At 38.6% G+C, this 72089-nt stretch overlaps 3 protein-coding genes and 1 long non-coding RNA gene across 5 annotated transcripts in view; 3 read left to right on the forward strand and 1 right to left on the reverse strand.

Moving 5' to 3' along the window:
• The first annotated feature begins 19243 nt into the window (after positions 1–19243).
• LOC130240231 (uncharacterized) lies at positions 19244–24087 on the forward strand. The gene is made up of 5 exons (XR_008838747.1): positions 19244–19291; positions 20790–20843; positions 21291–21358; positions 22408–22495; positions 23821–24087. It is a non-coding gene; the product is annotated as an uncharacterized LOC130240231 (long non-coding RNA).
• A 1268-nt stretch (positions 24088–25355) lies between these two features.
• Positions 25356–35320, forward strand: cysltr1 (cysteinyl leukotriene receptor 1). Of its 2 annotated transcripts, XM_056472310.1 has the most exons (3): positions 25356–25509; positions 33548–33694; positions 33862–35320. In XM_056472310.1, the coding sequence occupies exon 3, from the start codon at positions 33868–33870 to the stop codon at positions 34894–34896; it is 1029 nt and encodes a 342-aa protein (XP_056328285.1). In that variant the 5' UTR covers positions 25356–25509; positions 33548–33694; positions 33862–33867; the 3' UTR covers positions 34897–35320. The 2 variants fall into 2 exon arrangements, with proteins under 2 accessions (XP_056328285.1, XP_056328284.1); XM_056472309.1 differs by lacking the exon at positions 33548–33694 and having other exon boundaries at positions 25357–25509.
• A 19217-nt stretch (positions 35321–54537) lies between these two features.
• On the reverse strand, positions 54538–55753 carry lpar4 (lysophosphatidic acid receptor 4). Its single transcript, XM_056472717.1, has one exon. The coding sequence runs from the start codon at positions 55591–55593 to the stop codon at positions 54538–54540; it is 1056 nt and encodes a 351-aa protein (XP_056328692.1). The 5' UTR covers positions 55594–55753.
• An 11813-nt stretch (positions 55754–67566) lies between these two features.
• Positions 67567–72089, forward strand: part of p2ry10 (P2Y receptor family member 10) — a 15346-nt gene continuing 10823 nt past the window's right edge. The window contains exon 1 of the mRNA XM_056471660.1: positions 67567–67688. The gene's annotated coding sequence lies outside the window, so the exon portion shown is untranslated. The remainder of the gene's footprint in view (positions 67689–72089) is intronic.

Here is a 72089-nt window from a genome sequence, read left to right on the forward strand (position 1 = left end):
GGCTCGCCTGAGCAATGTCGTGGGTTTGTTCGCCAATGTAAGATCTTCTTTACTAGCCAACCTGACACTTATGCACTAGATACTCAGAAGTGTGCAGTATTAATGTCACTGCTAACCGGACGAGCCCTAGATTGGGCTTCAGCGGTTTGGGAAAGCGATGCTGCAATACAAACGTCCTTAAATCATTTCATATCCCAACTGCACGAAGTGTTTGCTTATCCTGAAGGGGGGCAGGATATTTCTGAACAACTCCTAAATTTAAAGCAAGGATCACGCACGGCAGCTGATTATGCTATTGAATTTAGAACGCTAGCAGCCCAGAGTGGATGGAATGACGTTGCACTCAAAGCAGCATTCAAACAAGGATTAAATACCAGAATTCAAACTGAACTAGCCTGCAAAGCAGTGGATTTGACGTACAGTGAATTCATAACCCTGGCCATTAAGATGGATAACTTACTACGTAGCAACCCACGCTTTTCTAAACAACGAGCAACAAACCTGGAACAAGCCCAGACATGCCCGGACACTCCAGAACCCATGCAAATAGCTGCCACTCGTCTCTCTACTGAGGAAAGAGATCGTCGTCAACGTGAAAACCTGTGCTTCTACTGTGGAGAAGAGGATCATCACACAGCTTCCTGTCCCCACAAAGCCAAGAAATCTTCCCGAACCAAATACAGTGTGAGTACCATTGATTTTCCCACCTTTTCTAACCACAGTTTCCTTCTGAACTGTGAGTTAAGTTATGATACTGCTTCACAATGTGTTTCAGCGTTAGTGGATTCTGGATCGGCAGTTAATATTATTAGCCAGGAACTCACTGACAAGTTAAAAATCCCAACATCCCCTTGTATTCCAGTCATCAATATAACCACAATTGACAATGGTATCATCGGCTCAGGGATAAAAGCCATCACACAACCTGTATCACTTTGCATTGGACTGTTTCATAAGGAAACCAACACATTCTATGTGGTTCCATCATGTAAATATGAAGTCATCTTGGGTCACCGATGGCTTACCATCCACGAACCCACCATTTCCTGGAATCAAGGTGAACTTACACAGTGGTCTACTCCTTGTCAGCAATGCTGCTTTTCCAATATATTGACTCTACCATGCTCATCCACCAGCATTGAAAGCCCAGAAATCTATTCACAAGTAACGTTACCACAGCCCTATATGGAATTTGCAGAGGTGTTCAACAAATCTAACGCAGCCCAACTACCGCCTCATTGATCTTGGTATTGCGCTATTGAACTGCTACCTAATATGTCTCCACCCAAAAGTAAAATTTATCCACTGTCTCGTCCTGAAACTCAAGCCATGGAAACATACATCGAGGAGGCTCTATCTTCTGGTTACATTCGACTCTCTACTTCCCCAGCAGCAGCAGGATTTTTCTTCATAGAGTAGAAGGATGGAGGCCTCCGTCCATGTATTGACTACCGAGGACTGAATAACATCACTGTCAAGTATCGCTACCCTCTTCCCTTGGTTCCTCCTGCCCCTGAACAATTAAGTGAAGCACGTATCTATACTAAACTTGACCTTCGAAGTGCTTATAACCTTATCCGTATTCTGGAGGGTGACGAGTGGAAAACAGCATTCCTGACCACTAGGGGGCACTATGAATACCTTGTTATGCCTTATGGCCTTGCTAACTCACCGGCGGTCTTCCAGTCATTCATAAGCGAAATATTCAGAGACTTGCTAAACAAATGTGTCATTGCTTATATAGATGACATTTTGATCTATTCTCCTAACCTAGAACAACACATCAAAGACGTCAGGACAGTGTTGGCACGCTTATGACAAAACCACCTCTATGCCAAACTGGAGAAGTGTGAATTCCACATGTCCAAGACCTCCTTCCTAGGATACATTATCAGCCATCACGGAGTGGAAATGAATAACTCCAAGGTTCAGGCAGTCACTGGTTGACCCCTCCCCAAAACAGTGAAGGAACTATAAAAATTTCTGGAGTTTGCTAACTTTTATCGCAGATTCATCAGAAACTACAGCCTAATTTTAGCCCCCCTCACCTCACTGCTAAAGGGTAAGCCATCTAAACTGAAATGGAATCCAGAGACAGTAAAGTCGTTTAAGAAACTTAAGACCAGCTTCACCACCGCACCGATTCTGAAACACCCCAACCCAGAGCTACCCTTTATTGTTGAAGTGGATGCCTCAGACTATGGCATCGGCGCAGTCTTATCACAACATCATGGTACCCCAGGTAAACTCCACCCCTGTGGTTATTTTTCTCGCAAACTGACGGCTGCTGAAAGAAATTATGACGTAGGCAACAAGGAACTACTCTCCATGAAGGCAGCACTGGAAGAGTGGCACCACTGGCTAGAAGGAGCTATCCACCCATTCCAGATCATCACAGACCACAAGAACCTGGAGTATATCAAAGGGGCCCGACAACTAAACCCTAGACAGGCTCGCTGGTCTTTGTTTTTCACCCGTTTCAATTTTACGGTAACCTATCGCCCAGGCACCAAGAACCATAAGGCAGAAGCCCTTTCTCGCAGGCATGATCAAGGGCAACTGGATCAAGCCCCAGTCTCAATTCTTCCACCATCTGTAGTCATAGCACAAATCAGCTGGGATATCATGGAAGAGATACAAAAAGGCCAACAAGACGATCCACCTCCTCCTGAATGCCCTCCAAATTGCCAATACGTCCCACAAGCACTTAGGCTACGAATCATGCAGTGGGTACACAACTCTTTAAGTTCAGGACATCCAGGCATCTCTCGCACATCGATTCTGGTAAGCAATGCATTCTGGTGGCCTAAGATGAACCAAGACATTACTTCTTTTGTCAAGTCCTGTGCAGTCTGCGCCCAGTCAAAGACACCACGGGAGCTACCGACCGGATTACTTCAACCTCTACCCATCCCTCATCGCCCATGGTCACACTTGTCGGTAGATTTTGTCACTGATCTACCCAACTCCAATAACTACATCACAATACTCGTCATCATAGACCACTTTTCTAAAGCCTGCAAACTAATCCCACTCAAGGGACTACCCACAGCCATGGAAACTGCCCTTGAATTATTCCAACACGTATTCAGAGTGTATGGTATCCCAGAAGACATAGTGTCTGACAGAGGACCCCAGTTCACTTCCAAAGTATGGAAAGCATTTTGCAAACAACTCGACATCAACATCAGCCTCACTTCAGGTTATCATCCTGAATCTAATGGCCAAGTGGAAAGATTAAACTAGGAAATTGGACGCTACCTCAGAACCTACTGCAGCAGAGAGCAAGACAAATGGAGCAACTTCCTCCCCTGGGCAGAATATGCTCAGAACTCCCTCACACATTCATCCACAGGACTGACTCCGTTTCAATGCATCCTAGGCTACCAACCTCCCATGTTCCCCTGGTCTGGTGAACCCTCTATGGTGCCATCAGTGGACGATTGGGTCAAACGTAGTGAAGGAGTATGGAACAACGCTCACGTGAGACTTCAAAGAGCCATACGAACCCAAAGGATCAACGCAGACCAAAGACGACGTCCACAACCCAACTATCAACCTGGCCAGAGAGTCTGGCTATCAACCCGAAACCTCAGACTACGACTACCTTGCAGGAAGCTCTCACCAAGGTATGTAGGACCCTTCAAAATTCTGAAACAAATTAACAATGTTACATACCGTTTAGAGCTTCCTGCTGACTACCGCATCTCCCCTTCCTTTCATGTTTCCCTCCTGAAACCGGTCCACCCAACGTCTGACCCCGGCACATCGAACCCTGAACCCCCTCCGCCTTTGGAAATTGATGGAGCACCTGCATATGCAGTCAACGAGATTTTGGACTCTCGCCGCAGAAGGGGTCAGTTGCAATACTTGGTGGACTGGGAAGGCTATGGACCAGAGGAGAGGTCTTGGGTTCCGTCAAGGGATATACTGGACCCATCTCTCACCCAGGACTTTCACCAGAGGTACCCCAATCGCCCAGCACCACGACCCAGAGGTAGACCTAGAAGAAGTACACCCGGAGGTGTTCCTAGAGGAGGGGAATCTGTAACAAACAGGACTGACAACCCCTCATCCAGCCAGCAGAGGGAGCCCTCACCTGAATTCTGACTGCCAGTTCTTCGTTGGTTACTTCCTGTTTGGGGGCCATATTAACCTGACCACACCAAACACGTAGTATTGCCAGTATCTGCTGCCTTACCAAGCGTTTTCTCACTGTTTTGTTCTGCCTTTCTGTTATGACCTTTGAGCCGGTGTTTGTTGCCTTGGTTGCCTTGGAGGACTTTCTGTTTGTTATTCTGAACTTGCATTCTTACCGACTCCGATTTAGCCTGGTGATTTGGATTTGTTGGCTGAGATCTATTAAACTTCTTGCATTTGGATCTAATCTGTTTCCATGTCGTCACCACCTCCATTGTCACAGCCGTTACTCTTATGTACTCCATTACTCTTCTGTACTCCTAAGCTGGATTTATACTTTCGCCTGGCTCTGCATTGTGCACCTCCGATGACTGTGCGCGCACCTTGCGAAATGGATGAGGCTTTTATACTTGCCACGTTCGCCTTTGTGATATTCTTTAAAACAACAGGAGGTGGTCAAAAGAAACCCACCGTAAAATCAGACGGATAAACAGAGAAGTAGGAAGTTTCCAGAACTACGTCATATCATTAAAATCGTTCAATATTTTTTGGCTAATTATTTTTATTACTTTTTAAAATTATTTTAATGATTATAAGGATTTTTATAACCATTCAAGATTTTTTTTAATCAAATTTTTAAGCATCACATGCTTTTGTTCATATGTCGATCAGTTTTACCTTTTTAAAGTTTATTAAAATATTAATGACAACAGAACATGAGTTGCTCTACAAATATATTTTTATTATGGCAAGAATAAAAGTAAAAAAAAAGTACACTTACTTAAAAATACTGATGTTTTTTTTTAGATTTAGCCGGCTCCACAATTCACATATTACTGTCTGGCTAGTTTTTTTCCTATACTTATGCTAAAAAGGCAATAATGGTCCAACATTCCTGACCATTATCACCAATAAAACCTAGAGAAACAGGGCATCAGTATATTGTAAACCAGGCTTGTCCAAGCTCGGTCCTGGAGGGCCGGTGTCCTGCAAAGTTTAGTTCCAACCCCAATCAGACACACCTGGGCTAGCTAATCAAGCACTTACTAGGCTTTCTAGAAACATCCGTGCAGGTGTGTTGAGGCAAGTTGGAGCTAAAATCTGCAGGACACCAGCCCTCCAGGACCGAGTTTGGACACCCCTGTTGTAAACCGATAGGTTTAAATATTCCTTCCCAGTTATCAAAGAAATAATTCTGTGACTTCATTATAGCTTTGTAACCATTAAATTGTTTTAAATTAAAAATTGCAATATATATCAGTGTTAAACCTATGAATGGTGGAAAAACATATCCTGTAATTGTGTACCTGGGTCTCCACTTTTGCCATTACCTCTTTTGGTTTTAACGAACTTATTCATTAGGTTTTTCCAAACCTTTTAACAAAAACTTTCTTCTTTCCCATGGCTGTTGCAATTTTTAGCAATTATTGATAATTAGGTTATCTCTATGATCAAGGATCATAAAGATGTCTGTACAGTCGTACCTGTTTCAGACAAAATCTCTTCAAAGTGTTTCATGTTCAACTCAAATCAAATGCGCCGCCATGCTCACTGTTCGCTCGAGTCTAAAAAAAAATCATGCGTACCACCAGCCGAAATCATTTAGTGCACTCAAAGCGAACATATGCAAACTCTGCGATGACGTCACATTCGCCGCGCACATTCAAACGAACAAGCGGACGCGTCGACTATAAACCAGGCTTTATGGGGTCCACTTTTATTGGCATGGTCTTTTCTATTAAATTCAGACAAGAATATGTACACAGCAGATCTCAACTCAGATCAGAATAAAGAGCAGACAAATTCTTATTATTAGTTATACTGCCAAACACCTGTGTGTTAAATTAGGCAACAAAATAATCTTCAAAACAGCCTTTTTCCATCTTAGAAATATTGCTAAGTTTAGAAACATGCTATCTATCTCAGATGCAGCAAACTTATTTCATGGTTTCATGAACTCTAGGATAGATTACTGTAATGCAAAGCTTGCTGGTTATAATACATCCTCTATAAATCTAGTTTGGACAATTGTAACTCACTTTGTTTTGGGATCAGCAAGTCAGCTCTTTCCAGGTTACAAATTGTCCAAAACATAGCTGCCCATCTTTTGACATGGACTAAAAGAGAAAGCATATTACACCAGTGCTACACACTTTACATTGGCTGTCTTCTGTATTGATTATTTAAAAATCCTTCCTTTCCTACAATGCTCTAAATAGTCTAGCTCTATCCTGTTTATCAACCAACCTTCTGTCTCTCTAAAGTTCAGCCTAACATCAAGATAAAGGTTTAATTATACTTCTGTGTCAAGTGACTGCCATTACCCATAGCACATACCGTCCACATAGTTGTGCATTTATGCTTCTGTGTTTTGTTTGTGTTGCTCTGCAATACCACTTCCAAAACATTAGCTGGCTGTGGGTTTTTATTTTACTCTCTTATGAGTTTCTTCGTAGGTGTTTTTAATGCTACCTTACCATAAAAGTATCTCAAACTCACTCATTAAGAGGCAGGAACCAGCAGACATGCAACAACTTTAATCGTAAGGTAAACGCAAAACAAAAGTCTCCATCTGGAGCTCCTCCATGGGACTCAATCGACACTTGTTAAACACTCGCTCTAATTGGTTTGCTTTTCTCTTGCGACCCTGCCCACACTCGTCAACGCTACCAAGCTGACCAATCACAGAGCATGCAATTGCAATGCAGAGGTGCATGCCAGGGTCACCATCAGCCATGGCGAAGGGTATGTGACACACCTGCTAATGCATACATATCAATAGGCCCAAGTTGATTCATCATTGAATTTTGAAAAAGACCATACTCCATCTTCAGTTGTGGCCTGTATTTATTTTTAAATGCCATAAAGGTGTCAGAAAGTTAACCTAGTGCCATAAAATCAATGTGCTGTGTCTTATATGTAACACAATTGCAAAAAATATATCACAATAAAAAAAATCGAAAGGCTGATGGCTATTTACTTGCATGTTGTTTTTACTGTAACAAACTACTATTTTCTGTAGGTTATGGATAACATATCATAATTCTAATAGTTTAATAAAGTAAATTAGATTTTTGGAAATTGCCAAACGACCCCTCCCTCCTTGTCCCACAACCCCCACTTTGGGAACCACTGATTCAAAGTACGCTATCATCAGTTTGACAATGATCTGTGGATTTTTAATATATGGATTTCAGAAAGGATTCTGTTCTTTCTGGAAGAAAGGTTTGTCTTTCTCAAGTTAACTTGGATGTTGGGTGGTTATGTGTGTTTCTGATACAGTTCTATTTCCTTGGATACAGACCACCAAAGGGCATTACAGAGTGGATACCTTCTTGTCCTTACCCTTGTCAAAAACCTAATAAAAAGTTGTCACCCCCGTGACCTAAATGATGTGTCCGTCTATAAATATCTCAGTCTACATCATTACTTCTCTTATATCTTCTCGTCTTCTCTTTCGTCTTCTCTTTCATCTAACGGTGTCAGTGCAGCTAACCAGCTGTATCCTTTTAAAAAAACAACGGTGTGTTGGGTGAGCGTGGTTTTTCCAAACAACCCATAACAAAAAATCTGCAAGTAAAAAAAAAATTGCCTTTCATTACCTACCTGATTCCAGGATGTCGGCACAATGCTCCTCTTGTCAAGGGCAGATGGATCTAGGTGATGGTTACAATCAATGTCCGAGCTGCCTGGGAATTGACCATCTCAGTAAAGCTCTAGAAGATCCATGCATTAATTGCAGTGTATTACCCCTAGCAATATGACGTGCTCATATTGTAGGATAGGAAACGGAAGTCATCACAGCTGGTCTCCACTCCCCTGCCAAAAGAAAATAAAAGAAAAAAAAGTATTAGCTCGTAGAGTGGATGATCTAGATAAGAGGATAGGTCAAATGCAGAAATTTCTGGCAAAACTACAACCTTAGCCAGCTTCTGGGATTTCCGAAGTGGGTAGCAAAGAAACAAGCTTTCAGTCTCCTTTCACGTAATCGAATTCCAGATGACTTTGACCATCTCTGTTGTAGCTACAGACTCGCTGTTTTCAGAGGAACCATCCCTTTCACACTGAGAACAAGCAATAATTGACAGCAATGTCAAGGATCACAGTGAAGCTACACTTTAATCTGAAATCTGATGAATTAGTAAGTGTAATCAGATCAGTGCTAACAAAATTGGGGGAATTTGCTGTCTATTCCACAATTTTCAGATTTTATGGAGGTCTTTGCACAAGCCTTTAAGTCCGCTCAATCAACATGACTGGACCGAGTTTCACGTATGTTAGCAACAATGGAGGAGCCGGCATGGATGGGTCTGGGGCATATGCCACCTATAGAACCAACAGTGACATCTTTGATCGTACCGCCCGATGAAGAGCTAAGACAAGATCCGAGGTGTCCAAATATGGAATGCAGACGCACAGATAATTTGATAGAAAAGTTAGATACCTCCACTGGTTGCTTGGGAAAGACTGCCAACATGCTGGTACACCTGTTATTGGCAATCAAGGCTTCAGTCAGCTCATCAGACGATTCCCTCATAGACATGGTTAATGTATCCCTGAGATCCGTAGGGTCGTTAGCAGGTCATTGCGGTAATACCATGGGACTGCTGGTCCAAGCACCGCCAGGGTGTGCAGCGTTCTGTGTGTGAACCACCACCACCGCTGCTGAATAGATTCTATAGGGTCCAACAATCCCGATTTTATCTGCCCGCAAACAGATCGTTAAGATCGCCTCTGATACTAGTTTTAAACACAATTTTCCATGGTTACAATCTGCAATTTCGTCGCCGGCCCATCTTAAACACAGGAGTGCATTCGTCTTTGACAACAAGCCTAAAAAAACACAACATTCTAGTCAGGGAAATTCAAACACTACTCGAGTAAAACGCAATAGAGGAAATGAAACCAACGACTGCAACACAAGGGTTTTTTTCCATCTACTTCCTAACTCCCAAAAAAGAAGGGGGCTTCTGCCCTATCCTAGACTTAAGGAATTTGAACAAAAAACTAAAATTCCTACCGTTTCGTATGCTTCGGTTACCCGATGTCCTGCATACAATCAAACCTCAAGACTGGATGGCGAAGGTGGATTTAAAAGACGCATATTTCCACATTCCAATTGCACGCCATCACAAGTGCTTCCATTCGGTCTCTCCCAGGCTCCAAGAGTGTTCACAAAGGTGATCCAGACCGCACTAGCTCCTTTACAACACAGCGGAATGTGTATCCTTCTGAATATCCAAAGATTGGCTTTTTGCGCGCAGGCTTTTGTGCCCCAAAAAGTTATCAAAAAATCTGCAGCAGCTCTGGGCGCATATAACGAATCTTGGCTTTCCATTCAACCAGTCAAAATGTCAGCTCATTCCAGCACAAACTATTTAGTTTCTCTGGGTCCATCTCAATTCGAGCATTATGACCACTTGTCTTACAAAAATCCGAGCTCAAAAAATATTATAGCTGTCGATTCATATAAAACCATGCAATTGTGTCAGGTTTATAATGTTGCTAAAACTAGCAGGTACTGTGGAAGATGAATCTCCGCTCCCAACATATCAATTACTTGGAGCTGAAAGCAGTTTTGCTAAAGCTAAAACATTTCATAAAGCAGTTAGAACGCAAATATGTGTTAATCCAGTCAGACAATGTGTCGTTGTATTCAACATAAATCACCAAGGCAGCACGAGATCGCTGAAGCTCCTCCGCGCTGCACATGATCTGTGGCTATGGGCAGATGTCCATCTATTGAACTTGAGAGCAATACACATTCCCAGGTCATGTGAACACTGTAGCAGACGCATTATCGTCGAATGTACCTGTGCGAGGGGAGTGGCAGTTCCATCCCCAGATAATTCAACAAATATGGAAACGGTATGGGAGGGCGAAGGTAGACCTGTCCGTAAACAGTCAGTACAGTGTCTGGAATGGTTCTCACTGAGAAAGGAAGCAGGCTCGCTGGGACAGGATGCGATTGCTCACAGCTGGCCGAGCGGTCTCCTTTACAGGTTCCCCCCCTGCCTCCCTATTTCCAATGATTTGGTTAGTTCTCGGTCGCATTCGCGTGACAAACCAACCATTGTAACTAATAGCCCCTCATTGGCCAAACAGACCATGGTTCCATCTCCTACACGATCTTTTAACGGGTCCGCCAGGTCCAGTGCCAGTCAGACCGGATCTCCTGACACAGCTAGAGGACACGTTTCACCACGACCAACTTCAAACACTGAAATTGTCTGTATTGCCGCTGAGGCAATGCCAGCTTATTGGTCTGTTCACAGGGGGTCAGGGACACTGAACCAATGTTACATACGTAACCAATGTTGTGACTAGTGTATGAATCATCTAAACAGCATCAAGCAGATCCATAGGTAGACTATGTGACAACTTCACAAAGAGCTTCAGCCTCCTGCTGATTTGGACTTTAGGTGTTGTGACACTGATCTAAGCATTGCAATAACAGTAGATGTTGACCTTGTAGTGACCTTCTATTTTTCATTTCTCTATGAGGAAACAGCCAATAAATCACTCAGAATTAAGTATTTAAAAAAATGCAAAAATGCAATATGTTTCTAAATATCTCTCTCTCTCTCTTTCTCTCTGTGTGTGTGTGTGTGTGTGTGTGTGTGTGTGTGTGTGTGTGTGTGTGTGTGTTTAGTGCATGGTTCATATCATTTTTCTTCTCCAGGAAAACTAACATAATGAAAAACAGGCCAATCAGGTTTTAAGATTTAACCTCTACTACGCAATGCATTTAGAAAGTATTTGAGCTCTTTCATTAACATGCTATGGCTAGAATGCTTTGAATATCTTAATTAATTTAAATAAAAATAAAAAATAACATATTTTTAATAAAAATGGATTTGTATCATATATATATATATATATATATATATATATATATATATATATATATATATATATATATATATATTATTAGCTGAATTATTAGCCCCCTTTTTATTTTTTTCTGTTTAACGTAGAGGAGATTTTTTCAACACATTCCTAAACATAATAATTTTAATAACTCATCTCTAATAACTGATTTTTTTTCCTTTGCTATGATGACAGTAAATAATAGTTTACTAGATATTTTCAAGACACTTCTATACAGCTTAAAGTGACATTTAAAGGCTTAACTAGGTTAATTAGGTTAACCAGGCAGGTTAGTGTAATTAGGCAAGTTATTGTATAACGATGGTTTGTTCTGTAGACAGTCGAAACAATATAGCTTAAAGGGGCTATTAATTTTGACCTTAAAATGGCTTTTAAAATATTAAAAACTGCTTTTATTCTGGCCAAAATAAAACAAATAAGACTACAGAAGAACAGAAGAAAAAATACAGAAGAAAAAATATTATCAGACATACTGTGAAAATTTCCATGCTCTGTTAAACATCATTTGGGAAAAAAGAAAAAAATCTAAGGGGGGGTTTATAATTCTGACTACATATATATGCCACATTAGCTGGAGCCCACCTGTTGTTGTGTTATAAACTTTTATAGACACACCTGACAACAAATGAATGAATAAATATACAGGTACGGCAGTTCACTTTGTATAGCTGCACACCCATTGCTCTTTATCATCAAACAAAGGGGTCTCTTCAAATGAATTTCATTGAAAAAGCTTATCTATTAAATCAACACATTGTCTGAAACTGATTAGATACAGTATTATGTTCATGTACAGGTTTGAATATGAAGAAATGCTTAAATGTAAAGAAGCTTTAAAGGGCACATAGGTTACCTCTTTTTTCATATTTAATATAAGTCTTTTGTGTCCCCAGAATGTGTCTGTAAAGTTTCAGCTCAAAACACCCATCAGATTATTTATTATAGCTGTTTGAAGTGTCCATATTATAGCTGAAAAAAAGTTTTTGCAGTTTTTTTGTACTGGCTCTTTAAGACTAGTCCTCCCCGCCCACCATTCCCACATGCCTGTCAGCAATCGCGAGAAGCCCCTGTCTGCAGCCCGCCCATAAGTAATAATGGGCGGTGCTGAACATGTCACTCCGCCTATTCAGTTGACGTAACGTATGCTTTCATTTCCGGTTTTCATCGCATGGTGAGAACACGTCTTATGTCAGTATATGTTACAAGCTATGTATTATGTGTAATAATTTAATTTAAATCCTTTATTCATTAGTTGTGTCTAGTGTTTTGTTAAAAGGTGATGTAAAGTTTTAAAGCCTTGTAAAAAACGAATGTTTACTGTGTTAGTTGGCGTTTTCCAGGTAGATCGTATTGAGGTAAAGTTGGTTTTATGTACGCACATTCGGATGTCGTCTTTAATAATATAATTTCAGAAAAATATTATTTACAAATTCTAAATTGGGAGAGGGAGTAAAATCTCTCCGTGGCAGGGGCAGCTGCCACTAAACCTGCCACAGCTAAGTGCGCCTGCCACAAATACCTGCCATTCTACCCGTCAGCGCTCAGGAACAGTTTAAAACTGTTGTCATGTCAACTTGCCGCAGTAAACAAAGCCTTCAACGGCTGCCCCGCCTTCGCGCTCTTCTTATTGGCCCACTGCTCTAAGAACTGAACACAAATGATTGGTTAAAATCAGCTGTCAAACACTCAGTCAACGCCTCCTGTCTTCAGATGACAGGAGCTACAACCGCGAAAATGTAAAGCACTGAAGATGAGAATGAAAACAACGCTGACAGATTTTGTCTTAGAAACACCTAAAGCTACAAATAATGACACATCTGATTACTGATTATGTGGTGAATGTTATAAAATAACTAAAGCGTTCACTGTAAACTATGTGGGATGGAAATTTCAGGTAACTGTTTGCCACATCTCCACATTTTAAGCACGATAGGTTTTATTTAATCCTTCAGTTAATCGCCAGACGCTGTCAGCCGTAAAAGTGGCAGCTATATGTAAAATTTACACCACGTACACTATCGCAAAAGGGCTTGCACTGACTAAGATTAAACTAATATTGCAGATCATTAAAAGACCGGCATTGCTATAAAAATGACGTATGCACATAATAAGGTATGTCAAAAGCATCTGTGCAATATCAGACACCAGGCGTGAGAACACGGCACAGTTATCGTTAACAGATTCAATAATGAATTCATGTCAAGCAGTGCGTGCAGGGCCAGTGAGCGGTCCGTCCGTGATATCTTTTGGTCACTCAGTTATGTTAAAAAATGTATTTTCTTGTGATAACGGGATTATTTTCCTCACGCATGCATATATATATATATTATTTTGCTTGTTAGTTTTGATTAGTGTTGATTTTCAAATGCAATAAATCTGTTTATAAAACTTGTAGTAACAGTGCGATAATTGGTGGGTGCGACTAAATTTTGGCTGGTGCACCTACAATTTTAAAGTTAGGAGCATAAGTACTACCAAGCAAAAATGTTAATTTCGAACCCTGTATAGTAAATATAGTTAAAATATTGTATACAGCTTAAAAAAACGCTATTTTTATTGTTTGTATATACTTTGGTAGTGGGGGGTCGCGAGTTCTTGACGATCCTACATTGGGGATTGCTGGTTTAAAAGTTTGAGAACCACTGTCCTACGGAACCCGCCATGGTTATGTGGGGCTGATGTCAATATGTTCATTGATGTTCTTTTGATAAGTCCCATCTGAATGTCTGACGGACTGTGGGACCTGTGATATGAGAGCTTTCAATTTAAATGCTTAATGTTTTGTATGTTTGTTTCTTTTAATAATGTTCTCTACAGAAAGCTAGCACAGCATGTATGTTCAGACACATGGCATGAGTACAGTGCTGATGAAATTCCAGTAATCATCACCCATAAACATTGTTCCTTAACTACATAAGGAACAAAGTTTTCACTTTATTTTGTCTTTTTTGTTGTTAATTGTTGTTGTTAATGGTGGTGTTTTGTTTTTTGTATTACCAGGGCATTCCCAAAAAACACTGCTCAAATAACAGTGGAGTGTTTGTGTTGATGGCAAGTAATTAAAAAAAAAGTTTCTTCAAAAACCTATTTAATGTTTGCATATGGTGTTTTGTTGCTTGGAATCATTACAAAACAAATATGCTATTTTAGTATGCAACTGTACATCTGCTCTAATGTGCTGTTTACTTATGTTGTAGTATGCTCTATACATTGTGATGAAGAGGCATTTTGATTTCGATGAGGTAAACGTTGTTTTCTAGGTTTTTTTTTTGTTGTTGTTATTATTACTTGGCATTAGTTTATCTGTTCTTTATTTTCCGGTCTGACATGCAAGTGCTAAGACACTGGTGGTGCATAGTTTTGCAGACAAACTACCCTTTGAAGTAAGTTATGGCTCCTGAATGTAAAATGTTTTCAGTTTATCTGTGAACCTTTAGCCTAGCAATTTTACATAAAACTCAAGATTTATTTTTAACTGAAAAATGCATAACATTTTTACATTAATCTTAGTTTTTTATTTTAAAAAACATTTTTAGGTCAGATGCTGAAAGAAAAAGCCTCAGGAAAAGAATGAGAACGCAGAGAGCAGGTATGGTTTACACTGGTATTTTTAATGGTACGATTAGAAGGAATATGATGTTTTTTTTTTGTTTTTTTATTGTTCATTTAGAGGCAATCAACCCCGTCCAAGTTGACGATTTTCTGACCACGGTATGCCTAGTAGAAACATCTTTAACTCTGAGTTTTATTTTAATATGCATATGTTAAGTGGCAATTTGCCCATATTGTCGGCTATTTTGTACAGATGCCTCCTGAGATCCTGCGGCAAATCCTTTTGAAGGTCATCACAGAGGATGGTGATGTGGCTTTCCTGCGCCTCTCCTTGACGTGCAGGATCTTCAAAGAAATTGTTAGCGATGCTAAATTCAGGGAGCGGGCTCACTACATCTGGCTGGACAGTAAGTTATTTATAAACAAATCTTTATAAATAGTTACTAAGGAAAGTGCTTGGCATATTCCCTATTTTTTTCTATTCATCTCTGTCTGTCTGTCTGTATTACACATGATAAAGAATATAGAGTATTCCAAACACTTTTAACAGTATTGTATTATTAGTTATACTTTGAATTATGTTTGTGTCTTGCTAAATGTACTTGATTTTTATTCAGGTGTCATAAACGGGAGTAAGTTTTCTGAGGACTACAAAAAAGAGTTCAGAGTGCCATATTCCTTGACCGAATGCCCTGAATGTGGGGACATTTTTAAAGACTGGGATGGCAGGAATGGAGTCCTGCGAGCATTCTACTCCACCGACTTCCCAGGATACTGCTTAGCAGATTGCCACTTTAATGCTGGAGGGGAATTCCCCTATGGAAATGTTTAATTGTTTTTGTTTATTAAAGACAATAAAAAAAACTGCTGTATCGTAAATTATTATTATTTTCTTGATAACTTGTCAGTCTTCCTGCTGTACATCTGTGTACACACGCACACACACACACACACACACACACACACACCATGTCCACCGTTTTTATGTTGTTAAATTTGAAAAAGGACTGGGTGTGTTTATTTCACCCCAATATGACAGTTTATACACTATACTTACACACATTTCTTTCCAAACAGCTTGAAAAGTAGATTTTTCACCATAGGTGCCCTTTAAAATACCAGTACTCTACCTTAAGATGTTCATTCAGGCAACCTGTACAATCAAGAGGCCTTAGATTTGACAGTATGAAAATATATTATGACATTTTCAATACTGCAGTTATTTACAATTTGAAGAAAAATAATAATTCAAAAGTCTAATAAAAGGTCAGTGACATACAGTAAAATAGGTGTTTCCTTTTTTGAACGAATGAATGAGTGAATTCTGTTCTGCTTTATTTATTATCTTATTAACTATTAGATTGTTATCACACTTAAAACTATCACTGAATACTCTAATATTGTTCCATACTATTATATAATGTATTATAATATAAATACACCCATAAGCAAACAGTATGTGCCAGTATATTTGCACTAAATACTAATTATTTCTGACTGCTACAGTATTTATTTAGACTTGATGCTCGGAAATGACTGAAAGTAAATAGCATCCAGCACAATTTGAAATGTTTAAATGTAAATAGGATTTAACCTGTAAATAGTCTGTCAGCTAGGGTAAATAGTTTCTGCCAATATAACTTATATTTATAATAAGATTTAGGTTTCACACTAAACACACCGCAGTACAGAACAATGTAAATCTATTTAAATGACTAAATTAATAATTAAATTTAATTGTATTGATTATGGCGACGCAGTGTCGCAGTAGGTAGTGCTGTCGCCTCACAGCAAGAAGGTCGCTGGTTCAAGCCTTGCCTGGGTCAGTTGGCATTTCTGTGTGTATGTTCTCCATGCGTTCGCGTGGGGTTGCTCGCGAGACATGTGGTACAGGTGAATTGGGTAAGCTAAATTGTCCGTAGTGTATATGTGTGTGAATAAGTGTGTATGTGTTTTCCAGTGATGGGCTGTGGCAGGAAGGGTATCCGCTGCATAAAAAAAATGCTGGATAAGTTGGCAGTTCATTCCGCTGCGGCGACCCCATAAAGGGACTAAGCCGAAAAGAAAATGAATGTATGTATTAATTATTTTTAAATTATGTTTGTGGCAGTAAATGTGTTTTCCTGTCTTGTAAATATTCACTTTCATGATTTTAATTGTAATGATGTTTTTTTTATAAACTTGAACATACAGTAAATGATCTCTTCATGAGCCAGAGTTTCAGATACACCTGAGCAAGAGTTAGTCATAAACTCTGAGTCAAACCCTGTTTTGACAGCAAACATTATATTCACATTTTAGTGAAAGTTGTGAACCTGCTAAACCAGGTTGGACTTGTTTGGTCTTGTTATCTCTAAACATGCTCTGAAACACAATTATGGCTTAAAAACAACATAACCTTAAGTGGACCAACCAAAGCTAAAAACAAAATTAAAAATGGCTGTCAACACATAGTCCTAATCAAACTGACAGGGCTTTAGAAGATATGCAGAGAACAGCGACACGTTATTTAGTGCATTATACAGAGAAAAATGATATACTCGCGGCTGTAGTGTAGTGCAGAGTGTGTTGTGTTTTTATTTGCAGTGTCTTGGCAATAATTATGGCAAAAAATGTGTCCAAGTGAAGCTATTTTTAAATACGTTTGTATATAATTATTTGTACACAACAAAAGGATGTATCATTTAAATATGTCAGAAAAACAGTCTTAATCATTTAACTTTTTTATAACATACAGTAGGCAAAAGGCTTTTTGGACCCCCTTACATTAACTAAAGTACATACTTTGCAATACTTCAATATTTAGATATTTAATGCAGTGTTTTAGCATTATAGTGAAATAATAATAATAGTAGTGATTTTATTTGTTGTAATATGGTAGCATAGGCCTATGCCTAAAAAAATCAACAAAAGCCTACAGTACTAAATAAATAAATTGGAAATTGTGGGTTTGATTTAGAGTGTGATGGTTTAGTCTATGTACACATTATCATGATCACCAGTGATCTAGCAGGTGCAGATAGCTGGAGAACTACAATCTCCAGTCAGGGACATCAGAGGTGAAGATCTACTTACAACTTTATTAAACAGAAGTGTCAGGCAGGCATTGGTCAAAACAGGGACAAACAGGAGCATGCAGAAAATCCGAAACTGGGGATGGGTGATGTTAAACTGACATTTCGACACAGTGTCGAGATCCCGAAGCGCAAGTGTTTTGAAACACCCAGGTCATGCGACTAAAGTGTATTTATACACCAAGTCATGTGACTAACGATTCAAAGCATCGACCATTTCAGAAGCGTTTCGAGAAATGAAAAACACGGCAAGGCTAAACAATAAGAACACTTTGTATTGCTCACTCACAGCTTACAAGACTCAGCAAAGAGTGTGTGTGTGTGAATGAAGTGTCAATATAGTTCTAGTAATTAATCTCTGATGGGCTTACTGCTGTGTGCGTGGAATCAGAGAGAGAACTGGAACTGGTGTGTATGTGCATGATGGGATATGTAGTTCATATCAGTAGCAGATTATAGTTTTCCAGTGATCTGCAACTGCTAGATCGCTGGTGATTTTGACACAATCACACACACACACACACACACACACACAATTAATAAATAATAACACACAAAATAATAATAATAATAGTTTTATTTGTTGTAACATGCAAGCATAGGCCTATACCTAGAAAAAAATCATCAATAGCCTAATAAATAAATTAATTAACTATTTAATTAATTAATTTTTAAAAAATGGAAATTGTGCGCTTGATTGGCTTTTAGAATGTGATGGTTCGGCAAATGTTTACACAATAATAATAATAATAATAATAATAATAATAAAGCAAACAAACTAATAATAATAATTATTATTATTTATTTATTTATTTTTTAACTAGGATGCCCGAACATGCTAGCATAGGCATATGCCTAGAAAACAATTGCCTTATAAATAAATAAAAAGTAAAAAGTAAACTGAAAAATGTGGGTTTGATTGGTTTTTAGAGTGTGATGATTCAGTAAATGTACACACGAAACAACAACACTAATAATGAGGAATTAAGCCAAAGGAAAATAAATGAATGGATGAATTATTATTATTATTAATAATAATAATAATAATAATAATAATAATAATAATAATAATAACAACAACAACAATGACAAGAACACAATATAATAAATAAATAAATAAATAAATAAATAAATAAATAAATAAATAAATAGTTTCCCAGTGTTGGGTTGCGACCGGAAGAGCATCTGCTACGTTAAACATATATTGGATAAGTTGGCGGTTCTTTCCGCTGTGGCGACTCCTGATTTATAAAGGAACTAAACCGAAAAGAAAATGAATGGGTGAAATAAATAAATCAATAAATGAAGTTATCTTTCTCATTTTAGTTTTTTACTTCAGTTGAGGATTTAAAATCAGCATTAGAATAGCCAACATTCTTTTTGCCATTCTGGTACCCTGATAGCAAAAGACTCCAGGGCGGATCCGCCCTCAAGTCGCCAGCTCCGCTATGCTGTCAGAATCAGTTTGGCTATTCGCAAACAATATGCCCCGCCTCCGGACGGCGGACTGTCAGTTCGTGGCCTCGCAACAGACCCTGGGCGGATGCGCTGATCTAACGCGCCCATTTCAACGGTCGCGGTCACAGAGTGCAGTCGTCAGAGTGAAGCAGCAGGAGCCCGCAGATCGGAAAACGGTAAATATGTTTTATCTGTGCACTCATGTAATCATTATTGCTTTGTTTGATATTTTTTTTTTATCCTGAAATGATTGATATTTCAAAATTAAGCCAAGATAAGCTAAAGTTAGCTGTTCATTTGTATTTAGCATATCGCTACATTTGAGTAACATTAAAAATAGCTTTAGTAAATAACTTTGAGTAACGTTAAAACTATTACGACGGGATTTATTGGTGTGGAGGAGATTGAATAACCTATTTGGTTTTTAATGCAGTAGTGAGCGCCTATTTTATCGTAATTTATCATCCCTTTCCAGCAAAATAGCGAGACAAGGCCTAACGCAGGGCTATTCAATTGGCGGCGCGCGGGCCGAATTTATAACTTACACCAAGGCTAACACGCGCACACACTGGTTTAACTATAGCAGCGGGCCGTTCACATATTGCATTGAGGTAAAGTTGGTTTTATATTCCACATTCATTCAATGACAACTTTTGACAAGCTCCCTTTATTGTTTACTATATTACTTTGAATATCCGGTCTGAACATGTAAATATGACTTTAAAACAACATTAGCAATGTTTATTTGACTGTGAACAATGTTGTATCCTGATTTTCATTGGCTGCTAATATTGTTTCACCATTTAGAATTTGCAAACAATACTAAGATTATTACGGAGAAAGTCAAAATGTGTGAATATAAAACCAACTTTACCTCAATACATATCGCGTCTTTTCCGCGCGCAAGTTTATTTCCAATGTACGAATATATGCCAATATACAGGCGCACCCAGTAGAACACGTCTCACACCATTGCTGTGAGAGTTGTGCGTGGCTTTCAGTGCAATATAAACAAAAGGTATAGACGGATAATTACAAATTATTAAAATTATTATGTATGTATGAAGCAGATGATAACCGTTCATTTAAATACCTACCAAATATAAAGTTTACATATACATTAGACGTGATTACCGTGAAACCATGATTATTCTTCAGACTATATATAATATCTATTATGGTTGCCTCCCTAATTGTTACGCAGTTTAAAACATAACATAAGAACGTGTCTGAATGTAAAATAATCCCACTTATACACTGCTTTTGTTGTGCTTTAAAATAAAACATTTGAATATGTTTGTAAAAAAACATATTGTACAATGCACTGATATTCATTTTTAAAATACAACATATTAACATTTTAATGTAGAAAAAGCCAACGTGAGTGTCTTAAGGAGCTGAAATACAGCATATGAGCTCTTATGCTGTTGTTTCATCATTCATTTTGCAAGTCATATCTCTCCGGCCCCTAGTTGGGATGCTTTTCATGAACTGGCCCCCGTGACAAACTAATTGAATAGCCCTGGCCTAACGTTAAGGCCTGAAGTTACTTTTTACACCCACCTCCATTAAGTTTGAGACTAGTTTTGTCTATATTTTGACAAATATATTCTATTAGATAATTATTTCAAATGATAATTTCGTGTTTCTCTCTCTTTCTCTGTATGTGTGCAGCTTACAGTTCATCCAAGTGCCTTGGAGGCCATTTCACCTTTTTCAACCATTTGGGTAATGTAAGATTAAAACAGTTTTGAAAGCCAGCTATTTTGTTAAATAATGGCAATGGTATATACTACAACTTTTAACATGTAATAAATGTGCAATTGAAAAAGTTTAATTCCAATATTTTAGTTTAGAAAACCCACTTTTATCACAATTCTTTGGTTCTGGTATAGGTGCCAGTTTGAGTTTATTTTGGTTTATGCCTACATTTTTACATGCTTCTCCCTATGTTATGTTTTACATATTTTTTTCTTATACTAAATTATAACAAGATGCTGTGTGTGTTCTGTTGCAGCTTATTTTAGTTTATGCCTATATTTTTACATGTATGCTGCTCCTCCCTATGTTGCGTTTCAGATCATTATTTCATATCATAATAAAGTCATATTAAGATACTCTGTGTGTGTGTGTGTGCGTGTGTGTGTGTGTTTGTGTTTGTGTTTTCTGTTGCAGCTTACAGTTCGTTCAAGTGCTGCCAATTTCTTGGGGGCCATTTCACCTTTATCAACCATTTGAGTAATGTAAGTTTTGAAAGACAGCTATTTTGTTAAATAATGGCAATGGTATATACTACAAATTTTAACATGTAATAAATGTGCAATTAAAAAAGATTCCAATATTTTGAGTTTAGAAAACCCACTTTTATCACAATTCTTTGGTTCTGGTATAGGATACTAGTTTGAGTTTATTTTGGTTTATGCTTACATTTTTACATGCTTATTAGGCCTGTCACAATAATCAATACTTGATTTATCGCACAACACATGACCTCAATAATCTTTGATGATGCAATATATATCGCCCATACATAAAAACAATTCTAACAACATTTTAGCTGATTGTGCAACATCTCTATCTTTACTCGAGGTTTCAGTGTCAGTATGGTAAAAAAAACACTATAGTATTTACCATAAATTACTATAGTATATTTTTATGCGGGTGTCTGACAGCTGAAAATAGATCTGCTAGCAGATATCGCAGCCTCTGTTACTTTTTACCTTTCACTTCTTTACCATTTATTATTTATTTGTTTACGATATGTTTTCACATTCTGGTTCCAATGAATCATTATTAAACTGTTAAAATGACTAATTAAATCAAACATTCTAAAGAATAAAATATCAATTGTTTTTTGAAAGAGTGTACTTGCATTATGCATACATATATGTACTGTATGTACAGTATGTATGTGCGTGCGTGCGTGTGTGTGTGTATTTATGTGTGTGTGTGTGTATGTACATGTATTGTTATTGTCATATAATAAGTGGCTTAAAATAATCTTCAATTGACAATAAAATAAGTATCGCAATATATTTTGGTGCAATACATCGTACAACAAAAAATAGATATCGTGACAGGCCTAATGCTTCTCCCCATGTTATGTTTTACATCATTATTTTTTATACTAAATCATTGCAAGATGCTGTGTGTGTTCTGTTGCAGCTTATTTCGGTTTAAGCCTAAATTTTTACATATATGCTGCTCCTCCTTATGTAATGTTTCAAATCATTATTTCATATCATACAAAATCATATTAAGATACTGTGAGCATGTGTGTTTTCTGTTGCAGCTTACAGTTAAGTCAGGTGTTGCCAGTCTGTTGGACCATTTTATAATTGTTGTTGGAGTCATCTTACTATTTCAACTGCTAGAGTAAAGTATGTTTCAATAGTTTTAAGTCTAAAGAGACAAGTTTTGGTTCTTTTCCATAACTTACTAGTTGTAATCTGTTTTGTGTTTCTGTAAAATTTATTTTAGATGAAATGAATAGGAAAACTGCACTTGTCTCTAGCTCTGCCTTAAGTAGGAGGACACATATAGATGTAGTTAAACGACTTTAACAAATTAGTGATGGCTGCACAAATTTGACTGACTTTCAGATGAAATTAAGGCCCTTAAAAGGTATTTAAAAGTCCTAATCACATTTTTACGAGGTCTAAAATTTTGTTTAAACGTTGTCCAAAGTTTGACTCCAAAAAGGCATAAATATACAGTTGAAGTCAGAATTATTCGCCCCCTTAGAATTTTTTTTTTCTTGTTTAAATATTTCCCAAATGATGTTTAGCAGAGCAAAGAAAAAAATTTTCACAGTATGTCTGATAATATTTGTTCTTCTGGACAAAGTCTTGTTTGTTTTATTTCAGCTAGAATAAAAGCAGTTTTTACTTTTTTTAAGACCAATTTAGGGTCAAAATTATTAGCCCCTTTAAGCCATTTTTTCCCCATCTACAGAACAAACCATAGTTATACAATAACTTGCCTAATTACCCTAACCTGCCTACCCAATTAACCTAGTTAAGCTTTTAAATGTCACTTTAAGCTGAATACTAGTGTCTTGAAGAATATCTAGTCTAATATTATTTACATAAATATAATACTTTTAAAATAATTGTTATGATTTTTTTTTCTTTATTACGCTAGAAACTAAAGAATTGACAATGAAAATATGACAACATAAACTAAGTGTTTATTTGTTTATCACAGGCTGTAGTAAACTTATTTCTCTCCTTATCCCAGAAAGTGAAAATCGGGCTAAAACCCCTGTAGTCGGAGCTGTAGGCTTTATTTGATTGACTGAGGCAGTGACTCTGAACACCAAACTAAAATGCTGTCCAGCTGAATATTCTGATTTGCTGGTGGTCAAGGACATTATAGCCTAAGTAATAAAATAAATGAGTAGGCTATTGTGAAAGCAGTATGATATGTTAATCTGGTTGACCTTTTTTCAGAATTAAATGCAATGTTTTATTGCCTCTGGCCATTCCCCTTTGCTTAGCAGGGTGTGTCCGTGTGACAAATGTATGTAACCAGACGCCCTTGTGATCTCACTAGCCCGGATGTATTTTTTTGTAGTCCCTAAACTTCATTCACTGTATGCCTTGCTAAGCTAAAAAACATTTACACATGTACATTACACATCAACTAAAGTTTACAATATCATAGTGGACCACCCCTTTAAAGAATATCTGCTTGTGTGTTACAGGTGCTGTGAGAAAGAACCATGTCTCCCATGCCGCACTGATGATTCATCTATTCATTCATTTTCTTTTCGGCTTAGTCTCTTTATTAATCCGGGGTCGCCACAGCGGAATGAACCACCAACTCATCCAGCATATGTTTTACACAGCGGATGCCCTTCCAGCTACAACCCATCTCTGGGAAACATCCATACACACTCATAAACTACGGACAATTTAGCCTACCCAATTCACCTGTAATGCATGTGTTTGGACTGTGGGGGAAACCAGAGCACCCGAAGCAAACCCACAACAAACATGTGGAAAACATGTAAACTCCACACAGAAATGCCAACTGACCCAGCCGGGGCTCGAACCAGCGGCCTTCTTGCTGTGAGACGACAGCACTACCTACTGCGTCGCCGCCACTAATGATGTCATTGTTTAACATGTGATACGATGGTTCAACCTGGCAGCAGACAGGGGAAGCTCAAGCAGTTGCCCCACTGTCAGCACCTTGACTCAACAGTGAACTCTTTGAAATGGTCATTTAAAATAGTAACATTCTGTTCAGCAAAGTCTATATTTAATTCTGTTTTTAATCTCCTTTTACTCTTTTTCATGTAGTAAAATGCTTTTATGAAGTAAAACAGTTAATGGTACAATTTTTTCATTGTGTTTTATTTGTTCTGTTCAGTTTATACATAATACAACTTTGATAATAGGTAATTACTGACATATTTACCCTATTTAACTAACTATTTTTATAGTTTTTTTGTGATTGGCTAAAAGGATTCATTTAGATTTAGACGTTTTGAGTGATTAAGGCAGACATTTTAAATATGCAAGTTTTTATTGTCTAATGTTCTATAGATTTTAGATATTTCTTTAGGTAGTTTTGCCCAGATTAGTTTTGAATTAGGTATCAAGGTATCAGCACCAAATTATCTACTAATGAACGGGTCTGGATCGGATCCGGATAAGCTACTTCATCAATGAGTCCGGGTCCAGATCGGATCCGGGCCGGATGAGCTAGTCTATCAGCGGGTCTGGATCGGATCCGAGCCGGATGAGCTGGTGTATCAGCGGGTCCGGATCGGATCCGAGCCGGATGAGCTACTCTATCAGCGGGTCCGGATCGGATCCGGGCCGGATGAACAGCTTTATTAGCGGATACGGGTAAGGTCTGAAACGGGTCCGGATCGGATCCGGAATTCTTATCCGTTCCGGATCCGTTGCGGTGTGCAAGTGGACTCCATTACGGACCCGTTTTGCGTATCCGTCGCGGATCATGTCATACCTCCGCCGCGGATCCGTTCCGGAGTCATTTTGCTATCTGGGTAAATTCTGAGAACGGAGCATCTTAACCTTCTTTGGCTCTACAAAGCACCATCTGATAAAGCTGTGCACCACTTAAAGTGCTTACTGATTGCGAGTTAACGAACCACCAATGAACTGCTATCATTTTTCTTTAGAGAGTAGGATCTCTGCTGTATTATTTTTCACTCATTGTTCAGTTAACATCACACGTTAATTATAAGCCCATCGTTGTGCCCCGGAGGCATCCAGTTCCCCAGAAGGGAGGCGCTGCCTACGCGTTCATGAGCGCACCGCGTTTCTTATGCGCTCTATCAGAAAGCTGATCTATGTAAGAGGAAGGAAACCTTTCATTTAAACTGACGGGACGGCTGCTCGAAAGAAGACGGCAGATAACGGTTAGACAACAACTTTTTATACAGTTTTTTTGTTTACCATTTAAATGGCATGCATTAACCTATCTTTCAAAGTTTTGTTTGATTGCTGGTTTTATAACATTCGCAGACTTATATATAATCTACTTTTTTGGCAAACTATTAACGTTATGGAAATTAGATATAATTAGCTCTAACAATGCAATGCTTAAACAAATGTCTGTAATGGAAGTCGATAGGATCTGTGTTTCCCCCCCCAAGAATGCAGCGTTTGTATTCTGCAAATGAAAGACAGAAATTCATGACAAAGCTTTTATTTTTGATGGAGTGTTATTTTAAACGTACAGCTAGGGAATATGTAACATGCAAAAGAATACAGTTATTCTAAATGACTGCGCCATAAATAATATCACGCACGAGGCAGAATAGAGCTGTTGTTAAACTACTTTAAGTACAAATAAATTAATAATAACTGATATAAAAATAGCTGCAACTTAATCTGAAGACCATGTTTGTCCAAACTTTTTGATAAATGTTATTGACTGGTTGATTAAAACGATGAAAAACTATTGGCAAGTGCATGGGAAAAGCAGTTTTAGCATTACATTAAATGCTGATTTATTTTTTATTTAATACAAGTTAATACATTTAAAAAACTAAAATAATAACAAAATCTATGTGGCATTATTTTTTAAAAGCATATAGAGACCCACAAGTAAAGTATCACAAATTAATGCATGATATTTTACCTATAATAGTTTGTATTTAGTGACGGTAAACATCCGTGGTCATACTGGTAATTGTGTATTTAAAGGGACAGTACACTCAAATATGTAAATCTGTCCACTTTTTACTCATCTTCAAGTTGTTCCAAATCTTCATATGTTTGTTTATTCTGCTGAACACTAAAGAATATTTTGAAAAAAGCTGAAAACCTCGAACCATTGACTTTAATAGTGGGAAAAAACACATATTATGGAAGTCAATGGTTACAGGTTTAAACCAACTTTATTCAATAGCCTTAGTTTATTTTTCGTATTTTTCTATTTCTTTATATCTTCCAATATAGACTGGATGATGCTGAGATTAGATCTCGGTGTGAGCACTGGCTGACTCCTTGTGCAAACCAAAAGTTATAGTTAATATGTTTGAGCATGTACATATTTGTGATTCTAATGCTTGTTTGTTAAATTAGTGATTTGCATATATTGCCACATATAAGATTTCTATGTGAATAATAAACAGTCACTTATGTAAATATCAAATAAGATGTAATAAAATGTAATATAATGATACTGAATATTATAAAACAATAACAGGGTGTAATTTTTTTTTTCAATTTGATTTACACAATTGTATAACAAACAAATCATTAATCCTAATGTGATATATGTGCAAGAAACAATTAAACAAATTATATAGTTCTAAATAAATGGGGTTGATGGGATATTACCCAAAATCAAAAATTCATCATTAAAAACATTTACTCACCTTTTACCTTTTCACAAACCTTTATACGTTTCTTTCTTCTGTTTTCTGACAAATAAAGATATTTTAAAGAAAGGTTTAAACCTGTAATTGACTTCCATAGTATTTGTTTGCCTACTATGGAAGTCAATGACTACAGGCTTTCGGGGTTTTTTCATAATATTCTTTATAAATAAATCTACAGTTGAAATCAGAATTATTAGCCCGCCTTTGAATTTTTTTTTCTTTTTTAAATATTTCCCAAATTATGTTTAACAGAGCAAGGAAATTTTCACTGTATGTCTGATAATATTTTTTCTTCTAGAAAAAGTCTTATTTGTTTTATTTCGGCTAGAATAAAACCAGTTTAAAATTTTTTAAAAACCATTTAAAGGTCAAAATTATTAGCCCCTTTCAGTTATATATTTTTTCCTTATAAAATAACTTGCCTAAATACCCTAACCTGCCTAGTTAACCTAATTAGCCTAGTTAAGCCTTTAAATGTCACTTTAAGCTGTATAGAAGTGTCTTGAAAAATATCTAGTCAAATATTATTTACTGTCATCATGTCAAAGATAAAATAAATCAGTTATCAGAAATGAGTTATCAAAACTATTATGTTTAGAAATGTGTTGAAAAAAATCTGCTCTCCGTTAAACAGAAATTGGGGGAAAAATAAACAGGGGGGCTAATAATTTAGGGGAGCTAATAATTCTGACTTCAACTGTAGAACAAAATAAAGAAACATAAAAGTTTGGAACAACTTGAGTGAATTTTCTCATTAAATTCACTATTACGAATAAATATTTACGAATGTGTAATTACAAATGAATATTTCCACAGTTAAATATACAAAGTTCATACATTTTTAATCCTTAATTATATTCTTCTTCTTTTTACTCTCCATAAGCAGATTTATGTTGATCCTTAGAGTTTTGTACATGCACTGAGAATACTAATTCTGAAAACATCTAAATGTGTAATTCTGGTTTTATATGATAGTCTAGCTTTATATTTACATTGTGATCGTTTCAACCTCCACAAAACACTGTGTTTGTATTTATCTTTTATTTTACTTATGATTAACAATGAATTATTCCCTGTTATGAACTGCTTTTGTTTGGTTTTCATGTTGAGATACATATGAAGATAAAAAAAACACTTATTTCATCAGTGCCTTTTTACTGAAAGACACTGAACCACTAGAGAAGTCTCTGTTAGGTATTTTAAAGCTGGGATACATCAAAGTCAATGGTTGGCCATTGTTGAGCATTTGTCGGTCTAGTTTGTTTGGCGTGTTCCACACGTCACATCTCATCAGGCTCATGCTGGAAGGAGTTTGACTAATTCAGCCAACATAGGCTTATTCTGAAAACATGGCTCTTTATACAAATCTGGAGATCACAAATTATGTAGCCAGAAGTACATATGGCTGCATTTCGACTTTAAAATGAACGCTACGGAGTGGTATGACGCCGTTCCTTTTCGCGCTTACCAGCTGACTGCTTACCTCAGTGTAGCTTTCCCGCTGTTACCAGTTTGTCCAGTAGCTTGCCATGTAGGTTGGCCTACTTGAGATGCAGAGAAGAGTTGACCTCAATGACAGCGTTTGAGTCTGGTGAAGAATGGTTCCAGAAAGAAGATAAAAGAAAAACAAAAGGGAAAAAATAAAATAAACAAGTAAATAACGGTGAGAATGTGGTAAAATCTGAAAGCGTGGTAAAAAACAGGCAAGGGCTTTTCTTTTTCTGGATTACTTTTTAAAACTAGGTTGGGTTAAGGGAAGTGGGTGGCCGGGTCAATCGGTGATTTTGAAAACACAATTGGTTGGGATTAGGAAAGGAGGAGGGTGGGTCAGTCAATTGGTCAGTCAGTCATACAGTCAGTGTGGTGGATTTACGCGAGAACAGCAGGTGCGAATGGCACTCGCGAGAGAAATTTGGGATCTCAAAAAGCATACACAGCGGCCTCTAGTGGATTTGCAAGAACAAAAACTGCAAAAAAAATTTCCTCCTGGGACATATTTGGTGCTCTCCAGAACAGATGTAGCGCAACGTTTTCAGAATGAGTTGAATTCAGTATGTAGAATTGGCATCAACCTTTGATTGAAAGAGAATCAGGGTTCATACACATTTTACTACTAAAATTCCATGACTTTTCCAAGACTTTCTTGTAAATTTTCATGACCTAATGTTTCATTCAATGTTTACATATACGTGTGAAAAAGAACAAGGCATGTTCAAATTTATTACAGCATATCGTAAAACACGCAACAATCTATTTAGTTTTAATTTAGATTTATATCAATGTAAAATGTATTTAGATAATGCTTACACCAGACTAATAATGTATGTGATTGGCCAAGGACAGAATAGAAGTCAAGCCAACTAACCTATATTCAAGTATACAGATATTTGTTTTCCATTACTATCAAACTTTGACATAGTTAATTAGTATGAGATTTAGTATTCCAGTCTACTCAAAAACTCCAAACTTTTTGTTGAGATATCGTGTTTAATATTCTGTTTTGAACAATACAATTGCAAAAAAAAAAAAACATGATTTATGGAAATGACTAAAACGAGTATTGAACATTTCAAATGCTAAAGATGTTGAAATATAAGGCTTTTAAGAGATGGTGGATATTTTCACAATCAAGAGATATAGTAATTTCTTCCAACTGATTATCTGCATTAAATGGTTTTTACAGTGATTAAAGAGATCATCTCCAAGACAGGACTTTCTGTATGAACCTTGTACCAAATCTATTGTAAAATCAAAGAGTAAAACTATTTTTATGTATAAAACTTACACAAGTTACATTTCTTATGAATACCTCCTCATGAGGTGAAGAGAAGCTGACTTACAGTTGCTCAGTGAAAAGAGGTTGTTATCAATCGTTTACTTCACTAATTCAGTTGAATGATGAAGAGATTGATCCAATAAGCCTATTGACAGAAGGTTTGTGAAAAAAAAAATGTCATGCTCCCTTGTAAAAGTTTTTTGTGGTATTTCTAAAATACAGTATTTTATTTTTATACATTTTTTGGCTGCTGTATTTTGTAGTTTATTTTGATACACTTAAAATGGAGGTATTTGTTAATTAATTTTTAAAATACATTTTAATGTGTTTTTGCCCATCCCTGGCCATAAGTAGTAATAGTAAGTCCCAGGTTGTGGTCCCCAGGTTGTTGCCAACAGGCCTCAGGAAATGTGTAACTAATGACATGTGACATAAAGTGCATGGAAATGGCCGTCACCTTTAGAGCTGGGGGAGACAAGCGTGCAGAGAACTGGTCCTGCAAGAACTACATTACTGAACTGTACAATGTAATAAGTACACTATCGAGTATCAGAACTACATAGTCATGTAGGTTGTTATGCCATGCAGTCAAATACTGCAAAATTCCTTTAGCAGTCATTAACATTAATTATAAAACAAATATTGAGAGAAAAAGAGAACATAACTTTCAATAATATTTCTATATGCAAAATTGTATAAAGTAAAGATTAAAAGTCCAATTAACTCTCAGAAATCTGAAGCTGCTCAGTTGCTTCATCCCTGTCTCATATATACGAATGCTGAATGTTGTCATCTTTATGTACAGTTGAAGTCAGAATTATTAGCCCTCCTTTGAATTTTTATTTTTTAAATATTTCCCAAATTATGTTTAACAGAGCAAGGAAATTTCCTCATATTTCATATGGTCATAAGTCCATCGTTATACAATAACTTGTCTAATTACCCTAACCTGCCTAGTTAACCTAATTAACCTAGTTGAGCCTTTAAATGTCACTTTAGGCTGTATAGAAGTGTCTTGAAAATGATCTAGTAAAATATTATTTACTGTAATCACAGCAAAGATAAAATAAATCAGTTATTAGAAATGAGTTATTAAAACTAATATATTTAGAAATGTGTTGAAAAAATCTTCTTTCCGTTAAACAAAAATTTGGGGGAAAAAATAAACAGTGGGGCTGATAATTTAGCGGGGCTATTTATTCAGACTTCAACTGTATGTATGTGTATCTGTGTAGGGGGAGATTCTTGTCTTGGCACCACATACTTCCTTCCTGTATGCTGATTCATGACTTCCTGTTATCAATCCATTAACTTGTCATATCATCAGCAAATTGAACCAGATTGGTGTTATTTTGCGAGGTCTTGCGTGATGAGTGTGTAACACACATAGTCTATGAAATTCCTATGTACATAGGCAATCTGGCCGATCATAATGGTGATAATCTGTGGACCACCACTGCATGTTTCTCCTACATGTAGAACAGTCTAACTAACCATGCACAGTAGAGTAACATTGGTGATTAACATGAAAAATTATGAAAATGTACTCGTATAGTACTTACACTGCAGTCAACAGCTTCCAAGAAAGGCAAAGCGTATATGTTTAATCTTTTCCTGATATCTAGATAAGTGTATGAAATGGATATGTTTGTGTGGACAGCCTCACCATCAGCTGTCAATCAACAGTGCTGTAACTTGCTAAACAAATGACTCAAAATCTGAGGGCTCAACATTGATGAACAAACCTTTTCTATTATCGGACCGGGACAGTTGGGAATCAATTTGTAACATTTTTATTGATCCGAATTTCCTATTATTATATTTGTAGGCTATAGATTCAGTCTTTATTTTGTTTTAATTTATGTTCATATCCTGAATATATCCCTCATATACATATTGCAGGCCTTTATGTCTTCTTTTGTCTGAAATCAGTATGTAACTTGTCATTTCCCTGAGAATTGCCCAAATTGATAAGGGAGCATATGGATGATACTGAAATTTTGACAGACAGCAAGAATTGGGAGTGGGGTTTTGGGAAGGGTCTATTGTCCCAGATGTATAAAATGTCCAATTGTCCTATAATTCTGATAGCGTAAGGTCGGCTTGATGGAAAGAACCCCCTCCCCCCCCCCCATTAACCCTCAGGTTGACTTATGCTGAGTTCAGACTGCATGATTTTAGCCCGATTTTGACTTGTCGACAGGTTTTGATCGCAGGCAAAATCACAGGCAAATCGGTGCTCGTTTATGTAAGTAACAATCACACAGTATGAACAAAGACACGATTTTAGAGAACCGCTGATGAGTTGTCGACACCCATTTGGCATGCTAAATATCTGGAGCTGTCGGCGATTCAAATCATGCCGTGTGAAATGAGTTTTGACTGAAAATAACATCGGCGATTACCTACGGCCAATAAGCAAGCAGCATCCTCTAGTATGGGTATCTGCAGGCCAGCGGGAGGGTGGGGAAGAAGTTAAAATCGCTTCTTCTCAGTCTATTAGGTCCCAAGAAATGGAGGAAAAACTAGTGTACTAGTGAACCTGTTATCTCAGCAATATCACAACCTGGTCGAAAAAGAAAAAAGTTTAGGAGAAATTGCTAATTCACTTCAAAAGCCAGGTGAGCAAAATAAGAAAATTTGTTATCCCTCTAAAGGCTTCTTTCTCATAATGTAGTTAATAACAAAATATATACTACGTGACCTTGCATTGTTTCCATGTCAATTATCGTGTGTTTGGTTGAGAGTCGTAGTGGACAGAGACAAAGTTGCTGGCATTTCTTCCTATTCTAAAGTCATGCAGTGTGAAAATCCCGGTCGCTGATCCATCCTATAGTGTAAACAAAGCAGCGACGAAACACTATCCCAGATTGTCATTAAGTGTGAACACCTGTGACACAACTACAGTACTTTGAAAATCATGCAGTCTGAGCTCGGCATTACGGGTCAAAAATGAGCCAGTCACATTATTTTAAATCTTGAAATTTTTTTTTTTCTTAAATTACCCCAACATTACAAAGCTATAAAACCATTCTGACACCATAAAAACTACTGGCACACACATGCACACTCCAACACACACCTCCTAAACACAACAACCTAAAACAAAATCTATACCATTTAGAGCAGGGGTTCTCAAACTCGGTCCTGGAGGTCCGGTGTCCGGTGTCCTGCAGATTTTAGCTCCAACTTGCCTCAACACATGTGCAATGATGTTTCGAGAAAGCCTAGTAAGAGCTTGATTAGCTAGCCCAGGTGTGTCTGATTGGAGTTGGAGCTAAAATCTGCAGGACACCAGACCTTCGGGACCTAGATTGAAAACCCCTGATTTAGAGTCTACTGTGTAGTCTAAAGTAGTTATCAAGAGAGCCAGAACTGTGTATTCATGTAAAAGACACTGTGTGTGTTAAGGCATGTATGATTAATTTAGTGTGAATATGTCGTGTATGAGATATCATGGCCCAATAACAATTCTATTTTTGCACCCTATGCAAATGCACGAAAACAACATTCACATTATACCAGACACTAGACTTTTCTGACAAGGTATTCGAGTGTCATCAAGAGTCAGATGTGAAAGTATGTTGTGGGACTACTATACAGGAGTTATTATTATGAATTATAGATAGCGAAATTTAGCAATTTTTATTTTAGCGGATTTTTTAAAAAAGCATGGCGGTAAAACACAAACGCAGTTATGAAAATGTATTAAAACATATGCTTGTTTGTTGTAAAAATTCATAATAATGACAAAAAATACTAATTTCTGCATCTCCTTACCTCTGACTGCAGCCATGCTGCCGTTGTAAAAGGTGTACTATGGGAAATTTTTGTACCTCTTGGTTTCGAGTGTGGTCCTGAAAAATCAAGGACCTACGCCTTCAAGCTAAAGAGAATTGGGACACTCCTACCCCTTCACGTGAACGTGCAAAACAAGAGGTAGGGGTAAGGGGAAGGGTTAAGGGATAGAATTTTGATTGGGCCCAACTGCTGCTCATGGCAGGTCTATAAAAAACTTTCTGATGAATTTTTATGACAGTAATTTTCTTTGTCAATACATACTATGAATCGAATATTAATTTTCATTTTTTTCTGTTTTCTTTTAGTGACCAATGGCTAACTTAACAGACTGCCCCTCAATCGATGACTTCCGTAACCAAGTCTATTCTACGGTATACTCTATCATCACTGTTTTTGGACTGATGGGCAATGGCTTTGCACTCTATGTGCTCCTTCGTACCTATCGTCAGACTTCAGCCTTCCACATTTACATGCTGAACTTGGGTGTTTCAGACCTGCTGTGTGTCAGCACTCTGCCCCTCCGGGTGCTCTACTACATCAACAAAGGGCAATGGAATCTGGGGGACTTCCTCTGCCGGCTGAGTTCCTATGCACTCTATGTGAACCTCTACTGCAGTGTCTTCTTCATGATGGCTATGAGTTTTACCCGCTTCCTAGCGATCGTATTCCCAGTGCAAAATCTGAGGTTAGCCACCGAGAAGAAGGCATGGATAGTTTGTGTGTGCATTTGGATCTTCATTTGCATGACCAGTTCCCCTTTTCTGCTCTCAGGTCAGCATACTGACCCACTGACTAACAAAACCAAGTGTTTTGAACCACCAGAAAAGGCAGGCAGCCTGGATAAACTGATCATGCTCAATTACTTTTCCCTGGTAGTGGGCTTTATTATCCCCTTCCTGGTCATCTTGCTGTGCTATGCTGGCATCTTGCGCACTCTACTTAGGAACACTAATGGTGCAAACAAACAGCGTTACACTCGTAACAAGGCCATTCGATTGATCATTGTGGTGATGCTGGCTTTCTTGATCAGTTTTATGCCCTATCATATACAACGTACACTGCATCTCCACTTCAAAAGCCGTAAAAGTGCAACCTGTGAGGAAGTCAATTATATGCAGAAGTCTGTGGTCATCACACTTTGCTTGGCTGCTGCCAACTCGTGTTTTGACCCGATGCTCTACTTTTTCTCTGGAGAGAACTTTCGACACCGTCTTTCAACCTTTCGCAGGGCTTCTGGAAATGCCATTTCAGTACACAAGGGTCGTCAACCTCTTCAAAGCTCTCCGCCTGCAGAGGATAGTGAACTGCAGAGCTGTAACGGTTCAAACACACATGGGTAGAGGAAATGAAAATGTGCTAGATATAAAGATGAAATTAGGCTTATTCTTCAAAGCAGTTTTAAGAAGAAGAAGGTGAAGATAGAAAAAAAATGAAGAAAATCCTATTTACTCCATTCCAGTATTAAAAGTAAAAACTTCTCCGCAGATTTTGTGCATGAATTGGATGAAGGATTGGTAACTATTATTAATTAATTATTATATAAACTGACTCCATTCTGTAGACAATGTGTTTCCAATATGTAAAACATGTTCTTATGACAGCTTTTTGAGATATATTAATGTTAATATATATTGTAACGTCATGTAAATACTGTATGTTGAAAATAAATTACTTTTATTATGTTCTCATCTGAAAGCGACTTTGACAGTGGCATAAAAGAAAGGAACAAAATAATTTATCAGGGAGCCAACAATGTTTGTTAAATACAATGCTGTTTTTTTTTTAAATAAATATATTACTTATCAACCTTTTGTGTGTAAATGTGGTACTATATTTGCCATTAAAAACATTTTATAATGTATTTTTATTAATGATAACAGAACCTTCATAAGTGGTTGTTATGGATTATTGGAAGTGTTGATGTAAAGTATTTAACATATATTATATAAAACTATTTTATTTTGCATACATGATGTTCATTCGTTCATTTAGTCCCTTATTTATCAGGGGTCACCACAGCGGAATGAACTACCCATACAAGATCTGTTCATTGAAAAATATGTTCTTATGTCAGAGTTTTCATAATGTACTAATGTTCATTTATATCATAAAGTATTGTAAATACCGTGTTTTGGAAATATATTACAAATGTATTATGAAATATATTTCAAAACAACTTCTAAATTGACTTACAGAGACGAACAAAAGCTAGTCAGCAATATTCCCTATACATTTCTAATAGAAAGTGCTGTGTTTTATTATTTGACAACTATATCATGAAGGAAGAGAGAGGAGGTCTTTTGGGGAATTGTTCATTTATTCATTTTCTTTTGGCTTAGTGCCTTTATTTATCAGAGGTAGGCACAGCGGATTAAACCGCCAACTTATCCAGCACGTGCTCTACACAGAGGATGCCCTTCCAGCTGCAACCCAGTACTGGGAATACACTCTCATTCACACACACAGACTATGTGTAGCACATGTGTTTGGACTGTGGAGGAAACCCACGCTAACACGGGGAGAACATGTAAACTTCACACAGAAAAACCAACTGGCCCAGCCAGGACTCGAGCCAGTGACCTTCTTGCTGGGATGTGACAGTGCTAACCACTGAGCCACTGTGTCGCATCGGGGAATAGTTGAAAAAGCAAAAAGATTTTATGAAGTGTTTGTCAAAACAGCTTATCCATACTGCTTTAAGTGTAGATTTGCTTTTTTTTGTAAAATGCGCTTATAGGTTTTATATTTTTATATAAAAATAAAACATTTTTAAAACATTTAATCCCAATACAAAATATTGTGACTGTTGTGGTAGCTTTTACTTGTGATTTATATTACTTACTTATTTATTTACTTACTGTACTTATGTCCTCCACCCCTTCCGGGGTATGGGCTTGCCAAAGGTCGATCTCCAGTGGTATCTGTCCTAGGCCATTTTTTTTACTTGTCTCCAGGTGTAACCCATCCTTTAACCCCTGCCTGCCTCTAGGTCCCGTCGCCAGGTGTTTGTTGGATGGCCTCTTTTCCGATTCCCTTGAGGGTTCTACTGTTCGATAGAAGGGTATTCGGCTCAACGGCTTCCTTTCGGCTTTCGCCATCTAGCATAATGCATTTCCGGGTTGTCAGAGGTCCTTCATCTTCAAAGAATTTAGTCTCTGTTTCTAATTTTGGCGTTTCTGTAGTGGTTAAGGTTTTATGTGTTTGGGTTGCTAGCCCCACGCTTAACCATCTTCCTTTTTCATCTGGGCTTGGGACCGGCAATCTACCGGCAATCTACTATTTACAATCAGTATTGAAAGTTCAGCAGAGCCATGCCTCTTACATTCTTGTGCTTACCCAAAGAGGTGGTTGAGGTAGGGAGGTGAAGTGGTGGCAATGTGGAGTGGAAGCCCAGGTGGAATACAAAAAGCCAGGGTGGCACCTTAAATCTGGAGGGTCAAGGCAGAGAAAAGGAGATGAGAAAAGCCATAGTGGAGCTGGAGTAACTGTTGGGATATAGGTATGAGGAAAACCTAGAGTAGAATCCTGGGATAGATGCAGATGGACGACCTACCAAGGTGGAGTTGGAGGTAAGAGAGAGTCCAATGAAGCGGATGCAATAATGGGTCATGGTGGAGACAAGGGAGTATGGAGATAAGTTCGAGGTGATGGGTTGAACAGCAAAGGTGGAATACTGTATGTTCTCCTTTGTACCTACAGTCAGACTTCAGCCTTTCACATTTACATGCTCAACTTGGGTGTATCAGACCTGCTGTGAATCAGCACTCTACCACTCCAGGTGCTCTACAAAGGAACCTGGGGGACTTCCTCTGTCGGCTGAGTTCCTATGTGCTCTACGTGAACCTCTACTTCAGTGTCTTCTTTATGATGGCTGAGTTTTACCCGCTTCCAAGCAATCCTAGCATGGTGGAGAGAAGGGAGTATGGAAATAAGCTGGAGGTGATGGGTCGATGAGCAGAGGTGGAGTCTTGGTTTCGAAGGCTGGAGGCAGAGGCAGGGATTCCCAGAGATAGCTGAAGACAGGATATCCTGAAACACATCTTAAGCACTAAATTTTATGTGCTGAGGGTGAGCAGAGGGGTTTCAAGAAGTCAGAAGAGACAGCCAGTGGACTTACTGGAGGAGACAGAGGAAAAGGGAGAAGAAGGCTGGCCTGGATTCTTTGAAAGGTGTTAAGAAGATAAGGAGACCAACGGAGAACTGGGCGGGACAAATAGAGACTCAGTGGATGAGGAAGAGTTGAACAGGACCATCATCCAGCAGAAATAAAGGAAAATAGTTTGGGAACAACAGAAAAGGGAGAACCAGGAAATCATCCTCCTTCAACACTAGAACCGAGGTGGCCATATTGACCATTTTTAAATTATGAAATTTAACAACTGTTAAAGTAAAAGACACCCATATAACTGAAATACGGTGACCTTTCTTAATTGTTTGTGTAGTTTTTCTAACATTTTAATTTAATTACAATTAATAAAAATTTTGATTTAATTAAAATTTAATTAATTAAAATTAAAACACAGAAGAGTACTGATTATTTCTACTTTGAATTATGTAATATAGCGGTCAAATTGACCGTATGCATTTCAGTGTTCGCTACTTATACCCTTGCCTTGGAATATGTGTGCATCTTTCGCCAAGCAATTTCCTGCCAAAAAATAACATAAATTTCTAATAGTAAAACTCCAGACATGTATTTTAAAACAACATATTCAGTGCGGTGAAAAAAAAACGTACTCTGCTTACTGGAAAAATGAGATGCGCATGGGTGGTCTAGTAACTCTATGAACTAATTTATAGGCTGTATTACCTAAATAGATAGTATTTTTAGGGTATTTACTTTATACATTCAAAGCTTAATTCTAATATCTCAATAGAAGCTTTGAATGTAGGTATGTGACAATATGACATGGTAGCCTATATGAGAACGTTCTGAATAACCGATATGGCCATTCTAATAGTTACATAATCAAAATAGTAAGCTCAGAGTGTGTGCTAAAAAGCAAAGGTTGTAATTTAGTTTTTGTAAAAAGTGAGTGATTTTTATCATATGGTTAAGTATCTTGAGTAAGTTTTGTTTTATTGAGGGAAAAAGGGTTTTCCTAACAGTAAATTCCAAAAGCCTAGAGCTACATCCCAAATGGCACACTATGCACTTTCACACTCAACAGCATAGTATATGTATGTAGTGTCATTCTAAATGGAATGTTTTTTTACTAAGCGGAAATTCAAACCGTTTCCCAGATGATGTTTGACGGTTGCCAAATTAGCAAAATAAATGACCAAACTACCAAATGATACATGCCATGAGTATAATGACATTCACCATCGGGAGGCAGTATAATCACTTTCGTAGGAGAATTTTGCTTTCATAATCTAAAATAAATAACATAATCCAACATCAGTGCCTTCTGCTACATGAGCAAAGCAGTGGCCGTTGAGTGTGTGAAGCATCCAACATTCCACACTTCTTTTTAATGGTTGAATAAGTGCATCATCCGGGTATTTAAAGTGCACTTATTCTTTTTATAATTTTAGTGAGTATGCACTACTTACACTATTAAAACTACAAAATGGCATAGAATAATATACAAGTATGCAATTTGGAATACACCTTAGGACTGTAATGCAGGGGGCATGGCAACAGAAGCGGAGTTGCACATGCAGCTTTTTTACATACAGAATGGTCAGTAGGCAGAGGTCAAAACAAGAGCAAAGCATTGATAGCAAGGGTAATCCAAAAAGAGTAGTCCAAAAAAGGAAAAAAATCATTCACAATCTAAAAAAGTAGACAGGGCAAATCATAGAAAAACAAAAACAGAACAGGCTTGATAATGAGCCACACGAAATGAAACACAATGTCCCAATCTCTAAGTGTGTGAGTGTGGTGCTTAAATAGTTTGTGTAATGTGCTAAATGATCTGTGTGTGATCATTGTCCAGACTGATATCAGCTACAGCAGGTAGAGTTTGGACTGGCACAAAGCATGATGGCATAGTCAAAGTTAATGGTTGGTGGAGCGCACATATAGCTGGAGTGCCCTCTAGTGAGTCTGGTGGGCACTCCAGCTAATGTTTGTGAGAAGGACAAACCAATGCAGATTATTCTACAGTACCATCAGATATCTCTGAGTTTATTTTGGAAGGCTCAAATTAATTTAGGGTACTCTGATTTTGGTTAGTGTTCTGTCAATTTGAAGTTACTTTTTTGACATGGTGTGTACCACAGTCATACATGTGTAACTGAAGCACTTCTAACACACACTAAACCCAAATGAAAACTTATGTAAAACAGTAATCAGTATAATGAAACAGATTGTTTTTAATAGCAGATGGCCCATTGCATGATACCCGAAAGTCGCTGTGGGTGAGTGAAAGATCTGTGGACGATTAACTGAAGTGAAGTGAGTATTGTGAAGTGAGAATGGTTGAAGTGGGGAGTGAAAGCACACACAAACATTGTAGGCAAACACCAGAAGCAGTGGGCAGCTATTGCTTCCAGCGCCCGGAAGCAATTAGGGGTTATGTGCCTTGCTCAGGGGTAAGGCAGATATGGGTATAAAAGGTGTAGAAGGTAAGGTGTATGGGTATAGAAGATGTAGAATAGAAGGTGCAAGGCTCATATGAGTATAAAATGGGAATAGAAGGTGGACAGAGTGAGATTTATTCACTTCCCCAATTTTCTCCCATGGCTACTGAGTCCTTCAGTCTACCAGCTCACAAAGTGGCCGTAGCCAAAGCACCAACTCACATGCTGGTCACCTCCAATCTGCTGCTAGCTCACAAGATGGCTTCCCATTCCAAGTCAGGTACCTGTGTTCCACGAGTGACCAGGGATGACCAGAGGTGTGTGATCTCTCAGTGCCACCAGAGCTGTGTAACTTCTCAGTGCTGCCTGAGCTACAAGAGTGGCCACTGCTGTCACCAGAGCTACAGATGCAAGAGCCATCAATGCAGCTACCTCATCCTCTAATGCATCCTGATCCTGAACCACCTGATCTGCCTATGCTTCCTGGTTTCTAGTTTCTAGACTCACTGGGGTTGTCTGATCTGCCAGTGCTTTCTAATCCAGAGCCTCCCGACCCACTGGGGTAGTCTGACCTGACAGTGCTTCTTGAGCCAGAGCCTCCTGACCCACTGGGGTTGTCTGAACCACCAGTGCCTCCTGACCCACTGGGGTTGTCTGACCCACCAATGTCTGCTAATCCAGAGCCCTCTGACCCACTGGGGTTGTCTGATCCACCGGTACTTCTTGACCAAAGTCCCAAATTCAAGTAAAAGCATATATATCTAAATACAAAATACAATCATCAAAGTTGTTTGCTTTGTAATGTGACAATTATTTTTATTTGTCCTTAAAATAAAAAATAAAATGTATCTTTATTGAACATTTAACATTTTTTAACCTAATTTAACCTTTAGCTAGCTGAATGTGTCGATTGTTTGCTTTTAAAGTTATTGTGCATTTACTGAATAGTTTCTTATGTTTACTTATATTATGTTTGTAAATTGTACCTTCTTCAAATTAATTTATTTTACTTCAGTTCTTAGGGGGTTCAGCTGTCATGTGTTTAAAGGTGAGAAAATAAGGTGCAGAAAAAGAAAAGTTATCGGTAGTAGGAAATAGGGTCACACTTTATTTTGATTATAAAAGTTTATTATAGTAGGTTAAATGTCTGCATATCCACAGATATTAAGCAGACAGTCTACTAATACTCAAATTAGTCTACTAATAGGGTCAAAATAAAATGTCACCGGAATTAGTTATCAGAGATTGCACTGCTTTGTACGTGCTGCACTGGGGGAAACACTGATGTCTTCCACTGTGTTATGAAGATTTTTGTGAGATTAGTGGGTAAAGCAGTGCAAGTTTGCGAGTAACCACTAGAGTGTAGTGTAGAGCATGGAGGTTCAACTTCACCAATGTTTAATAGTTAAATGTTTAATATAAAATATATATATATAATAACACAATATATATATAACACAAATATTTTTTCCCTATAATATTTTTACAATTTTTTTTTTCCTATTTAACATAAGACAGAGACTTTGTCTTTTCCCAGAACTATTACATAAAAATTTACAAACCCATTCAAGGGTTATATAGTTGGTGGTAAACAAATATAAAACAAAAAAAAATATATTGCAAATAAAAAGAAGTTTTTGTCATTGTTAGGTCATTGTGGTATTATATGCTCTATTGTTCTTAACTCCACTTAAATTTGGAAAAATTAGTAAATTAACTTAATTGCTTCATATTTCCCAACACAAATCGATTGTGTGGAACTCTACATTTTTTACAGTGTGTAACTTGAATATTATGAAATGTATACAAAGGGATTGTCTTAACAGTAAATTCCAAAAGACTAGGACTATATAGTTGGGGGCATGGCAACAGAGGTGGAGTTCCACATGCAGCTCATATTAATATAGAGAATGGTCAGCAGGCAAAGGTCAAAACAGTAGCAAAACATGGGGAAAAATACAGTGGAAGCCAATAAAGACCCACCCACATTCTTCTAAATATTTTCAACAAAAGAAACCACATCAAACCAAATAAAAAAAAAAAAAAAACACAAACATCCAAGGTAATAAAGATACATTTTAAACACTTCCAACTAAAATTTTATATTGAGTAGGGGGATGTCATTCCCTCATAGCAAACTGCAAGGACTGTGGTTTAGAATTTTTTTCAGTGGATTAAATTGCAGAGATTTATTGTACACCTAAAGAATATAAAGAAATGCACTAGCAAAAAATAAACTTTTTGATTTTACACAGACTTTAAATGATTATGAGTGAGGGACAGTTCACAAATTCTAAAAGTCTGGTCTATCTTAAAGGTGCTGTATGTATACTTTTGACACCTCTAAAGCATAAAAAATACGATAATATGTTTGCCGATAATTAAGAAACATGCAAAGTGAACATAATTGTTTATCTGAAAAACAATGACAAAGTCATATTCTCCTTAGAATATGTGCATTCCATGTCAGAATATCTTGATAACCCGTCTACTGCCAGTTTTATATTTTATATCATGCCAATTATATTTCAGCACTCCAGGTTGCCTTGGTGGAATTTCATTTCAGTCATGAAGGCTGCCTCAGTGTATTCGTGTTAAACGTTTAAATACCAGAAGCACAGAATAGCGCACTGCACTTCAATAACATTTTATAATAATAATTTAGAATCTAATTATTAGATATTAAACCTCTTTAACATTATTAAAAGTACTGATATTTGTTGAGTCATAGTTCTAACTTTCATTATCAAATGTTCATTTTATTTTCAAGATCTGAGGAACACTATAAGCTGCTGCTGCTATCAGTATGGCAATAAATCTCATTGTTATTGAAATGTTATTCAAACTCAATTTGGACTTTGAAAACTGAAAAAAGCACATAATCAGTACCTGAGGTGATCTTTGCCATTGCAGTTATGCTGTTCAGGGAAATAGAAATCATTTCTAAAAATAAATTGCAGGTGATGATTTGGACAAAACTTTAACATGGAAAATATTGTTTTCGTTGCATGTTGTCATGTGTAGTTATGATATAGACTCTAGTCAGGCAATAGCTCATGTTGGTATTGTCAATCTGGCAACCTGTGTTGGGGACCCAGTGAAAACGTGTTTGAAGTTCAATCACTGGGCATCACATTCAATCACATTACATTCTGCACCTTTAAGCGCTCTTGAGGACAGCATGTAAGGTGTGATGGGACCATTTAGAGCTTAAAAGACAAACAATACAATTTTAAATTAAACTGAAGAGTGAGATAATAAAGAGATTATGATCAGCCTTGCAGCAGAATTTTGCACCATCTGAAATATGCATGCAAAAAGACTGAGGGAGACCCAACTAATATTGAGGTAAAATAGTCAATGCCATGAATCACTGAATCACTCTCTCCAAGTCAATAATGATGTCAATCTCAAGATAATTCATAACTCACAAAAATCTGTTCTTGAGTGATGCATTTGATGAGAAAAACACATCTCAGAGGCCCAGGTCCTGATGTGAGGAGATTGATAAATGATTGCTAAGCTCATTTACTAGAGTACCTCTCAGCTTTGAGACACACGAGACACATATTTCTATTTTGTCTACATTAATTTGAAGTAAATGGTTGGACAACCAAGAAAAAAAGTGTACAGTATCGGAACAACTTAAAAAGATAGGTTCTCCAAAAATAAAAATGTTGTCATTGTTTAATCACCCTACACTTGCATACACACAGTTTCTTTATTCTGTTGGACACGAAAGAAGACCTTTTGAAAAATGCTGGTAGCTGGCACCAATTGAATTCCATAGTATCTTTTGGAAGTCAATGGGTGCCATGATCCAGCATTCTTAAAGCGCCTTTCCACTGCACACAACATTTGAACACGACTGTTGGAATACGCCCCCATGTGGCAGTAACACAGAATGTTCAGTTCTGACGTGCACCAAGGAAGAGAAGCTGTTCTCGCTGTCTCTGAAATAAAGGAGTACAAAAGCAAGAGCCTTTATTCTCCATAGTTGAATGAATGAATGAATATTAGAAACTCATAGACCGCTAAAAAATTTTTGAGGAAATGTGGAGACAACATTAAAATTTTATATTTTTATTACTCATTTACGAATATAATTTTTTTAATATACTTTTTTCTGATTCAAAAAATAATGAAAAACTCCTATTTATCATCTTGTGCACACGGATCTGCTTCGACAACACTGAAATACACCACATCCGTTCGGCCGGTCGCATACGGTCTAGTCGCAGGAGTTCAAATATTTCAACGAATCCGCAGCTCAATTCGGATCCGAATTTTCCGCATACGGAGATGATCGGAACTCCACGCAGCTCCCGGACTACTCTCCAATGGAAATGAATGACTTCCAGTCTGTCGCTTGTCGTTTGTCGTGTGCAGTGGAAAGGAGGTTTTAGAAACACCCACTTGTGTTCAACAGAAAAAAAAGAAACTCGTAAATTTTTAAAACCACACGAGGGAGTTTAAAGGTGCAGTAGGTGATCACAATGCTAACCCGTTAGCATAAATCTCTGAAACACAGTCCCTTCCCTGCTGTCCAAAGCCATGCCTCCTGAAAACATGAGCATGTGCAGCTTAAAGATGATAGCAGAACCCTCTCTCATGTGTTGAGCTAAAGCTTGGCCGGTGGCGTGCAGGAATTACACTCATTACTAAGCCATACTTATTTCTGACCGAATATTCAGAGTAGCGATAAACAATATAGGGAGCCCATCACAGGTCATCATTGTTAAAAAATGAACCAATGTGAATATTAAAGCAACTTCACCTCAGTAAGGCAGGCTAGGCAGAATAGCGCTATTTAATTATGCTTTGTTGATAAACTAAATAAAAATCTATGTTATCGATGCTGTAAAAGGTTCCTTATTAAACTGAAAATAGTCACATCAAGATTTCAGTGGCTGAACAACACTTCTGTGCATATAGCCCATTGATAACAACACAATCTACATCAGCTTTACGTGACTAAAATAGTTTCAAAACATAACATTACCTGTCTAAGAGAGCCTGCCATGGTGTCGTCCTTCCTCCAGATTGCAAAAGTAACTCCAATATTGATTCAGGATTTTTTTTTGATTCCGCATGTTTTTATCGCTCTCTCTCTCTCATGAATTCGCAGCACGTGTACGCACAAACTGCGTAAAAACAGGTGCGCAGTAGCCCAAATCTGCATTTGCTGACAGACAGTTTGAGCTTCTAATCAGAATTATGAGAGATGTCGGCCCGACACTATTTTAATTGGATAAACATTTTTTAGTCTTATGTCTTACCCAGAATATAAAAATACATCTAAATACATTTAGATCATTTACTTTAATCAGTACTATTGGAATGCGAAAAGACTTTTAACCAGCACAACAAAAAAAGGTTTCTGAAAACAATCACCTACTGCACCTACAAATTATAATTTTAATTTTTTGGCTAAATTATCCCTTTAAGTAGACAATTTGTTTGGACTTCAGTGTTTGGACTCTCAGTAGTGATTATTAAACACTGAACTGAGCTAAACTGAACTGAACTTAAACACTAAAAACTGAATTACACTGTTCCAATTTACTTTGACCTTTTATGTGAAGCTGCTTTGACACAATCTACATTGTAAAAGCGCTATACAAATAGAGGTGAATTACACCATTAATGTTAAAGGGCACCTATGATGAAAATCAACTTTTGTAAGCTGTTTGGACAGAAGTGTGTATAGGTATAGTGTGTCCTCGGTCATATTGGAGTGATAGAAACATCATAAGTCTCTTTTTTTTTTATTTCCCGAAGTTAAAATAGGATCCAAATCCCTCCCATTTTGAGGCCCACCTCAAAGGACATTGGAGTGCGGTTTCCCTGCTCACCGAATTGATTGACTGCTGCGTATTAACATGTCTTCCCAGTAACGTGTATAATCATATCCACAAGACAGGACGTGCACAAAGCAAATGGCAATAAAAGATCTTTTCAGCTCTCTGTGATCATCTGCACCTCAAGAATGAGTTTTACAAGTTTAGAATGTTTTTAAAACAGTGCGTGTTCATAATAAATACAGTGAATTCATAATACAGTACGTAATTCATCAGCCACATAGTATCAGTGCAATTATAAAAAAAAAAGATGCTTCAATCCCGGTTTGTGGACTTAAATCAGGTTTATTTTGTACATTAACATAACAGATGGCCATACAGCAGTGGATATTAACGTGTATCCTGTCACATTTGCCATGCAAAAACAGTGCAAAGCTAAATGTGTGTGCGTATGCATGAACTTTATAATGACATTGTGTGTGACTCATTGTTGCAGAAAGGTCTGAATTAACTCCACAACAAATATATCAAATAATCGTTGGCAAAGCTCTTATTGTAGTAAGGGAGATGTGATTCATTCTTGTCTGTCACTGTACTGTTTATCTACGTGAGATGCAGCAGGTGAAGGCTACACCCATGGCTCTGACAAGCACGTGGGAATGGTGGCCGGGGAGAACTAGCTAATTTGCATTGAAGGCACAGACAACAAAAACAGCTACAATGTCATAACAGCTCAAATTTCCCAGATTTGAAAATAATCTGATGGGTATTTTGAACTAAAACTTTACAGACACATTCTGGAGACACAAAAGGCTTGTATTAAATGTTAAAGAAGGAGTAAAATAGGTGCCCTTTAAAAATAAAGTGTCAGTGTGTTACCAAGTTATTTAAAGAGTAACTTATGCTAAATTCTTACCTTGTTCATGGATTTTTATTAATTATCTTATATACGCAAATACAACCTTCTAATAAATTGCTATCATGTTTTCCTTTGTTTGCTTTATGAAATAAAAGATATGTGAGGGGTTACTTTCATTTCATTGTGACTAAATAATTAATCACAATCACATGATTGTCAGACCCTGCTGGCATTTTATAATAACATAAGGTAATCAGCGGAAAGAAATACATGATTCCGTGAATGACATGATACTGTTGACTACAATACCAATGCACAGATTATTAGTAATACATTTATGTAATTAAAAAAGTAATGTAAAAGTAAACAGAATAAAATCCCCTTCAGAGTGATTTACAGTTCTTTTCCCTAATCTAATGAAGGTTATGTGCCAAAAGGGGCTGTAACAACATTTTTAAGAGAATTAGGGCAGCTCTCGAGACCTGGACACAAGCCTTTTTCAGTCTGGGACAATAGACCCATTGCTGCAGTCATAATAAGCATTTGGTCAAGTAAAAGCAAAACCAGAGGATTTTTCTCTGTTTTCACATAAGAGTTTCTGATACCTTACAAGCTGTTGTGCAAGTCACTGTAGACCCTGATGATATACTCACATTGCTACTGCACTAATCTGAATACAAATGGTTTGAAAATGTATGTGTCCATTTGTTTATTGGTAACTGTATATTACTTTTTAATTTACAATTCTGTTAAAGTAAAGATCTCCTCTTAATATTTGTGTTAAGCACTGTGCAGCCTGATTTTTTTTGATTGTGTTCTATTTAACTTTTTTCATTTAATATTTAATTGTGCACATTTTCTGCATCCACATCTATTAAGAATGATCACCAATCTGAAACTTATTCAGTAATCGTATTTGTTTAGATTATCTTTACGCATCAGAATTTTCTGGAATGTAGATACTACAAATGGAAGTAAGTTCAGTTCATTTAATCGTGTTGTCTTTTCTTTCTTTTTTTTTCTTTTTTTGTTGAACACACAAAAAGATATTCTGAAGAATGCCATTGACATCTATAGTAGGGACAAAAAATACCACAGAAGTCAATGCTCAATCCTTTCCAACATTCTTCAAAATATCTTATTTTGCATTTAACAGAAGAAAAAAAACTCAAACTGGTTTGGATGTTTGAAAAGAAGCAGAGGGTGGCAAATTATATATTTATATATAGTGGCATGTAGTCAGAATTTGTTCATATTAAATAAAGTATTAGGTTTAGTTAGATGTTAAAGATCCACAACCCTCCACATACAACACAACCAAAACACCTTGACTGTGATGTCTGTTCTTTCCGTAGTGCAAACATTTTTAGTACAACTGTGGTTTTAACATTTAGCTTTATGTTTCAGTTGTGGTTTGCTACATTCTGTTTATCATGTTATGTAGTATTTATAGCAACTGCGGTGCCCACTGATGTATGTTTCCAGAACCTACAATGAAGTGCATAGTAAAAACACTTGACTAGGAATGACAGTTAAAGGGCTATTTCAACAAAAAAAAAAAATTCTGATATTAATTAATTACCCTGATGTCGTCCCAATTCCCTGAGACATTTGTTCATATTCAAAAGCCAAATTAAGTTATTTAGGATGAAAACTGAGAGTTCCCTTCTTCTCCACCATTGAATTGAATATTTTTGGTTGCTTTTCTGGTCTTTGAATGTCTTTGAAGTTTGTGTTCTAAAGATGAATGAAGGTTTTAAAGGACTGGAAAGGCCTGAAGTTGAGTAACTAACAGAATTTTCATTTTTGGGTGAACTAATCCTTTAAGAATGCTTAAGTTTTTCTCCTTCAGGGATACCCCTAAGTCAAATTACTTAAGGGCTTTCATTCAATCTGACCCAGGGATGAAAAACATTATACATATATACAGTGTGTGATCGTGATATTAAAAACTTACATGCACATTCTTTATAATATTTTTGTGATGAAATACCTGATAATTATAGCCCTCTCTTGTACAGATTTTAGGTAGCTTCCTGCAATTATAAAACTGGTGTCTGGAAGATTTTGAGACTAACTTTTATGTTTTAAGCATGATCGGTTTAACTACAGTACATCATACTTCAGACCATTTGGAACTGGATAATTATTTCAATGCTTTTGAGAGGATTGCAACTCCCTAGGGTTGTCACAATCCTTTCAAAAGCATTGAAATAATTATCCAGTCCACAAAAGCAATGAATTTTCTTACACTAAATGTGGTGCAAAAAAGGGTGCACTCACACTAGACATAGCTGCCTGTATTTGCCCCCCTTCCCATCCGCCTCTAACCTGCATTTACTTTGCAGTTTAAAATTCTGTGAGTATGCTTACATGACTTTTTGTTTTTGAGTAAATGTTCACCAATAGTCACTAAGTCATCATTTATGCTTCACAGCTATTTTCATTTAACCCTTTGGCATACATGATCACACCAGTGTGACACATTTCAGACAATTAAAAACGCATAACAAAACAACATCTATGGTTTGAAAAAAATGCACACTGATGTCTACAGAAGCTGCAATAATAATCATTCTACACATAATATGATGATGTGCTTTATTCACATCAGATACACATGGTTTAGGTAACTTGAATGTTTACTAAATTCTTCTCCCTGTTAAACAGCTGACACTTTATAACACTTTATTTTCATCGTCCATTTGAGTATTAGTAGACTGTCTGCTTAATATTTGTTGATACAGACATTCAACAGACATTTAACTGACTATGAGAAACTTTGCAGGCATTGATCATTAAAGAGCTGTTTAAACAAGGGGTTCCCAACCACCAAGTACCAGGTTTACAAAATTACAAAATTACAAAATTACTCTATATGAGATCCCACTCTATTGTGAATAACCCCTTAAAAAAAACAATATCCATATACAGTATGTGCACATCTCAGACCGGACACCAGAAGCTGATCCACTACTATAATTCTAAAAAAAAAAAATCTATGAGGATATGAACCAGGTATGAACACCGGTGCTGCATTCAGAATCTATTTTCTTAGCAATGGTTATACTATGCAGCGGGTGCGGCACCCACCTTTATTAAGATTCTGTTACTACAGTGTGGGAAACAAACATCTCTCTCTATTATGGTACTTTTTTTTGTTTGTTGTTGGATGCAGTTGTGATATGTAATTTCACGTACGTACTTGACAACACCTACAAACCAAAATACATCGCCTGACTCATCACTATGCATAGTATGTATCTGGGTATGGCAGAGATTTAGACTCATTTTTGGGTCAATATATTTTGTTGATCCTGTAACATTATCCGTCTGACAATTAAATTAACTTAATCCTTACCCCCAAACCTAATCCTATCTATAAATCATTCCTAAAACAGCATAAAGTGTAAATTGTCCCTCAAATCTGATTAGTTGATTGGAATGTTGTTTTAGGTTTAACTAAGACGTTGCTCCAGGTACGTATTGTACTTGATAAAATCAGGTTCTATGGGAAAGCACATGACATTGCACCCCTCTACAAAAAGGCTCAACCTAGCTCTGTAACTAATCCAACTGCAGAGGGAAGGTGGGGGGAACTGAAAAGGGAACCAGAGTAGGAGAGAGCCAAGGTGGCAACTATGGTGGGAGACTAGAGGCTGATCAACAAGGGCAAGGAAGACTTAGAACTGGCTAACCAAGGAGATTTTGCTGGAAGAGAACTGTGGTGACAGGAGAATTAAGGACATGTTCTCATTAAAAATGACTTGGAATATCATAAAGTTGTTGCTCACCCAGTCAGCAATGTAAATGTAGGCAGGTCCTCTCTCCATGCCCTCCAATAGAGATCCCACAGTGATGCACATGTTGCCAACTCATTTAGCTGGTCAGCCATTTATTGAGGCTTTGGCTCTGGTGCGATGGAAGACGATTAAAAAATGATGAAAGATGAAAGTAATCTTTATTGTTATATTATCTATATTTCCTCTTTTCATTTCATTTGTTGCTTACCTGACAGATGTTTGTTTCTTGCAGGCATCAACGCAAAAACTTCCACTCTCTCAGAATCAGGTGATTTGACATAAAGTCAGTGTTGTTGTTGCCAGGTACTATGAGTAAGAGTCTCTCAGATCGTTAAGGACCATATTTTTCTTCTTCTTCTTTCCATCACCCCTTCTAATATTTCAATTCCTAACCCTCTAACATACACAGCCTCTCCCTTCAGTTCTAGCATGAGGCTGCCTATGATTGTGACACAGGACCCAAAGTCCACTATTTCCCCTCACTCCATTTTTGCCTACCCCTGGGGCTTACCCAAGTGTGAGTCCATTTCCTTTCCCATGTCAAAAATTATATCCCAGCCCACAACTCCTCCTGCTGACTGTGCAAGCCCCAGCACCAATTTCTTCTACAGGTGCCCATCACAGGTGCTAATAACAGTGTGAGGATGCCTCTGCTGATGACTCGAGACCAGAAGTCCGGTGATCCTTCACATTCTTCATCCTATCCTTAGGCTTTCACCTCCAGAGCTATCCCAAGCATGAGCATGCAATGGCTCTGGTGGTTACTTTTCCTCCATCACCTTCATATTTTTGCACATTTTGCCTACCCCATTTGTCAATACAGGCATGGGGACACCTCCGCTGATAAAACTCAAGAACTGACACCAGCTATACCTTCACACTCTTTCTCCTATCCTTCTGCTTTCAACTTTGTCAGCTACTTTTCCTCCAGAATTTTCACAATTTTTCTTTCCAAAGCCATGCCCCTATTCATTCCACCAATGCCCTTCAACCCCACCTGATACCTTTTTTCGCTCTTCTGAAAAGGAGATTCTTTTTAACTGGATCTTCTAAGTGAACAAGTAGATATAGTTTACCAAATTGAACTGAATTGTTTGAAATGGTTTGCATCTCTAGAAAGCAATTATCCACAAATTAATTACTTTTTAACATGGCTGATACCCCCTCTGACTCAAAATAAACAATTTTCCTGAGTCATTCAGTTACTAGAACAGTACACTAAAGGATCAACTGTGAAAAGAAAACTGATGATGATTAGCTTGAGCCAAGCAGCAGATAAATAAACACCCAATAATAGAGTGGCTCTTACTCGAATCAAGATTCACTCTTGTTGTTTTGGAATCTTGTTCTTGGGTACATTCTGTTGCAGCAGTTTACAGATCAGCAGTACAGAACTGAAAAACCGTTTCTTTCTGATGCTTCTGATTTGAGAACAGGTGAACTGATAATACTGTGCATGTTTGATTCAGTCTGTGATAATCCAAACGCAATCAGTACATGACAGCCTGCTGTGACTGACACAGCAGCACAGTACCATCAGAACCAAACTTGGACAACTGGTTAATGTTGCAGCACAGGTAAACCACGGGCTTAAATAAGAGGATCTGGAGAAATGTACGTTTATTTCATAACAGAAAATTGTTATGGAATTTATATAGTAAGTGAATCATGCTTCATTTGGGTTGCAAAACACTTTTCATGCTGTGATCATGATCATGTGATCATAATCATGGGTTCATGATCATGGTGATGTTTTAACTGACTGAAATGATAATTGCTAATGATATATTTTTCAGATTTTGAGTTCTAAGATGGGACAATTGTCATTACATCATCGCGGAAGATGTCATTACGTTGTAGTGCAAAAGATCCAATGATCCGTTTTTTTTAACCAGTTCACTGAAACAAACTGTCCAAAAGATCCGGTTCATGGAAAACCTTCTGGTTCAACAAACTTCCTATCACTTGCAAATACTACTAAACTTTAATACATCAATTATCTTTATCTGCATATGCAGATCATTGAAAAGGCTAATTTATCATTGACAAACATAACATTATCCATTAACCACAAAAACAAACCCCAATAAATAATCGAGTATGTCTAACCCCAATATATCTCAATCTCATTTTCACACTTCCAAACTTAATTCACTTAATGGGGGGAGCGTTTTGAGGCTGGGCTAGACACTCGCTCATACCCTTTTACTTCCTCTCTTCTGACAAGGGGAATAACATGAGTTAGAGTATCTTTCCTCTCTCCAGACAGCATGCCAAATATGTCAATTTAATGAAAGTGAAACAGATGGTTAAGAGCAAATGACTTAACAACAATTACTGCTTGTTCTGGCTTTTTATTAATATTGTGCCACATAGATTTGCCTCAAGAGGTGCTATATTGAAAGTTAACATAAATGTCTTCTTCTTCAGCCATATTTTTCAAAGTCATATGAAAAAGACAATATTCATAGTCATGAAACAGTATATAATATTTAGCCAAAAGTGCAATAGGAGATCTTGGAAAATCTGCCTGAAAGCCTATACCAACCTGCAAATTGCCATCAAAAGACATGCCTTCTGAATGGATTAACAAGTACTTGACTACAATACATCACCTAACATTCACCAGAGTGAAAACTGTATAGTTCAGTTAGCAATTACATACAGTAACCAAACTTAAGAAAAGGTAGGTTGTCAATGCTTTCTTGCCATTCATTGTCTGAACCACATCTATAAATGTGCCAATGACACAGGACATCATAATGTTCAGACCAAATTTTTTGATTGAACAGAATTTTCTTGGTGTACCTTCCACAGAATGTTTACTTAATTAATTTAAGAATTAATTATTTAATTAATAAATTACATAATTTAATTTAAGAATTGCCATCAGAAAGTAAAGAGACTTTCAACAATAATGACAAAAATGTTTCTGAAGACAATCACCTATTGCACCTTTAAACTATTGAAGCAATTATGAAATACTACCTGAATAATAGCATATAATTTCACCATTTTAACAAATATTTCTAGGAAACTCCTTGTCCTCTAAGGTTTGTTACAGCCATAGTTACACAAGAATGAAAGTGTTAGGTATGAATTCTGCTGGTGCATACCTTATAACAACTCATTGCTGCACACAGTGAATAAAAACATTACACTATTAATGCAATACAATGTAAACATTCAACATTCAAACAATCAATTTCTTAAAATTAATAAAATCTTGAGATTACAAGTAATAATTTTAATATACTCGCCAATTTTTTTTTTCAATAATTCAAATAATATTTTGAATCTAGTCTAACTACATATGAAATGTATACCATGCTGTTTTGATTGAACAAAGTTCCAAACTATATTTTATCATTAAATCCAAAGAGTCAATGTTTTCAACAAAATAATATCCTTAAAGTGTGTGATAGATGTTATCTGCCTCAGCCAATGGCACATCTGGCACTATTTAAGTTAATCTACACTTACAGAGCTTAAAACGAGCTTCTGGTTAAATTAAGCCAAAGCTCTAGAGCTATTACATTATGAGCTGAAAAACACTATATTTGAGAATAGTATTACAATATGAACATTTTATATTGTTTATAATGTTAACCAAATGCATGTATTATCAGTTATTATGATAGAATTATAATTTAACTTGTTAACCTTTTTTGTAAAAGGCAATCGAAGAGCAACACTTTCAATAAACATTCAATATTCACAAACTGATCTGTTATAGAAAAACAACAGAAGGTGCTTTAACTGGTAATACTCATTGATTAAATAAGGTGACACTGATTAGCACACTGGTATATCAATGTAAGTTATTTAACAGGCTCTGTGAAGGTATGTTTCAACTAGCTAGCACAAATTAATGGACAGAAAAGAAACTATTTAACCAGTGAACCTGTGCTCCATGCAAGGGTTTCATTGAAAAGTCTAAATTCCAATCATTTTCTTTAGCACAGCATTTTATGATTAGAAATGTATAGGTCAGAACTGAGCCTCACCGACTTGATCTTTTCCATTGCTGGTCAGTGTGTAGAGATCAACTACATCTGTCTTCTCCTTGTTAGACAAAGGGCATTCACTTGGCAGTCCATCTTCCTGCATAACCTGACTCTTCCCGGTAGTCAGTGATTTCTGAAAGGACTCAGAGGTAAAGTAGTAGACCACCGGGTCAAAGAAGCAATTGAAGGTTGCAATGCACAGTGTTATGGGATATAGGGTTCTTGCAAGCCTCTCTACCCAGCAGCTGGCAAGTGCACGAGTGCGCACCATAGCGTAGACAAATAAAACAGTATTGTAAGGAACAAAGCAGACTATAAAAATAGCCAAATGCACTACAATCATGCGCAGAACACGTTCTTTGTTAGTGCCGATCTGACAAAGAGTTGCTGGTTGACGCAAGGTCCTTAACACCATGGAGGAGCATGCTAAGTTGATCATCAGTGGGATAAGAAAACCCATCACTTCAATAAAGATGGTGATCTTGGACAAATATGTCTTCCATGTTTTCTTGGAGAATCCCTCGAAGCAGGTTGTACTTGTTTTAGACTGGTTGGTGGAAGAGAAGAAGGTGACTGACATGCCTCCACCCAGTATCAACAACCAGATTGTGGCGCACACAATACCAGCGTTGCGGCGGGTACGGATGGAGAGTGAACGGAAGGGGTAAACAATAGCCAGGAAGCGATCCACACTGATGCAAGTGAGGAACAACATACTACCGTAGATATTGGTGATGAAGGCACCTCCAGAGATCTTGCACAACGTGTCACCAAAAGGCCAATGGCGATTCACATTATAAAAAATTTTAAAAGGTAGTGTAAAAACAAACACTAAGTCTGATAAAGCTAGATTAGTCATGAAAAGTGTGGTCTCATTGCGCATCTTCATGCGGCAGCAGAAGACAAACAGTGAAGCGCAGTTTGTGGCAAGTCCCAGAACAAATGCAACACTGTACACAACACCATAAAGGTTGTACTTAAACGAGTCATCAATGCCACAGTTCTCCATCCCAGTCTCATTAAGAACAAGACTGGCCATTTTGCCACTTGAAGTAGAAGATGTACTTCTGTTTCCAGTTAATTGACACTTAGCAAAGGTTCTGCATGATCTGTCCTTCCCATCATCTATGCACAGCTCCAAAAAGCTTGATCTGATGAATAAAACTTGTGTCTTACAGAATGGACCAACAGGCAATCTGCATGATTCCTGATTCCTGCATGGCAGATTAAAGTGAGAAAATCAATTAGAGTAATGCCTATAAAAAACATGTTATTTTCGGACACTGAGGGCGACAACGTCATCTATTTATGGTCATGTTACAAAATATTTAAAATGTAAGACTGGAAAAAAATGCTCTGTTGTTGTAATCCATATTTGGGTAAAATATATACTAACTTCTTTATATAAGGAACGAAAAAGCTGTTATGAGCATGGAGTAGCTGCATCCAAAGTTAAATCTTTGTTTATTTGTTATATTAATTTGTAGAGGAAGTAAAAAAAAACACTTGAAAAAAAATGATGAACACTTAATATCACTTTAGGCTTTTCTATTTTTCTGTTTTCCATAACTGCTGTCATAGTAGGTGTTACAGTGTCATTGTTTTAGATCATGTTTTAGATCATACAGTAGGTCTCAAACTCAAAAAGAGGATTATCTGAATGGACAGTGATTTTACTTTACTAATAAAGGCACAAAATTAGCAAATGCATTAATCTGTATATACAGTACAGCATGTACAGCTCTGGGGTCAAGAAGTTTTCAGAAGATGACATTATCCTCCATTAATTTATGTTTTTTTTTAAAGGTAAATGAGGGTTATACAGTGTGTTGTTAATTGCAGAGCTTCTCTATTAAAAAAAGAACAGAAAAAAAGCCTCTGCAAATTCTGAAAGAGATCAAGCCTCAGCCAGGTCAGAAAAAGTAATGCAAAAGTAACTCAAAAATAACGTAATACATTACTTACCACAAAATTTTGGTGGAGCTGCTTGATCTGAGTTATAATATCATGACAAGATCATTACTGCTCATCATTCATTCTTTAATTTTTCTTCAGCTTATCCCTTATCCATCAGGGGTCACCACAGTCGAATGAACCGCCAACTCTTCCGGCATATGTTTTAGGCAGCGGATGCCCTTCCAGCTGCAACCCAGTACTGGGAAATACTCATACATTTTCGCATTCACACTCATATACAATTCCAATTTTGTTTATCCAAATAACCTATAGAGCATGTCTTTGGGCTGTGGGGGAAACTGGGGCACCCGGATGAAACCCACACAAACACGGGGAGAAAGAAAATGCAGACTTTCTGTTGATTATTTCAACTAAATAAATGACAAGTGAGCAAAGAACCCTGAAGTTACACTTTTGCTAAAGTAACCTGCTGTGCTACCTTTTGCAAGTAGCATTGTGAATGATGCCATTGAGTATATATCAGCTCAAGCAGTATAGTCAAGGGGTTAATTCTAAGAAAAAGCAAGTAACAAAAACAAAACAAAAATATCTATCTTAATCTGACATTGGTTTAAAGGAATTAAATTTTTCATCATATTCTAATCCATGCCTAATTAGGGCAAAATTACAAAAAGTTGATTACAAACTGCTGAAATAATTTGATAACAGATAAATTAATATATGTTTTGCTTTTTACATTTACTACACAGACAGCAAACTTGCATAAACCCAGAACTGACAATGGAACTTATTAAAACATTTTAAAAGTCATATTTATTTTGGGACAAACAAAGACTACTCACAATGAAAGGCAAAATTCCTTTGGAACTGTGTAAGACAAATAGCATGTCTTTTTATTTATTCTGCTTTACCTATATTACCTAGAAGACTATAATGGCAACTGTATGGCACAGTGTACATGTCGATTGACCACCATATACATGTAAAGTCAGAACTATTTGCCCCCCTTTGAATTTTTTTTTCTTTTTCATATATTTCCCAAATGACGTTTAAAGAGCCCATATTATGGGTTTTTGAAAATGCCCTTCCATGTAGTGTGTAACATAGCTCTAAGTGAAGTGAAATATCCAGCTAAGGCTTAAATCTGTAAGTGTACAGTGTTTAAAACTATTGATTCATCTATAAAAGAGTCGACTCATAGTGCTTCAAACGAGTCGTCTTGATAACGAGTCATTAGGTGTTTCGCGATGACGCAGCTACGAAACACAAGTAGTTGGGCGCGCAAACCCGGGAGATTTGAAACCTGCGGCCCCGCCCACTAACAGAAAAAAAAGTCTCACACACACAGAGACACACACAGACACCGGTCGAATGAAGTCACGCTGTGCAGATGGATATTATGGACAGTCTAATCAAAGATGAAACATCAGCAATATAGCCCAGCCTTGAGCAGTTCTGAGTGCTTCTGAAAACTATATGCTTTCAAAGAAGACTTCATCAGTTTGTTAAAGGAAGGATCAGTATAGACTGATGGATCAGTGCATCATGAATCAGTTTCTACCCCCATTTCACAAGTGTAAGTAAGTGCGATTAAAATTATTGCCTCGTTCACTCTAGCTTGCAAATTATGTATTTAGTTGTGTTTTGATACTTGTAACCGCGTGTGCTGTATCAGGTTAACTCTTTATATTCTCATATCGCGTGTAAAGCCACGTTGAAAACGCGACGCGTGCCGCTTTGATTACGGATCATCAGCTGTTTACACACATGCAACGGACAAGTTTCAAAATATTTCAGCTCAATATTATTGTCTCCTCGTGTGTGTAACGCACGGGTATTCGCGGATATAACTGAGCGCCGCTCCTCTATGGACGCGCCGGCCCTGTGTGTGTGTGTGTCTGTGTCTCCTCTTGTGTGTAACGCACGGGTATTCGCGGATATAACTGAGCGCCGCTCCTCTATGGACGCGCCGGCCCTGTGTGTGTGTGTGTGTGTGTGTCTCCTCGTGTGTGTAACGCATGGGTATTCGCGGATATAACTGAGCGCCACGCCCTCTCTATTCAGCCGCTCCTCTATGGACGCGCCGGCCCTCTGTGTGTGTGTGTCTGTGTCTCCTCGTGTGTGTAACGCACGGGTATTCGCGGATATAACTGAGCGCCGCGCCCTCTCTATTCAGCCGCTTCTCTATGGACGCGCAGGCCCTGTGTGTGTGTGTGTGTGTGTGTGTGTGTGTGAAAAGAGCAAGAAGACTGTGACCTCCTCGCCAGTTCTTGGACTTTTTGCTCAATAAAATAGTTAGTCGTCAGTATTTTCTAGTCCATCGTCTGTGTTTACATTCACCCACTGGCAGCCAAAATCCACTATGAAGCGTGTATGCACTGTGACTACTTTTATATTGTAGATTAGCAGCTGGGCATTTCACTCTCGTGCTGAAGCCTTGTCCGTGTCGACCAATCAGCGCAGATTAGCTTCGCGCTGAGGAGGGGGTTGGGAACAAATGAATCGCTGAACGATTCATATGGGAGTCGCTGGGATAATTAGGTAAAAATAAATGCAGATTATAAGACCATCAAAGTGTTTTTTGACCTTGCATGCATATTAGACTGTTGTTGGAGACCCTTACAACCTAAATATGACCCTATTTCATGTATAATATGGGCTCTTTAACAGAGCAAGGAAATTTTCACAGTGTGTCTGATAATATTTTTTCTTCTGGAGAAAGTCTTATTTGTTTTATTTCGGCTAGAATAAAACAAGTTCCCCTTCGGATGGGGAACTCCAATGCTATGTGGAAACTTCCACTATGGGGATTTCATCAGAAACCAATAATCTGAAAGAGTAAAAAAACGGGCCAATGAAATGCCAATGAGTTGGCGGCATCAGCGTGCACAGCTGGCGTCAATGACAATCAGTCATGCTATAAAGACGAACCCAGTGCCATGCGCGACATCCTTTTCAGAGCCTTTCCCGAAGCTTCTGAGAGAGTCCTTGAGAATCTTCTCCAACCTGTGTCTACAGAGAGAGATCGAGAAGCAGCTTCTCACGGTCCAGAGCGTGTATACGCAGTGGCAGATGGTCGAGCTGGGTTTTTCTCCCTTGCCTGGCATCCTTTGGGTCCGGTCCTCCAAGAGCGGTTTGTATATAGGGAAAAAAAAGCTTTCCTAAAAGAGCAACATGGTCGTGCAGCGCGTCTTTTTCAAGACGTCACTCTGACCGTGCGTTTCTGGATGCGGCGGTTTCCTGTCCCCGGATGATGGGCATGATCACAGTGTTTCATGTCTAGGGGTCCAGCATGTTAATGCGGTGCTCGCGGGCAGTGCATGCCATCACTGTGATGTGATGTCTGTTGCGCAGTTAAGATCGCGGCTCAGTTGTCACCCGCACCAGTTGTCACCCGCACTGCGGTTGGCACTTGGGTAGATCTGAGGGTTACTGTGGGAGTAAATCCGCCGCCCTCGGGCTGCGGACCTCTCGCTCCTCCACGCGCTCCATCCAAGCTTCAGGTGAAGAGAAGCGCTCCGTCCTTGGACGGTCGCTCTCTCACATGATGACACCAAGGGTCAGATGTCCATCGCTGCATCGGAGGATGGGCTGTCATTGTCTGATAAGGATGCGAACCCGCTCACTCCCTCCCTCCGGGGTGGAGAGCGCGGCGTTAGCATCTAAAAAGCAGACATGATGGCTGTGCTTTCTCAGGCTGCTTCGGCCATGGGCCTGGTGATGGTTTATCCCCCAGCCCCGCGGCCGGACGACTAGAGGGGTGTTATGCGGAGGATATAAGGAGGCAAGACCTTCAAAGCCTCCCGTCCCCTTCTTCCTGGAAGTGCACAGTAAACTCACGCAGTCTTGAGGGCACTTTTTTCTGCTCAGTCTGCGTGAGCTTCCGTCCTCACCACCTTTGGAGGGTGTGCTGTCAAGGTCTGATGAGGATTCGAACCTGCTCTCTCCCTCCAGGATGATGAGCGTGACGTCAAATGTAGAAGCAGACTTTGTGGCTGTGCTTCCCCAGGCTGCTTCGGCTGTGGCTCTGGAGATGGTTTATCCCCCAGGCCCGCGGCCGGACCAATTAGAGGGGTATGATGTGGAGGATAAAAGCAAGACCTTCTAGCCTCCCCATCCCCTTCTTCCTGGATGGGCGCAGTAGGCTCACGCAGTGTGCTGCGTGCGCCTTCGCCCTCACCATGCATGCTATGGCCACCTACCAGCGCTACCAAGCGCAGGTGCTGGCCCGGCTGCGAGAGGATGATTCTGATCCCAGACTGAGCATAAGCAACCGACTATGCTCTTAAAAAAAAAAAAGTCGGCTGTGTGTGCCCTGGGAAGGACGATGGTCACATTCGTAGTCCAGGAATGCCACCTCAGGCTAAACCTGGTGATATGCATGTTGTTGACAAAGTTCGCTTTCTTTACTCACCCAGATCCCAGACTGGCCTGTTCGGCGACACCGTCGGTGAATTCGCCCAGGAATTCACACCAGTGATGAAGCAGTTGGAGGCGATGGGCGATTTCTCTATCGGCGGAATGGTATGATCACTCCCCCCCTCCGCCGAGCCATCCACATCCACTGGTTTTTGCCGAGGACCTTTGCCTGTAGCTTTTGCTCCGCTGCCTGCGCCTACGACCAAGCAGCTGCGCCGAGCATCTCGCAGGCAACCAGCGTCCCCCGCCCCAGGGCGCCACTAAGTTCGGTAAACGAACCACAAAGCGTCCCTGAGACGGGGCATCCGGGGAGGAGGGAAATTGCTCTTTCCCCTCTGGAGGGCGGGGCACTTCATTTAAAAAAAAAAAAAAACGCCATCAAATCCTCAATGAAAGAGCATTTTCCCCTTCTCCGGATGTGACAGCCCGAACACTGCCAGTCTGGGACGCTATGCCTTCCAGCTCGCAGGATCGGTGCATTTCGCCAATAGCTCACGGAGCGCGAGAGAAAGGGCTCCTTTCTCTCCCACTCCCAGCCCCTCCTCTGGAGTTTGGGTGCGAGACGAGTGCATCTCGTCTCCTTCTCTCCCGTGGGACCCCAGCGCTCCCCGGATGAGCCCACTCACTCCACGCTGCCACGCTGCTGGCACGTCAGCGATCGTGCGGGTGGGATCACTTGCCGGGGCTCTGCCTGCCTGGTTAGCGCAGGCCAGCCCATCGCAATGGCTTATCTGTACGATCAGACTCGGCTATGTGATACAGTTCGCGAAATGGCCTCCCAGGTTCACGGGCGTGTATTTCACCAGGGTCAGCCCTGCGTCCGCCGCTGTCTTGCGAGAGGAGATTGCTGTCCTCCTAGCGAAGGATGCAATTGAGCCGGTCCCTTCAGCCGAGATGGAGAGCGGGTTTTACAGCCCGTACTTCATCGTGCCCAAAAAGAGCGGTGGGCTATGGCCAATCCTAGATCTGCGCGTTTTGAACCACTGCCTTCACAGGCTGCGTTTCAGAATGCTTACGCAGAAGCACATCACCCAATGCGTTCTTCCTCGGGATTGGTTTGCCGCTATAGACCTGAAGGACACGTATTTCCATGTCTCCATACTTCCACGCCACAAAACTGCGGTTTGCGTTCGAAAGTCGAGCATGGCAGTACGGGTCCTCCCCTTCACCAAGCTCGTGGAGGGTGCCCTCACGCCCCTTCGGCTCACGGGCATCTGCATGCTCAATTATCTCGATGACTGCCAGATTTTAGCCCACTCTCGGGAGCAATTGATTATGCACAGAGACAAGGTGCTCCGGCACCTCTGCGTGTTGGGGTCTCAGGTCAACCGAGAAAAGAGCATCTCCTTTCTCGGGTTGGAGCTGGACTCGATCAAAATGAAGGCGCGCCTCTCATGAGAAAGCGCCGAGCTAATGATGAAACTGTCTGAGAGAGTTTGACAGGAAAAAGGTGGTCCCCCTGAAATCTTTTCAGAGGCTCCTGGGGTATATGGCATCCGCGGCCACGCCACTCGGATTGCTCCATATGAGACCACTACAGCATTGGCTTCACGATCGGGTCCCCAGACGCACATGGCACACGGGCACACACCGAGTGACTGTCACTGCGCTGTGTCGCCACACCCTCACCCCCTGGAGGGACCCCTACTTCCTACGGGTCGGAGTGCCCCTAGGTCAAGCGTCCAGGCATGTTTTCGTTTTGACAGATGCCTCCAGTACGGGTTGGGGGGCCGTGTGTTGCGGGCATGCTGCTGCTGACCTGTGGAAGGGAACCCAGCTGCATTGGCATATCAACTGCCTAGAGCTGTTGGCAGTGTTTCTCGCTCTGCTCCACTTTTTACCGGTGCTGAGGGGACAATATGTGCTGGTCAGGACGGACAGCACGGTGGCGGTACCGTATATCAAGTGTATGGGGGGTATACACTCCCGCCGCATGTCTCAGCTCGCTCGCTGACTGCTTCTCTGGAGTCATACGTGGCTGAAGTCGCTGCTTGCTATTCACATCCCAGATGAGCTCAACCGTGGGGCCAACGGGCTCTCACAGCAGCTCGTACCCCGCGAGAATGGCGACTACACCCCGAGTCTCAGGGCATGCGCAAATATGCGTTTTCCCCAGTGAGCCTACTCGCGCAGTTACTCTGCAAGGTCAGGGAGGATGAGGAACAGGTCTTGCTAGTTGTGCCTCTCTGGCCAAACCAGACCTGGATATCAGAACTCTCCCTCCTCGCAAAGGCCCCCCCTGGCGGGTCCCTTTGAGAGAGGACCTACTCTCTCAGGGACAGGGCACCATCTGGTACCCTCGCTCAGATCTGTGGAACCTCCACGTGTGGTCCATAGACGCGCATGGAAAACTTAGGTAACCTACCGTGGCGGTGGTTAATACCATCACTCAGGCTAGTGCACCCTCTACGAGGCATGCCTACGCCGTATAGTGGAGTCTATTTACTGAGTGGTGCGCTTCTCGCAGAGAAGACCACCGATCTTGCCAGATCAGTGCTTTCTTTCTTTCAGGACAGGTTGGAACGAAGGCTGTAACCCTCCACACTGAAGGTTTACGTGGCCACCATCTCCGCTCATCATGATGCGGTGGTTGGTGGCACAGTGGGGAGGCATAACCTCATCATCCGGTTCCTCAGAGGTACAAGGCGGATGTTTCCACCCTGCCCCCCTCTCATGCCCTCTTGGGATCTCGCGGTAGTGCTAACGAGCCTACCTGGGGATCCCTTCAAACCACTCGACTCAGTATCCTTGAGATTACTGTCCTTGAAGACAGCTCTGCTGGTCGCATTGGCATCGATTAAGAGGGTTGGGGACCTGGAGGCATTTTCGGTCAGTGACTCGTGCCTAGAATTCGGGCCGGCCTAGTCTCACGTTGTCCAGAGACCCCAGCCCGGCTATGTGCCCAAGGTTCCTACCACGCTGTTTAAGGATCAGGTAGTGAGCCTGCATGCGCTGCCCGCGGAGGAGGCAGACCCAGCCCTTTCATTGTCGTGTCCTGTTCGCGCTTTGCGAATATATGTGGACCACACTCAGAGCTAGATCCTCTGACCAGCTCTTTGTCTGTTACAGTGGTCGGCAGAAGGGAAGTGCCGTATCTAAAGAGGTTGGCCACTGGATAGTGGATGCCATCTCCCTCGCTTATCAGAGCCAGGGTGAGCCATGTCCCCCGGTGGTGAGAACGCACTCCACTCGGAGCGTCGTATCCTCCTGGGCGTTAGCACGCGGTGCCTCTCTGACAAACATTTGTAGAGCTGCGGGTTGGGTGACACCCAATACATTTGCAAGGTTTTACATTCTGCGAGTAGCGCCGGTTTCCTCAAGGGTATTAGGTAACCCTTGGTGATCGAGGAAACGATTTGGTTGAGGTGTCGAAACATGCTTGCTGCGCCATTCTTCCTAATCCGGAGATACATCCGAAGGGGAACATTACGGTTACTAAAGTAACCCTTCGTTCCCCGGGGGAAAATTCTACGTTCCTTCGCCACAATGATTGTCCCTTAGCTGTTGAGCGTGAAAGTCTCTTCAGCTAGAAAAGGATGTCGAGCATGGCACTGGCTGCGTCTTTGTAGCATGACTGATTGTCATTGATGCCAGCTGTGCACGCTAACGCCGCCAACTCATTGGCATTTCATTGGCCCATTTTTATACTCTTTCAGATGATTGCTTTCTGACGAAATCCCCATAGTGGAAGTTTCCAGATAGCATTTCTGTTCCCCCCCTTGGGGAACGAAGGGTTAGTTTAGTAACCGTTACGTTTTTAATTTTTTGAAAAACATTTTAATGTCAAAATTATTAGCCCCTTTAAGCTATATATTTTTTTCAATAGTCTACAGAAAAAAACATCATTTTACAATAACTTTTCTAATTACCATAACCTGCCTAGTTAACCTAATTAATCTAGTTAAGCTTTTAAATATTACTTCAAACTGTATTGAAGTGTCTTGAAAAATATCTAGTAAAATATTATTTACTGTCATCATGGCAAAGATAAAATAAATCAGTTATTAGTAATGAGTTATTAAAACTATTATTTTTAGAAATGTGTTGAAAAAATCCTCTGTCTGTTAAACAGAAATTGGGTAAAAAATAAACAGGGGCTAATAATTCAGGGGGGCTATTAATTCTGACTTAAACTATAAGTTTAACTGTCAACTTTTGTGTTAGTACAGTAATGCATGCACCCCAGTCACATAATCATGTGATCAGTCACATAATCATAAGTTATAGTATAGAACTGTTTAACTAATGTAGGGAATTAATGTAAAGTAAAATGATGCTGTGTCATGATGTTAACTCTATGGGAAAGCTTCTGCTTGACTCATGGTCTGCAGCATGTGGAAATGTCACTAATTTCATAAGCCAAAAGAGTGAGCAATTGAGATAACATCACCACAAATAAAGACTCTTGACTCCCATCATAAATAAATAAATAAATAAACAAACAAACAAACAACAGACATTAACATGTATTTCAGAAACGGGCTCAAGCACTAGAGATAATGCTAAATTCTACTAAAATCTTCTACCTCCTTCCTGCAGTTTACCAAAGCAGGTTTATCACCACAAACCTGTGGTGATAATTCATTTCTGAAGGTGCAACACAAATAAACATTACATGTGGTATTATATAAATTATTTCTAAATGCAGATGCAAAATGTGTAGCCCTTTTTGTCCTAATTTATTCACAGATATAATTAGTACCAAAGGCAAAATAACTTTCACATTACATTTTAATAACATATTTAATAACAGTTTCATAAACGTCATACAGTACAATTTTAATTAAGTATTTTTAAATAAACTGAACATTTTACTGAAGTAGATTTTAGCAAAGTAAAGCTGCTTTGAAACTAAATGTAATGAGATTATAACTGATTAGGTAAACTGAATGAATTTTAGTACTAGTTTGGTCAGAAGCAATCACCAAAACAGATCTTATCAATAGAACTAAAATAATTATTTACACTCATTTCTAATCACTGATTTATTCATCTTTGCCATGATGAAAGTAAATAATCTTTGACTAGATATTTTTCAAGACACTTCTAAACAGCTTAAAGTGACATTTAAAAGCTTAACTAGGTTAATTAGGTTAACTAGGCAGGTTAGGGTAACTAGCCAAGTTATTGTATAATGATGGTTTGTTCTGTAGACTATCAAGAAAAGAAAAAAACAGCTTTAAGGTGCTAATAATTTTGACCTTAAAATAGATTTTTAAAATGTTATTCTAGCCGAAATTAAACAAGAAACGACTTTCTCCAGAAGAAAAAATATCAGACATACTGTGAAAATTTCCTTGATCTGTTAAACATCAGTTGAAAAATATTTTAAAAAGAAAAAAAAAGAGGGGGGCTAATAATTCTGACTTTAACTGTAATATATATATATATATATATATATATATATATATATATATATATATATATATATATATATATATATATATATATATATATATATATGTAAGAACAAAAATTGAGAAAACTACAATAACCCAATAACCTGTTTATGATTTAAAGAATATTTGAAAAGTAAATTCAAACAAGATGTCAGATGATCTATAGCATTAGCTTATTACTTTCGTAAAACATACGTTTATATACCCACAAAAAAAACACTGAATCATTGATAGCTAGTGAACAACAAACATCTGAACTGACAAGTAAGAATGTACTGACCTGTGAGGCGTTCTGTCACGATGTCATTTAAAAAAAAAACGTGATCCAACAAACACAACGTTTATACTGTCTTAAACAGAGCACGTCGGTGAGCTCCACAAAATAAATCATATACACTTTACCGTTGTGCCAAAAAAGAGCAGGTGACTGAGCCGTCTGTGGCTAGAGGTCGCTGTTCATTACCTTTTTGTGCGAGAACGCGCCTGTCGTCATGCGCGCGCGCGTAGAGTGCTGAGGTGCTGTGAAAAGTCACTTCTAAAGAGAGCTGCTGTAAAGAAATTCAGTTCAGTTCACTTGGGCTACTTATGCGTACTGGTACCACTTTTGTGGATTTGTTGGCTTGTTGAATACAAGTATAGGCTAAACTGTCTTTCTTCTGACCAAATCCTTTTCTTTGTCGTATTTGGGAGTATTTTTTCACCTTGTTTAGATTACTGCAATTGTATTGTATACTAATCATTATTAAAAAGTTCTGTGCTCACAACGATATCCTAATTTGAGCATCACTTCACTGCCTGCTGATTGTTTACAATAACTTATTGTTTAATATTAATTAATTAAAATTATATATTCATAAACTTGACTTTTACTTAACATTCCTGAAGTTAAAAAAAAAAACTCTTTATTTTGTTTTTGCTAGTTATACTTTCTTGCTCGGTGTTTTGTGATAATTCAGTGTGTGTAAGTTATCTGCGACAATTATCTGTGATAATTCTCTATGTGTGTGTGTGTGTGTGTGTGTGTGTGTGTGTGTGTGTGTGTGTGTGTGCGTGTGCGTGTGCGTGTGTGTGTGTGTGTGTGCGCGTGCGTGTGTGTGTGTGTGTGTGAGAGAGAGAGAGAGAGAGAGAGAGAGAGAGAGAGAGAGAGAGAGAGAGAGAGAGAGAGAGAGAGATTAAATGAAGTGTCAAAACATCATTACGGAAATGGTAACGTTTCATTTTCAGAAACATGTTACGCCTTATTTTTATACCTCAGTTCTGCTAGTGGTGACGCTAAACACATACCAAGTGATAAAGCACTGTACATTCATATGACTTCCTCTTGTTGCAGTTAGTCGCGTGATGAGAAAACGGGACTGGAAAGTGTGTATTACATGCAGACTAGAGATCAGTCCAACAGGTAAGGACAAAATCCATTGCAAAATATTAAAAGTCTTGTACTGGTTAATACTCCCTAAACAAGCATGAGACGTACTGTTGCTGGATTAAGCAAAAAGAAAACAGTAATGTCAAATTATAATTTTTTTTGAGTTAAGTATATAATTGGATTATTTTATTGTATTTTAATTGTGATTCTCAGTTGCTTTATTTGTGTAATTGTTTTTTTCACAAAAATGTAATAACTTTAACAAACTTCATTTTCTTCTTGACCAAAGTTAATTTATCTGTAAAAGTAAACATATGTGCATTAATTTGTAAAGCGCTTTTGGTGTATGACCATACTCAATAAACGTGCTATATACACACACACATTACTTACTTACTAGGTAGTGAAAGCAGAAACTAATAAATAGTTTCTTGTAGCCAACAAGAAAGAAAATGAATATACCCGCAGTAATAAATGAACACATGCCTACTGATGATGAGACACGAGTTCCTGTATTTGAGTGTGCTTTCGTTTTTACGGCACACCCAGCTTTATTAATATGAGATACTTCTTCTGTATATTATATGTGTAAAAATGTTATCAATTCTGACTTTAAAAAAAAAATGATGCATGATACACACAGATTTTTTGCACACAATTTGTGGGCAAAACAATGTTTTACGGCACACCCACACTTCCTTCACGCTTATACAGGAAGGGAGGTGGGAGTTATGAAAGCGCTGTAGGTGTATACACAACTGAACAGTGCTTGACATTAACTTTTTTGATCACCAGCCACTGTGGCTAGTTTTTCAACATTACTTACCACTCCCCATTTCCACTAGCCACAATTTTGCTGTTGGAAAAATATATTTTTATGCATAAATTTGACTTTGGCATGCTAAAATTACTTGATTTAGATTATGTGTTATGTCCACATGCCTCCACATTCATTTCACTTTTTTTGTTGTGTATGAACTTGCTCAATGAGCATGAGTAAATGAGTTGTGATTCCATAGTTTTTATTTCACATGACCAAACTGAATATTTTTTTTCACAAGAGGTGTAACAACTTGCTTTACAAAAACATGGTTTTGTACTGAGTACTATTAATTAATACGGGTTAATTACCTGACTGTGATTATGCATATGCTAATTGTTACTTTACTTTAAATAATATATACTTTAAAATGTACTTTATAAAGTTTATTCATTCATTTTCCTTCTCCTTAGTGCCTTTTTTTATCAGGGGTCACCGCCAATATGCTGCAATAACTGTCAGAACAAACCACCAACTATTCCACCATATGCTTACAGCTGCAACCCTGTACTGGGAAACACCCAATACAGTCTCAATTACGCACACACACACTACAGCCAATTTTGTTTAACCAATTTACTGAAAGCACATGTTTTTGTTACCGGGAGGAAACACACGCAAGCACAGGGAGAACATGCAAACTTCACACAGAAATGCCAACTGGCCTGGCCTAGTTCTTGCTGTACTACAGTGCCAACCACTGAGCCATGCCTGAGATAGAAAGAATAAAAATTTGCAAGAATAAAAATTGTTTAGGAAAATCACGGTTAGAGGAAGGGGGATCCAAAGGTAAAATAAGTGCAGGGGGTGTTTATTGTCAACTATGTGATATGTAGTAGGGGTTAAGCCCTGCTCACTCTGTGAGTTACAGTTACGATTTTGTCCTCTGAGACAAATTTTGGAACTACTAAAAGATTTTTGAAATCCTAGGCTAAAATCGATGATCTTTGATCGTTGGTTTGACATGTTCACAGACAGCAATTTAGTGCCTGTTGTGATCAAATTTTTCCTCCGATGAAGTTCTAGCAGTGTCAGAAGATTTCAGACAATTTCCTGCAGTGTGACAACAGCTGCAAGCAATCTGACATGCTACAATCGTTCAGGATTATAAAAATTAAAAATAAAATACAATTTGCACAGTGTGAGCCGGCCTTTAGGTGAAACACAGTCCAACAGTGATGAACAGGGTAGTGCTGAAATGTCCTGGGTGGCACAGTCAGAAGCCACAGAGTGCTGGGAGGATAGGAGACAGAGCAGTGATGATAAGGCCAGACAGTAGGTGGTGAAGGCCTTGGATGAGGCACTGCAGACCAGAGATTCTGGAGAGTTGTCGTCTCACCAGTAGTAGCCTGACAGAGGACACCAGCAGCCAGGGACTCACAGAAGGGCAGGGACGAAGATAGAGAATATGTACACAAACACAAAGCCAGGGGGGACTAAACTAAGAGACAAAACCATAAACTAAAATAACAAAAAGGGAAATACTGAAAATAAGAGTAAAGAAATTAAATTAGATTTAACTTACTGAAATTAAAACAGGAAAAAATAACCAAAAAGGAGGCTGAACACTTAAAGACACTAAATTAAATAACAAGAACTGGATGTCCGCGGGGTCTTAAAAAGTATTAACAGTTGATAAATCAATTATGATAAAATTAAGGCCCTTAAAAGGTATTAAAAAGTCTTAATCTCGTTTTTACAAGATCTTAAATTTTCTTTAAGCGTTGTCCAAAGTGTTTGACTCCAAAAGAGCATAAATATATTTATTTTCCTCAATTGGTTTGGGCCGGGTGCGTCCAGCCAAGCTCCTCTGTCCGGGTGATGCCACATAACTTGCGACAAACGTGGGAAGGTGATGTGATGCTCTCCACATGCAGCGAAACCATAGAGCAGGGCTATTCAACTGGTGACCCAATTTGTTCTAGGCCTCCAAATAATGTGACCAAGACATCAAAGCTATAGTTATGAAGTGACGTGCGTTTGTTCAATACAGCACGAGCTGCAGTTGAAGGCTGCACAGAGCGTGAGCCACCTGACATTAAAGGGCACCTATGGTAAAAAATCTACTTTTCAAGCTGTTTGGACAGACATGTGTGTAGGTATAGTGTATAGACCATCATATTGGGCTGATATAAACACACTGAGGCCTTTTTTTTTTTCAATTTAACAACATAAAAACGGTGGACCAATTGGAGCGGTTTTTAGATCGACCGCAACTTGACGTAGGAGTGCGGACCCCCCGCCCACCAATATTGATTGACAGGCACGCATCACTATATCCTCAGTTTGTTGTTTCACGTCCGCCATTTTCAGCGTGTGAATCAAAGCAATGTCACCAAAGGAACACCCTTGCTCTATTTTTAGATGTAAGGCTCATTGGGCTCAACACAAGATCAACATTCAGCACATGATCACTCTAATCAGAATTGTTGTTTATAACTTTAGGTAGGTTTGCAATCATCTGTCCTTTTCATTTACCTTAAACTTTAGCCATTTGCATTTCTCGCGGTCACAGAAGCTCCCCGTGATCTAGGTGCAGCTGGAAAGTGCGAGCGCGTTGCCTCATGCATGCGTCCCTCCATTGGAAATAATAAGTGTCGCTCGGCGATGCTCAGCGTCGCGCCACGCAACGCCATGCATTTAAGAATTCTAGACATAGCTTTCTATTGGGGTACAAACAACGGCGCTTCAAGTCGGCAGCTGTCCACAGCACCCAGCCACCACTCAGGACACTTCATATTTCTGCCGTGCCACAGAGCGCCATCTGAATGGTTTCATTTAAATAACATGCGAATGTACGTGTCTGGTGTGTTGTGTCGAGGCTCTGAGCAGCGCATCCGGTGTCTTAGTCAAGTTAATTCAGTGTGCGTGGTTATTAGTCTCGGTGTACAAGCTTGGAACTTTAAAGTAGCACACAGTTGGCTGTAAAACTATACAAAGACACAAATGATTTTGTACTCTCTGCTTGGTCTGTGTCCGACTCGTACATGTATGGCTGAATGCTGGTCCTCTCACTCATGTTGATTCTCTCTGTCTGCCTGTCTGTTGCCAAATACAAAGCGGGGGAGCTCTTGGCTCCACCCCCTTGTTACGTTGGGTGGGAAGTCGAAACAAATTTTCATGTGAAGCAACACACCCCTAAAACAGCGACCTGTGTACACGCCCCCAAAATGACACTTTTTAACACATTATAATAAAAAAAAAATCTGAATTGTGTTTTGAACTGAACCTAAACTGTCACACTCAGAAGAACCATAATATTAATATTAAATTTTAAAAAAGGGGTAAACTATGTGCCTTTTAAGCGAGTGGCGCGAGCAGCCGAAAACATTTGGATACCTAAGCTTAAAGGCTTCTCAATGTCACGTTTCTGTTGCACGGAACGAAACTGCTGCAACTAAACAAAGTTATGCCAACTGTTTGCTAGTTTAAAGTTCAGAGCTTATACACAAAGGCTAATACGCACGCACACTGGATTAACTATAGCAGCGGGCCGTTCACATATCGTGTCTTTTCCGCGCACAAGTTCGTTATTTCCAATGTAAGAATATTTGCCAATATGTTCAAACTAAAGATATGTCAGACGAATTATTACAAATTATTAAAATGATTAT

The sequence above is a fragment of the Danio aesculapii genome, chromosome 14 (genome assembly GCF_903798145.1).
Source record: "Danio aesculapii chromosome 14, fDanAes4.1, whole genome shotgun sequence".
Classification (NCBI taxonomy): Eukaryota; Metazoa; Chordata; class Actinopteri; order Cypriniformes; family Danionidae; genus Danio; species Danio aesculapii.

What these genes read in the sequence shown, in the direction of transcription:
- lpar4 (XM_056472717.1), bottom strand. Translation starts at nt 55,593, where the DNA reads ATGGCCAGTCTTGTTCTTAATGAGACTGGGATGGAGAACTGTGGCATT.
- cysltr1 (XM_056472310.1), top strand. Translation starts at nt 33,868, where the DNA reads ATGGCTAACTTAACAGACTGCCCCTCAATCGATGACTTCCGTAACCAA.